Below are 72089 nucleotides of genomic sequence, written 5' to 3' on the forward strand. Positions count from 1 at the left end.
AAAATGCTAGCGAACAGCGGCACATATATCACGTCCGTTGCCGCGAATATTTATTAATTCTCCTTTGTCGGGTGCCTCTTACAATTTACTCGCTCTTCACAACAGGGGGAAATTGTGAGGCTCGAGTTTCATTGCACCTTGACGCAGCGAATTAGGATATGGGCTACCGTGTCGAGCTGGAGGCAGTGCTGATAAAAAGACACGAAAGATCACGCCTTGTGCTGGCGTAGGCGGAATGTAGGGCATGATAGTTGATGAAATAATTTCGATCACACGCAATGCTGGTAACGACTCATAATCGCAGGTATAATGATAATTGAAGGTGAACGTACGACAAAATGGGGATTTTTCTCTGGCAATGCCATACGTGTTTGGAGAGAGAGAGAGAGAGAGAGAGAGAGAGAGAGAGAGAGAGAGAGAGAGAGAGAGAGAGAGAGAGAGAGAGACAGGTGGCAGATATATGTCTCTCTTTGTCTCTATGTCTCTTTGTCTATACGTACATGCGGATTAACATAAATAAGTATTCCATCTCCCGCAAAACTATGGCAGATCAAGACGTGACACTAAGATGATTCAGTTCTTCCCTGCCTTCCAATCAATTATTTTAATATTCAGAGAGCTTGGTCACAGTAACGGCCAACTTACTTTGGTACGAGCGAAAGTGACGATGGATTGTGGATATCTTGCTCAAGTACTTCAACAGCGAGTAAATTTGATGAGTTGAAATTCGGTGTCTCTATGGACTTAAACATAGACCCCCAATCTAAAGGTTATGCACTCACTCGAAAAGAGAGTTTGTAATTTTCGCTTACATTCCGCCCCGGCAACAGAAACAGTCTCTTTCGTAATAAATAACAAAAATCATAGTTCTCGAGAAACCATTTGAGTAGATACAGATAATTACCTCAAATTTTACTGGATATTCGAAGTTGAAAATTGCCGTTACTCTCCGCATCATCTCTTCAGCGAAAGCAATCTTAGATTAGGAATATTTGAAAACGGAGAACGTTAATTTTATCTGCAGGAAAAAATATATTCAAAGCTGTAGACCAGAGATATATTGGAAAAATTTGAGAATCAGAAAATCTGGCCCCGGAGCATTTTCTCTTTAATAAATTGCACAAGATTCAAGGAAAGAGCCTGCGGGTTTACCTGTGCATATTACTGAACCAGCCTCTTAAAGGTGTAAGGTTATCCAGCGAAACACTGTGCTTCTGCATTGGTTTCGTATCACGTCATGGATGCTGTAATATCTGCTCTCTTTAAGTTTACCCTAGTACCGTTTCTAACGTGACTGAACATAACACTAGGATTTACTTAGGGAGTCGTCCTATCGTTACCGGAAGTAGAACCCCCCTAGTTACGTGTATTTGTAAAAACTGTTCTTCAAGGGCCCACTGTTCCCCAGTCTTACCGATTATCTTTTCGCAAAGGATGAGTTAACAACTAACTATAGCACCTATAGTTCCGCTTGCTTTGTATAGGTTTCAAGTACAGAGAGAGGGCCTTTACCCTAATTTTAAGTTCATCCATATTTTAATTAAGAATAGAACCGTACGCGTGTATAAGATGACCGAAATTCCACTTTTCTTGCCACGTGATTTTTATCTAGGACATTTCCAGATGTTACTTGTACTTTTTAGGATTGGTCGTCTAGGTTTGCCTTGCACTACTAGAGCGGGGATGAGGGGTGGGAAGAATATCGAACGGTGTAGTCATTCCCAACAGATGCCGACCGCCGCGCGAGCAAAACTAAATGTTCCGATGTCTGTCGATGTAGATCGCTTTCAATATTGAGAACGAGGGCATCACGCGCTGAATAATATATCTTGTCGAGCTTGCACGAGTGCTTCTTGTTGATCGCTCGCGGGTACCATTTGCGAAGCCATAAAGGTGTGACACCTTAACACATTGTTAGCACAAAATGGGTGAACTTTGACAAACTTACCGACAGTGTACATATAGCACTTTATGAATGCGGTATATTGGAGAGATCAATGTTATCCAGTCTCATTATTCTTTACGGGGGACTAATGACTTGGCACTGAGAGTAATGTATACCTAAAGTTGTCTGTTTCAAGAGAAATATTACTCCAGCAGGGATGACCTCACAGGCTCTTTCGCAACCGATCTGATATGATTACACGACGTCGTCAAAAAGTGAACGGTATAGGCTTCCATTCAGTCAATGCGCCAACCTCTTCTGCGAAAAGCTTAACTGTTATAGACATTGGAATTACTGTGAATTTTTTTGGCGCCTCTTTTACCGAACGGGTGACACATCGTCTGACTGTGGAGCTGACCGAAGTGAGTTTTCCCATACACTGAAAAATGTAGTACAATGCGTTCGTCGTATATAATATCATACCAATGGGTTTTTTTTTTCTTTCAACCGTCACAAATTCTACAAAAGTGCAACTGTGGGAAAGCAGCCACAGACATGATGCTAAACCAAGAAGAGCTTATTAAGATTAAGTAGTGCTATACTTACGTAAACACACTTAGTGGAGTCGGTACAAAATAAACTCAATGATCATATGTTAAATATTCGTATCGACTGCGTAAACAGCGGTGTGGAAGACCGTAACAATGTCAGGCACGCTCTTGGTTCATATTTATATTTTTCCCCGCCATGTAAGATATTTTTGTCTGACAACGTGGTCGGCCGCTTGTACCAAAGTCAATATTGAAAAATTGTTGCGATGATAATATTGGCCCTGTCAGAAGTTTTCAAAAGTGATAAGTATTTATTTCTGAGGAAAAAAATCTTAATAAAACAGTTTCGTCCCGAAAATATGTCTTCAGTTTGACTACATGTTTGACAAATGGGTGGGTTTGAATTCTACCATGAAAACATTTGACGTGATCTTAGTAGTATATCATCAGAGATAGGCAAAATCATGCGTGTCTCAGCTCTGAAATACAAAGTCCCGAGCCAGCCATGCTAATATATTGACCGCTTTTATTGCATGTATAACATTATTTCATATTTGCGAAGACCCTTAATCGTTAGTTTTAATAAGTATATTTGGGTATATCTGAGGTTAACAAAGCATAATCGTAATCTGTTAATAAATCGTTGTTGGTTTAAACAAAGAAATATAAAGGTAAATCAGGTATTATAGAAATATGTCATATGTTCAGGCGAAATTTGAATCCTCTTATATTTTGCCAGGCAGTGCTATCCAAGTCTATGTGTAATTCGCGGCCCATTAATTTACAACCCTATATACAGTAGGAACTATACCATGATGATATCAAGGACAATATGATAGAAAAAGGCACGTTAAGCATTTAACGATAGTTTAAAAATATTTGGTTACTGTTCACGAAAATCTGAAATATTCTAAATGAACGAATTTACATTATTATATCAGATAAAAAATTAAGAAGATCAAAATGACTTCGTGCAATACGGATAACTGGTGGAGCTTGGCATGTTTTATGGATGAATCTAGACATTTAGATCTTCTTCTTGCGGGACTCCTCTCTGTTTCAAGAATCTGGTCAACCATTCAACAATGTGATTCCGTTATGGAGGGCTCCTTGGTAGCATGGCGCTTTTCCCAACGATCTATAAATAGTCGGGCCCATTGCTTATGTGCTGCAGTAACTAAGTACAATAACGCGACATTGGCCGCTTACCGATACAAATTCCGACACATTTTGTCGTTATCCATCCGTCTTTATTATTACAGAATGTGGTCGAATCCTGACCGTGATCTATACATGCTAGTAGTTTCCATCAGAACATCGGTAGCATCGAAGTACCAATTTCCCAGTTCATGTAAGGGTCATTACATGTAAGGGTAATTTCTTGTACAGATTTTTGGACAAATATTTATTGAACATATTAATGATGGAATGTCTATAGAAATAAGCCCTACGTAGTTGGTCATGAGGCACAGCAAAAAAGGCCAGTGTTTCGTTTGTTGATTTTTTACTCTTTAATCAATGCCTCATTAGGGTCAGTTTCTTAAGTCTGGAGGGGGGGCTGTGGATACGCGTGGGACAGTCAAACTGTTTTTCACTTTGGTGCTAGGGGTCACCATGTTTTCGAAATGCTCAATAGGGGTCAGTGTGTTTAGGACACAGGGTCATACTTGCATAAAATACATCGTACCAGCCAAGAATTGCATCATTCAGCTGCAGTTTGCGGCGCGCCCTTAGGCGCATAACCTTAATATATCAGAGACAAATATAAGAGGTATATGGATATGTTTGCAAATTGAAAGTCTGTTAAGCAAAGTGTATTCACTATTATGAAATCTGCAGTTTATATAGAAAGCATGACAAAAATATGATCCTTTACTATTTTTTAGGAATGAGAAAGTAGCATGCACTAATATTTCACAATACATTGATACAGTAATATATTTTAGAAGAGAAAAATGACAAGATATTTTTCATTCGCATTGATGCTTCTATTTTCCTTTCTATCACAAGTTTTCAAATAAAGTTTTTTTTTGCATGCGTAAAATGATAGTTAACAAAAGGCAGTTTTTGCTATTATTAGCTGCAGTGTGCTTTTATGGTTTCAACGTTAGAAGAAAAGGGCTCTCTAGAGCTTTTTTGGAGAATTTATCGGAACCAAGAAAATTGCCCATTTTTCTTTGCTCCTGTCTAATTCTTTAGTATAGGCGTGATTGTACTTTGTTAATATTACTGGTAGTGATAGTTTACTTTGTAAAGTTTCTCAACCTGTCATTAAAAAGGTAACAGGGAAAACCAAAATTCACAGTCAATACCTTTGAAGGTAAAGTACAAGGATAACTATTAAGGTAGAACGCACCTCGGGGACAGACATTCACACTCTCAAACTTTTACAATTCTTTTCTGATATACCACTTGTGGGGGTTCATTTTAAAGCTCTTGGCAAAAGAAAACGTTTTATCGGTATTTTTTTTACGAAATTCGACAATTTTATTTTTCTACATAGAGTTAACACAGGGATGGCGGCCATTTTGGAATTCAAGAATCGGCCAATATCGGGTGATTTGTGTCTCCTGTACCAAATTTGGCACGGTGACCCCCGATTTTTTTCTTGATTTTGAAAAAGAATTGTTGAAGATTCCTTAAGGAAAGTTTAAGCAAAAGTTGAAGTCTTTCACTTTCGAGGCGCATAGTTTACTATCTTAAAGGACGGTTTCAGAAAACTGAAATAATACATTGTCAGTGTATGGAAACAAACAGTTATGCCTAAATTATCATGAAAAGACAGAGTTAAACTTTATTCTCCTTTATGGAAAGATGGATATAACTTATGACAATACAACTTCTATTTTTGTTCTGTAATATCAACCACAGTGTCATGTACGTACTCTCTGAAACTTTGCTGTACCATTTTCCTTTTTAGAGGTCCACCATGATGGTGAAAGGATTAAATGTACATTGTGATGCCCAGTGTTAAGCTTGTTCAGTTGAAATAGCCTACATATTCATAGGCAAAAATAGGATTTTCACTCTAGACCAAAATTCATGTATTGGCAATTCATTTACCTTTAATGATACTGATTATGGGACCTATATGTCCAGTTCATACATATATAGCTATGTGACAAAGCTCAAATCTGGGCATTTCTGTCGTTAATTTACATAATATAAATCATGAAAAATTGGGAAAAGATACAACCGGCCTGCCCCTTAAAAATGTTAAGCTTTACCCACAAATGAGAAAAAAAAAAACTTTCAGTGAGCCAAGCATGGTTCATAAACACTTGTAATAAGATGACGGCTGGCAACAGTCTAATTACCCGCTTAATTTATGATTTACTGTTGTTCTCTCTTTGATATTAAGCTTGGGGATTGACATCAATTTTTGTACGACAGTTCTGGACGTTATGCATAGAAGTGTGAATACATTCAAAGCTCATTTAAAATACTGTATTCACACTTAAAATTGAAATATGAAAATTTGAAATTCCTATACTGCAACTGACATGTCAACAATTTAATCAAAACAGAATTACTGAAAGTTTTAAAAATAACTATCTATGTAACTATATAATTATATATAACCATATATAACTATTAACTATATATTAATTATATATTTTATATAACTATATATATATGTATAGATATGTGTATATATCGTATTTATATTGACCTTTGTTCTACCATTGTCTCGGGGTTGGAATAGATTGAATAGAGGGACTAGCCACATTTTATTGCCTGCAAAAAATTATCTCCCCCGGCTGAAGAAACTGACCGGTCCTATAGGACTTCAGACATTTACCAAACTTTCAGTCAGAAAGTGTGTCGATTTTGCCCGGATCAGTTGTACATGGAAAATACACAAATCGTGTTCGAAACTTTGATTCAGAACATGGCGGTACTAGTGAGACCTTGTTTTAGCACCATATACGCGACAAAAAGACAAAGGTGTAAGTCAACTTGGCGAAAGAATTTCAAAATGGCTACTGGAGCCTGTAACGTGGACAGGAAGTAGTGATAGAGGGCGTTTTTGAGTTACTATTGGACCGACAGGAACTGATGTCTTTTGCTCATAATTGGATCTGCCATCTACAACAGGAATCCAAAGCTTGCTGCTATATTGTATCAGTCTTTCCTAACTTCCCCTGAAACAACATACTCAAGCTGAAATAATCTAATCGTCCTAAGATTTTGCTTTCAAGCGACATTACAAAAAGCTTCGCATTGCCTAAAATTGATATCTTGAGATAGCTTCGACTCAAGGGCTGTCATTCGTCTTGTTAACTGTTCAGGTCGGCATCTTTCAATTTCGTTTCTGTCTTATTCAAAACTATCTGGAATGCCATTTTTACAAAGTTGGACAACGAGAAGCACACGCGCGGACCTGGAGCAAGAATATGGAAACTGTATTTCATTGATGCAAATTCAGGCACTGTTTTTTCAGCAAATAAAATAATATCCGGGACAAGGTCGCCATTCAAACATAGGGGAGAAAAAAAGCAAAGAAGAGACATGTTTGCCCTTTAATATTAAGATTTTTATCATGACAACTGGAACTTGAAATTGAGTGATGCTATATTGAGGCTGGTTTCGGCGGGAAGATACACGTCGTCTGCGAGAAGTGACAAACCCCATATTCAAATTATGGCCTTTAAATTGCCACATGTTACTGTCGGTATAGTGCTACAGTGCGAACAACTTTTATCAAAAATGATCGAACGCATTTCACTTGGTCGATGCCTTTGTCAGCTCGAATCCCACGCTACATCAACGCCTAAATCTTCTTATACACATCGATGGTTATTTGTGTTGCATATTTCGCTAGAGCCGGCTCTGATTCAGAGCTACCGCATTGTAGGTCACCATTATCGGGGTATTCAGTTTATGATGACGTCGGATCGATACAACTGTAAACGCAATATTATTTATTGAATAGAGCATACAAGTCTACTGTGGCATAACACGGCCTGAACAATTATTTGAACAAACTGTTTGTATCGGAGTAAGTTAATTCATATTATTTAGTTAGACTCTGTATCAACAAAGCATGTACGATTATTTGACTCAGTTTTTGTTACCTATGTAAGGTAGTTCACATCTTTGGTTTAAGTTCGTGTTAAGTCGAAGATTTTGCAGATTTACCCTTAAGATTTGTCGAGAAAGTTATGCTGTACTTTAAATACATGTTCCATTTACACATCCGAGTGCATTGTCAGAAAATTCTGTGTAGTCAAAGCTTTCGCGCTAATACTCTTTACAGTGAGGCACGCCAGATAAATAAACGATTCTCTGTATACGTTTCGCGCCTTATCTCACATTAATTGCCTTTTTTTCGATGCATCTAGGCAAGTTTGTTTCAATGACGCGTTAAGGCTCGACTGTCCGTCGCGAGGGAAAGTGAAAATAGCTTTTCCATATGCCGGTAATTACTCATGCTGCACACATAATGGAGTAACTCATTATTGGTAAATCCGATCAGTCTAGCCGTGTAAACGGTCTAGGCCCTGATTTGAAGATCACCCCGACTACATATTCTTTTTATCAATACAACCCCAATATTCTTTTCATCTCAGCTGGTTACTATATAATCATGATTAACTTGTAAAGTTCTCCATGTATGATCACTCGAAATCGTGCACATCTAATTACAATGGTATCTTTACGTTACTGGTAAAACTTGTTTGATACACCAGCTGGGGTTTTTTATCGGAAAATCGACACCGCAAACAAATTCATCTAATGAATCAAGCGCGACATTACCTATTCATTTATATATGCAAATTACATTAATGAGTTTTGTTCCGGTAGGCAAATCTACTGATGATGACTCGTCATCAATGGACAACATTGATGTACCTCGGATATATCGTGCACATCTGTGCTCAATTTTGGCGGGAAACGGTAGCTCACAGTCGTTATTCCGCATTGTCCTGTCGTGGATACGCGACCTTTCTCAAAATTGTAAGGCTTCACATCGCAGACAAACATAGCGAAATGGAATTTGACATTTTAGGAAAGGCGGGGAGGAGTAAAAACCTTAATTGAACGGAATATTATCATCTCAAAATTGTTAATCTGTTGAATTTTCTGATGCTGTCCTACAATGAAAACAGGGGGTTCTTTTGGGCGAATATTGTATCTCCAATGTTTGGAGTAGACTTCTACAGGAGACCATATTCAGCTAAAACCGTCCACACTTGTCTGGTTGATAAACACTATGCCCCGGTGCCATATTGACTTTTCGGTTCGACGGCTCTCTGTCTGATGTTCCGTATAAGCTTTTTTCCAACTGATTTTTTTTCCATGTAACAGGGAAAACATGTCCTTCAGGGTCATGCTTGAGTTCTACAGGATTACGTCGATACAACTGAAAAAACAAAAACATGCTAAAATCATCGCCAGAAGCCAAGTACATTAAGCGTGTCATCTTTCGGAGATAGTAGACGGCGGCTTGGGTGATTGACTGACCCTCAGGTGTTTTGGAGTGCTGAAAGATCTCTCCTGAAATACGTCAACGATGTCCTTATACTGGGTTTTTGTTGACGTTATTTGAAAGGTTGGGGATGCCCTCTCCCGGCCATTAAGCTGCCTATTTTTTATCTAATCACTGACCGAGCCACCTTTAGATGTCGGAAGGTCAATCTGGATTAGTTCAAACGCCTTGGGCAGCAAGGTTTTGAGACTGTAGTGTGGTAGATGTGAAATAAAACCATGTGTTTCTCTCCAAAACCAGTAAAATTAGCTCCATCAATGATATGATAGGGACAGTACACTTGTAACCGCTCATGTTTTACTTTTCTGCGAAGTAGCTGATTCACTGTTCAAGCATTCTATACCCCAAGGTAATCGGCTTGTTCACCCTAGCAAAGTTACACATCATGGCCGGCACATATACTAAGTTGGGACTAGTACTTAAATCACTTTACCGATATAGTGAATGCAAGAGAAACAGCTGACGGAAACCATGAGGCATTCAAATGGTAAGCAGTTATGCATCGCGCTCCACAACAGATTTATATCATGCCACTCCAATACCTTCGGCTTCAGCAAAGTTCAAAGCTAATTCCGCATAGATGGTTAGGCGAGGAATCAATTGTACACATCCATGGAAGCAACTCAATGATCTGGACATTGTTACCATTTGAGTGATTCACAATTACAAATTATGAAAATTCAAATAGCCCCGCGTGACTTCCCCTTCTTTAGTAGTGCACTACATCAATATATCTAAAGATGACATTTTCTTTTAATGTTTCATGTACACTTCGACTCATTATTATTTGGAGTTTCATAAATTCAGATTAACACAAAGTCATCATGTGTTGCTTTTGAAAAATCAAAAAAGGTCGGGCTTAGAATGCAGCGAAATTGATAGAGATAGATGACACATACATACATACATACATACATACATACATACATACATACATACATACATACATACATACATACATACATACATACATACATACATACATGTGGACAGACAGGCAGACAGACAGACAGACAGACAGACAGACAAACAAACAGACAGGTAAGGCATTACATTCATTCATATACATACATGCAGAGAACAGCGGAGGATTCAAAGAAACTAAAGGACAGAAACCAAGATGGGGATGGACAGATGAACTGACATACATGCATGAACATTATTACTTTCAGTTATCCAGTTGTCGATTCGAAGTATATGAAAATTATTTTTACTTGTATTTCTGATAATCATCAGCGATAGTGAGGGGGGTATAATGTTGTTTTATTCGCCGACGGCTTTTTTCAACTCACCTACGCACTTTATCAGTGTCCTGATATCGGGTACTGTCAAGATTATAATAGGGTTTATCGCTACTGAAATGTTACCTTATTGGATTTCTGTGACATGTCCCGTGGCCTTTATTTACACTGCAGCTATCTGTCTGAAGACTGAATCGCAAAATCGCCAATGATTGAATCCACATAGCAATTAAATTTCCATTAGCGAATTTCATTTGAGGTCTCCGAAAAGCGATAACACAGCACGGCCACCATTCTCACGTTGTGGAACTGTAGGTTGCGCGGGGCGCTCCAGAGTCACCAAGTATAGAATGTTTGCGATAACTGGACGGGCTTTTATGTATTGGGGTCGCGTCACTCAACAATGCACTTTGATAATTTGGATAAAGTTTCTTTAACTCTGTTAAAATTCAAAATTTGAGCAAAGTCCTCTGGGATAAAGTATCAGTGAAAATGCGATAATCGGGCATGATCGAAAGTCATATCTTTAAAAGAACTGACGTGTTTTACGGCAGCGCCGATTGATCACCTACGTATATCCTTTATTTTCATCGAGGTTGGTGGGGATTACGGTAGATTACGGAGAAGAAACCATCATATTCGTCAAATCTTGGCAGCTAAGCCTCTTTACAAGAATAACGTAATAATGAGTATGTGATTATACAGCTCATGTTATCAGAATTGACTATCAACAATAGTAAATCTACAACTGCATAAGGTAACAATTTGTAAGGCCGTCAATGTCCTTCAAAAGTCTTGTACGACTCAGTCAATAAAACGAATAATAGAATCTACACCGCCGTGATACTTCTCGAGTAAGTTGATGGTATCTGAGGACTAATTTTTTTAAAAAAATTTCAATTAAGTCTTCACCCAAGAGGTTCCTAATCTCGAGAAATAGATATAAATGACGGTATCGAGTCTTACGCATTTCTCGATATATGTCATTGAATTCACAGCGAGGGATTTTTTTAAAAGATAGGTTTCACAAAAAACTCGTTCAAATTCAGTGTAAGATATGACGGAGGAAAATGAAGATGATCAAGCTTACAGAATCGTTTTCATGATGCGTTTGATGGACTGTCTTGATAGTAAAACGCTCTCCTTGAGATTTTACGCTTTTGTGGTGAATAGAGGTGAGAACATCTTGATGTCTTGCCGATATAGTCAAATAGTACAACAGATTGTGCGACCTGGTATACCAGAGTGCCAAGAAAATTCCTCACATGGTATCCACATTTGGTCATGCGCTTTGCAAAGGTTTAAAGCACTTATTTACTTGCTACATAATGATTTCTGTTTGAAGACGTACATAATATTTGAATCTGAATTTGCGGCTACATTTCAATTTAAAACATTCACAAAGGATAATGATGATAATGATGATGATGATGATGATGATGATAATGTCGTATTTTTGCTTTTAGTTTGGGTTTCCATCAGAATTGTCACATAAGACGGCTGTCTTTTGCTCTTGATTCAGTTTCCGAGGCAACTGTATGTTTTAGAATTTAACAATCCGACCATTGCAAATTTCCGCAAGTTTCCTCATACTTAAGCGAATTCGTTACGTTAGCAAGACTGTAAATTGCTTGCAACGGAAACATGGGCAGGGCCACAGGCCGTACTCGTCCTTTACTAGTGTGTTGCTAAATTCGTCACACTGCAAATAAGAACCGGCAAGAATTCGAATTTTGATCTAGTAGTAGTACATGAGAGAAAAGGAAGCCGATCAGCATTGTTAACCCTTTGAAAGCCAAAGTCAATTTTTATCACCTTTGCAAAGTATGATGCACACGATTTTATTCAGTTCCACGCAACTTTTTTCAGATTTTTTCACAAAATATCAATTAAAAACTAAAGCCAATGAAAATTTGTGTCCTTTGATATAAAATTATCAAAAAATACAGAAAAAAATCTTAAAAATTGGTAAAATGCTCCACTAAAATTTTGGCGGGAAAAATTATAGCTTTCAAAGTGTTAACAACAAGTATCATCTGAAGGGGAAATACACAAGCAGGAACACATGCAAAATTAGTCTCAACTTTGAGACACCACAAAATACCACAAGCAGTAGAACGCAGATCGTGCATCGAGTGTATATCCTGCGCGGCTGTCCTGTTCAGCACAGAAAAGAAAGATATCTGTGAAAGGCCTTTGACTGTTATACTTAGATTCTTATCTAGATCAACGCGGTACATTGAAGACAATGCTCGTTAGTCGGCATGGAAATGATACTTAGCCATTCGTTACGCAAGCCCTGCATTACGAAAGTATCTCTGAAATTAGATCAGATTCTGTGAATGAAGTTTTGGTATGTGGCCTACTTTCTATAATGTGCATATAGTGTGTGTGATCAAGAATGTCATGCCTATCAAACTATCACCCTGACCTAAGTGTGATCAATGTACTTCAGAAGTCAGATCCACTCAGTACAATAAGTTTCCATATACTGAGTCCATGAGAAAATTCGTTACATATCCGAACGAGCTACAATCAGTACGTCACTCCTATTTCAAACTTTCAATAATTAAACCTAAGTATGACCAATGTTTCTCAAATATCCGATCAAATTTCGTGTATTTGGTTTTGGTGTATGGTATGATTAGAATAACTGATAAAAAATTCAATTAACCACTAATCATTGTATCATGCACATTTAACTTTGAATCACATGAATTCACTTGAATATCATCTACGTATCGTATGTGTACTGTCACGACAGAAAAAGGTGGCGAAGTCTGTGATTTTCTTCTTCAAAAAATTTATCAAAAACTATATGATTAAATCTTATCTGACTAAGGGATTAGGTTCCAAATTAACAAGAAGTTACAAAACGATGTAAAGATTATAGTACTTGACTTAGTTTGGACGGCAGAAGAATTCCCCTAAAACAGTCTCCCAACGGCATTGAGTCAAGGTACAAGAAAATTATCCACTCTGCGGCTAATGGCTTGATTAAAGATCTTCTGATTGGAAGCCCAAGTCAACAGAACGAAAATCAAAGTCTACAGACTGAAACCTCAAGTCTATTCAAACTGCCAGTATATTGTCCCAAGTTTATGGACAAAAAAGCCTTTCTGGAAAACACTAACATCACCTAATCACTAAAATAATTATGCAATCTAAGTGAGAACTGACGACTGGCATGTGTTCTAGAAGGCCTTTTATTTATTTATGCAAATTCCAGCGCTAAAACTTATCTACTTGTCGTAAATTTATGACATTGCACGTGACCTTCTAGATTCAGCAACAATCTTCTAATTAACCGGTCAGAGACGGAAAATGACGTCATTAACACAATACCTAAAGTCCGATCAAATTCAGTGCATTCATGTATGACCAATTTACTGTAATTTTGTAGATATGGAAATAAGTTAACTATCGTTACGCCACGTGTGTTAGGCTCTACATATAATATTACCATAAATTCATGATCATAGCTCTATAGGCCTATTCACATAAAATTCCACCGACTAATTCCAGAATAGTACATGTGAGCCAACTTTACTAGTTATGCAAATAACCTGAATCATGATAAGTGCAGTCCCCTAAACTCTAGTCAGACCTGACTGGATGCAAATTTTATACACCGCGGTTCCCAACTTTGTGAGGTACGAGAAGAATAAAGTGTAGTATAACAGATACACATACAGTGTACATACACACGGAAAGACACGCTAATAGGTAAAGGGCTGTGAAATAGCCGCACTATGTGGGATGTGCTCGGACGTCTGACGGAAGGCCGTTATTCAGGCAGTATGATATCGACCGCTCAACGAGATTTGTTGCAATAAAGATGTAATACTTTTTGTTCACATGATTCACAACCTTTAAAGGTATACTGTCACCTGTTCCAATTTTGCCACAGTTACCATGGAAAGAGAAAATCTCACCAATCACAGATACTAAGCGGGTGGCCGCTTTTTAAAAACAGCGCCACAACATGGGTATTTTGAATAGCAAGGAACGCCCCTTTGACCATATATGGGCATATTTAGATTACAGGAGACTGTATACCTTTAATTTCTCTTCAGACATGTGCAGCTTTTATACTCAGAGAGAGAGATTGAGACTATAACTTTTGTTCTATTCTTTTCCCTAAAGTGTGTTGAACTACATAGCATTAACCTTGCAAAAATGTGCAATGCCTACAATATGCAATATTATTATCGACAAATAAATTCTAGACTGGAACAGAATTCGTTTTTCAATAATATAATTGGACTCTATATACATACAGGATGTGTTGACAAGTTTAATGTTATGCATATCAACATGCTTTTAAGAGTGGAACTTGCAACCGCGCATCAACCGTTCATAAAAGGTTTTTTTCTAATCATCACCCAAGGACGTACCAAACATGTGTTTACTCGCGCCAGTAATACATCCGCGACACTTGTGATTGTGAATCGGACGACAAGATGTCCTAACTGAAAATGGCGGCGTTCAATACAAGCACCGAAAGGTTTGTTGATTTTCGAAAGCAAATTTCGCTGGTGCCAGATACAGAATGTTTTTGATATCCATTTTAGGTGTTGTATTCATTAATTTTGAAAAGCTGAACAGAGAAATAGACCATTTGGAACTTTCTGAAACCATTTCTCTTCACAACTGTGTAACAAGATCACTGGTGGACAACAAGCGTGAGAATAAAAGACAAAGTCAACATGGCCGTGCTTAGGAATCAGAACATACACTATTTTTATTCGTAAAACACACAAAAATCGTTTTTAGTGTTACTTTCACAAAAGTCTCACTTATGATCCAAATTAATAAAATCAATACACACAAAGAAAGACATCAGGTGATCGAGTATTTGGAAAGCGTCTTCTGTCAATCTATAGAAATCTTCAGTCAAAAGATGCTATATATGCATTTTACCACGATAGAGAGTTTATATATTTATAGATAGCAATGTCTCTCACTGTACAATTTTTGTATAGCTTTATACTGAAATTTATCGATATGATTTTGTTATTAGTTCTCCTTCTAGCTTGCCAACCTACTCATCAAATATTCCAGACTGCGCTTAGCGGCAGGAAGATAAACACATTCCAAAAAATCGAACTTTACTATGTTTTTTCCTTCCTAATCTAATTTTGTGTCAGTTTTGCAAAAAAGTTTTCATAAAGATTCGTGGCGCCAAAACGATGACGGAGTCGGCTAAGCCGAGACGACACCTTGTTCGGAGACTTGACGGTTGTTGTTCCAGGCAAATAGAAGGGGAGGCTGGAGCGAAGCCGGGGGGTTTTAATGGACGTATCTAGATGCAAAATTACCTAAGGAAAAATCAAAAGGCAAAGTTTATTAGAATCGACATCCGTGGCGAGTTAGTGTATGCCCGAAGACAATCAACAATCAGCGTGTGTCTGCGTGGCGTGATTTCTTGGAATCTCTAGGGCGGGTTTGCTGATTTACAATATACATGGTGGCACACTATTTGCATAAGGTATAACGTCGACGACAAAAAAAAACAAACTGGCGTCTGAACGAGAAAAAAAACAGAACGCCCGACAACATCATCATCATATCTTGTAGGCACATTCACACATCAAGATAATGCCAATCGGCTCTGAAAGGTTGCTCCGGACGTTTGCATCCATGCTGTGTTTTACGGCTCTGCTTACCTATGATTTAAGTGTAACCACTCTCACATATCTCCTCCAAGTAAGCCGTTCATTTCCTGTTGGTCAGGGTAGTTCGACTGTCGTGACATTTCCGAATCAAGAACTTGTAAGAAATAACGCACAAGAAGTTTTTGCAGTTCTGCTCTGTTTTCCGATGAGACTGAAGTATCTGAAAGTAATTATATAACGGATGGAGAGATTATCAGAATATATTCACAGGCCGCTCAAAGTTACATTGATGAGAAAGTATGCTTTATCTATATAAGCGTCTCAACATCCAACATCTCCTAAAAATCCTTTTCAATAATCAAGACCTTGTCACTCTTCCCCATTCTTCCCTCCTTATTAACTTCTCCGTCCTTTTGCATGTCTGTGTGTCTTGTGGCTGTCTGTCTCTCTGCATTATGTCATTGGCCTGTCCCCGTGTCTCTGCCTGTTTATATGCCTTCGTAGACTTATCTGTCCTGCTTACTCATTATTCCCCTCTCTGTCTATTTGTCATTTGTCTCTGCCTCAATCTGTTTTCATGTCTGACTCTGTCTGTCTGTCTGTCTGTCTGTCTCTCCCCTCCCTCCCCCCTTCCCTCCCCCCCTCTCTCTCTCTCTCTCTCTCTCTCTCTCTCTCTCTCTCTCTCTCTCCTCTCTCTCTCTCTCTCCTCTCTCTCTCTCTCTCTCTCTCTCTCTCTCTCTCTCTCTCTCTCTCCTCTCTCTCTCTCTCTCTCTCTCTCTCTCTCTCTCTCTCTCTCTCTCTCAACCAAACCAAATCAACCAAACTCACCCTTATACCATAGTAATATGGCGGTAACTCGAGAAAGCATGGCTTGGCATTATGAATCCGCGGCCGTTAATTTTCAGAAAACCACATAATAGAATGGCTGCATGGTACTCCTAAATTTGATTCGGGAGAACTGACATGAATTTAGAAAATTCCACTCCCTCTTGTTGACAAATATTTTGCCTAATGGTGTGTAGTGTCGTTGCACGTGAACAGTGAGCTACCTTTGGATATGCATTCTCTTATGCAACTTACAGCATGCTACTGATTGTTGTATTCACTGACAGCGAAATGAACTCTGTACCGAGAAAATGCACCAATTTTTTTTTTATTTAGATAATGTCGATGATAGTGAAGTGGTTATGAGAGTATTGAGCAGGTAACTCTGAGAAGCTAAGTATTGAATTTCAAAACTCATAGACTAATAGTATCAGAGAAATTAATGATTGATTGATTGATTTATTTATTTATTCATTCAGATCCAACAGGCGAAAGACCCACTTATAGATTTGGCATATAAACAACTAACTCAAAATATTTGCATGCGCAAACTTCATCATCATTTTAAAAATTGGGATGAGGCCGTCCTAGGACACTTATAAACCAAATTTAATTGGTATAGGACAAAACCTTTTCAGTAGAGCATAGTTTCGCAGAAAATGGAGCAAAAAATTCTCAAATGCATATGCAAATTTCACCATCAAAACTGAATGAGGTCAACTCTGGGAGACATGAAAGCCAAAAAGGTAAAAAACAATAGATATACAAACTGTATATTTCATCAACATTTGAAAGAATCTCAATTAAGTCATTGCCAGACACGCGTATACCAAATATCAAAGCTTTCTGACAAGCAGTTATAGGAAGAAGAATACTTTAATTTTTACGAGAAATGACAGAAATGGTTTTAAAACACACTTTTCAGTGTATATATTTTATCACAAGTTGAAAAAATCGAATTTAAGTCGTACCAAGGAAACCAAATATAGACTGGCGATTTTCAAAAAGCTGTTATTGCAAAAGGTTTACAGACGACGACGTACAAAAATGGTAAGCTCCACGTCGCTGACAGCGGAGCTGAAAAAAGACGGGACAAACATTCGTCCCACTTTCCTAATGCTTTGCTGAGCTGAGGTTTGATCTCTGACGTTGCCAGACATGCCCCTCTTGACGATCGCTTTCGATTTAACAATCTAAGCGAGCATTACCTGACTGTTGTCTTTGACAGTAAAACGGAATTTCTAAAGGCGAACAACAGAAAACACCACTCCGAACACGTTAACGGAAACAGGTGTATGTTTTCATACAATTACTTCCTCTTGTAAAGTTGTCCGCGTACAGCATGTTTTCAACTCTGTCTCTATTGAGTCAAATTGTATGGAGTCACAGCTGCCAACAGGCGTATTTCCAAACAGCGAAGAACGCCGGTTCACTCAAAGTGTCGGAAATCAGTCGGGACTGTAGCCGCCAACAAAGTGAAAAAGGTGTTTTAATTATTCAAAACTGCGGTTACTTGAATATCTCAGCGCAAATGGATCAAGACTGTGTTCCTATGCTGGAATACAGGTAAAAAAAACTTCAGCGCACCGAGTGGCTTTGTTTACTATAATGTGGCATACATGATATTTCTGCACAACGCACCGTTTTAAGAATATTGCCTTTGCCAAATCATGACATTTAAGTTTCTATTCTTCTCAGTGACAGTCAACTTTCAGTCACGAACCGGTGATAATCATGATGAATGAGGCAGCATATTGTGTAGTTCATTCCTCCGTTCGAAAGCCTCAAAGATCAGGGCAGGAAGTGTTTCCAGTGAACAATGCCTTGCGTTTGTTCCGTATTTTCTGCGACATTTACAAGGAATGATGACTTTTCTTTGGCATTGAAAAATCATAATATACGGTTTGGAAACTAACATAAGTCTTAAAAGAATGTGGATTTTAGCGTAACCATCATGATTTTTTTCACACAAGCAGTGTGGCAAATTAGCCTTTTTGAGCTGTTACGTCAATTTTTCAGGTTTTCTGTAATTCGTCATCTTTTTCTCGCCGAGGACGTGTGAATACAAAATGCCAAAAGAACAGATCAGTAGCAATGAAAGTATTTCGGATCTAAATGCCAGAAATTGCTGTAACATTCTTCGCAAACGTTCGCTCTGTAAATGATACCGTCATAAAAGGGTTGGACGTCATAACGTTTAGAAACTATTCCAAAGGGCAAAAAGTTGTGAAATCCAATCTTACAGATCTTCGATTAATCGGTGCAAACGATGGTACAACCTTTACTCTATATTTGACTTTGCGATGGGGAATGTTGTGCGCAGACGACATTTTCTGTTCAATGGTTATAGGTTGGGCAAATGTCGACTGACGTGCAAAAGACAAATCGATATATTGCATCTGCGTTCATGTTTTTCTCGTGCCTTATTGTTCAGCGACATGAATTAAAAACCAAACCAAAGATTCGGATTGTATCGCTATCGCACAATCATAGATGATCCTCCTATTTTACGAACGTTTTCTCCAAGTGCAGCGATTAGCAAGTATTAGTGTTTGATTTTACTCTCTAAGAACCCTGTACTAAAGGAATAAGCTTAGACATATTATTTTATTTCAAGTACACAGTGTCAAGCGAAGATGTATAACTTAGCTTCACCAATTTCTTTCAACGTAAAATGTGATAGTTTAGCAGGAAAGAGCTACAAATACATGTAGTACACCATTTTGCTTGCTGTGGGAGACGCAACGAGATCTTGCCGACTATGGCGTGTCCTCAACAGGATATTTACAGTGAGATATGGAGTCATGCGCCATCTACAGTGTGGGGGACTTCAAAAAATCTCTCGATGTATGTAACGTAAAGGGACCACACTTTCATACAATAAATGATTTATTTCATGGTCGGCAACCGAGTCTAGTGAGATCTCGTTAGACGTTTAATACGCTAATTAACTTAAGGTAGTTCCCACCTCGAAAATGAAAGACTTAAACTTTTGCTCAACCTTTCCTCAAGCAAACTTTCCCGTTCTCTTTCAAAATAAAGAAAAAATTGAGAGACATCGTGCAAATTTTTGTACTAGAGAAACAAATACCCAATATTTACCAATGTTTGAAGTTCAAAATGGCCGCCATCCTTGTGTTATCTCTATAGGAGAAAATAAAATTCCTGATTTTCACAAAACTAAGCCTGTGTAAACTTTGTTTACTCAATAGTTTCAAAATGAGTGCCCACAATTGGTAGGCTAAAGGAATATTGTAAACGTTTGAGAGCTGTTCCCGATGAGCATTTTCTACCTTAAGGAAAGATTAGGGGATTCCATATGAACCTGTCACATTACTTCAACACTGTCATGTGTGATAGCTGTACTCGTCTTCTTATGACTAATTAACAGGAAAAAAATGGGTCAGGGGCTAGACATTCAACGATAATGTCGACAGGATACACACAGAAGTATTTCTGTGAAGTGTCCAGTAACTCTCTCAACAATACGTCAGAATGCCTTCCATGTGCCTAGCGATCCTCTTATTGGATATGCGTACCTATGCCGTGGACTTAGCGAAGATTAATTAGGCTTTACAACTGGCTTCAATGCTTCAGTTTTTCGATCGACGGCATTAATCCTACACGCTTGAAGATAGTAATTTGTAGCGAATGCATATTATTGTGTGGAAAGATTACTCCCTCGGGGTAATGTGCCAGGGAAAAGTGATAAAATTGTGGATCTGAGAATGTTAAGCTTGGACTGATCCGCAGGAAATTATAGTGTAACTATGTGTTGAAAGAGATTTCGTTGCACGGATTGTCAGTAGAATAGATAATGAGGAAGTGACGTAGACACTACCCATCCTCGTCCGGAAATGACGAACAGACAAGCGGATGAAGTAATCAGGGTGTATTCTCACTCGGTTACTTTTGTAAAATAACCAAACAAGTAACTCAGTGCCTTCATTTTAAGAGAAAAACCTTGAAGCATTTTGTCTCAGCCCTAAGTTACTCGAGGCATTAAGGTTGTATGCGCCTCGAAAGTAAAAGCCTTACTTTTGATCAAACTTTCCTGAACGAATCTCTCAACTGGCCCTTCTCTTAACAAATCAACAATAACACGATTGGAACTAATTTGGGATGATTAGATGGTGAGGTTCTGTCAGTATAATCTGCAAATGTAACCTCATCTGCTTTTCTTTTTAAGTTATACACTTGTTTTCATGAGTAATTTGTAATATTGCAACGTTCTGCTATAGGACACCTAACACTTTTGAGAAATTTGAAAAATATAAAGATCCAATTATCCCAAATTAGCTCCAATCGTGTTCCAATAAAAACCGGAGGTCACCGTACAAAGCTTGGAACCAGTAAAATAAATTACCCAACATTGAGCGATATTTGAAATTCAAAATGACCGCCATCCTGAGGTAACTCTATGGGGGAAAAATTAAGTTTTGGATTTTAAGCCGGTGAACGTTTTTTCTTTCTCCAAGAGCTTTAAAATGAGCCCCACAAGTGGTACATCAGAAAAGAATTGTAGAAATTTGAGAGTATGACTATCTGTCTCCGAGGCGCGTTCTACCTTAAATTACAGATACAAACGCTCTATGACGGTTTGGAGCATTTAAGTCCTCATGACGACGGGATTTGTAACTAATAAGACATGATTCGCATATTGAAAAGAATTTTTTTGTCAAACTCTTTAATTACATGATGATTTTTATCAACCCGTCAAAGCGACACTCGAGATTTGCGTAGCGCCTCTTCAAGTCAACGTATTAGACTAGGGTCGCTTTATACAGCCCTTTTCTGGTCTGTACCGTTAAAGCCGTGGGTATCTTCTTCAAAGGAATGACGCACTTAGGAACTTATCCGAGCAAATCGGAAAGCCTCCGTGCCTCAAGAATGTAAAACGCTCCCGGCCTTTGCCAGCTGCATTGAGCAGCTAGGGTTCTCTCCCTGGGGAGTTACACCTTCCACAATTCGACTGACTCTTCAAGCAAGCGCCAAAAACATCAGTGACGTATGAATGGTCGAACGCAGTATGATGTCAGCGGTATCGATATGTTGCTCCATAATTCCCGCAGACGACATCTTGAAGTTCTAAAGGCGGGATTTAATTCTCACGTACCATATTCCACCTACACATTATGACAGAATACATTTCCATTCATTTGCCTTTCAGCGAAGGTCTCTAATAGACGGGAAACTCTCTCGCCAAAACACCGCAGTCGACGTCAAATGAAAATAGAGACTTCTTTAATCTGAAAGGACGGTAATGCACGGTCGAGGGACCGTGTTGTTAGATATGTATTCAAATAGATGACATCGAAGTTGCAGGGTGAAAGGTCACAATATATTATATTTTACTGGTCGATGTCTCCACAAAGCGATTGAACAATGATGTTCATGTTTGCTGCGACTGAACGATCTTCAATATGTCTTCCTGACATGAAAGCTCAAATTTTCAACATTACCCATTTGTGTAAACCTGACTAAGCTATAATTACGTGTTTTTCGATGTACCATTACCTTTTTCAACCATCGATTATAGAGTTTGCGGTGAAAAAAGAACCATTTTATCGCTCTCCCTGGAAAAATCGAAGAAATATAATCTTTAGTTTCCTATTCCTCTTTTACAAACCAAGGACGGAAGAATATATGCCATTCCAGTAAAGACGAATTACAATAAATTGATTTTTCAGCAGCATGTCGACATATAAAATGTGTGAATTATAAACTATGACATCACAAATTAAACTTCATTCTGACCTGACAGTCTGAAAAAACATGCTTTCATAGCTTTGTAAAATGAGGGATAAATCATTAGACATTCCATGGCTGTACGTCGAAATATATGCGCGAGCTCAATTAAAAGTTCTACTGAAACTAATCCTTTCACTTACAGTCAGAGACAACTTGTATACATGCGAAAAATAGTTATGTTACGAAACACTCCAGGGCCCCTTTGAAGCTAACCGGGCCTAGTAAGTCTTCGAAGAGCTAAAGAAATCCTTCCAGGCGCACGCATAAATGCAAACCCACCATCTCAGACAACTGTGCTATAGTCGTCTTAGTCTTTACTGAACAGAGACTACATTACCGAATATTCATCAAAATTTGTCTGTCTGTCAGGCTTGGTCGCTCATTCAAGATATAACACTTTGTTTAAGTTTTGAGAAAATAGCTGGTAGTATGTATGTATGTATGTATGTATGTATGTATGTATGTATGTATGTATGTATGTATGTATGTATGTATGTATGTATGTATGTATGTATGTATGTATGTATGTATGTATGTATGTATGTATATGTGTGTGTGTGTGTATGTATGTATGTATGTATGTATGTATGTATGTATGTATGTATGTATGTATGTATGTATGTATGTATGTATGTATGTATCTATATAGAGAGGGAGGAAGGGAGAGAGAAAGGGGAGGTATTTATGTAGGTAGGTATTTATGTTGACAGGTAGGTATACATAGGTATGCATTTATGCATTGATGGATGGATGGATGAGGACATCGGAAGTAGTTATGCAGTTTTATTACTCGCTTTTTGGATAGTAATGTGTGCTATCTTAGTGAGATATATGTAACATCGCCGTGTAAGATCAAAGTGTCTAACAGACAAGCGTAGGTTCTCGGTAATGCTACAAGACGCTATTAGAGGTATACTGTCACCTGTTCCAATTTTGCCACAGTTACCATAGAAAGAGAAAATCTAACCAATCACAGATTTTAAGCGGGTGGCCGCTTTATAAAAACAGCGCCCTCACATGGGCATTTTGAATACCAAGGAACGCCCCTTTGACCATATATGGGCATATTTAGATTACAGGTGACTGTATACCTGTAAACATGTTTAGGAACTGTTATTTAGTAAGAGAAGAATTACCGTAACATCATCAGAGGGGGATGACTGTATAGGGAATATAAAAACAATATAGTCTAGTGTCTTGACTGCTCTAGCAGTACTGATCGAATACATTAATACCGCCACATGACAAGTTATTCTGAATCTGAGTCTGTTTTTACATGTGATGTCTTTTGATGAATGTTAGTGTTACGTCAAGCTTTTCAAATGGTATAGGATGTCTTGCTATTACTATATGGAAATGCTTAAAATGTTGATGTTGTTCTCCACCTTGAGGCAACATCTTGTTGTCATGGCCAGCAACTTTAGGAATAAAGTGTTCTACTCTAAGAGTTAGAAGCGTAATGCCGAGATATTTGGATAGAAAAGAACCATGAAAGATGTTCGGTATTACTTTTTCAACCTGGAATTCGAACTGTGAAACAATGAAAATAGCGACGCTTCTCAAAGAGCAAATCCACAAAAATTCGATCCATGTCCAACTCAAGAAATGTGGCATGCCTGCCGTTATCTTAACGTTTCGACTCCAGCCTTACAGGATATCTTTAAATACACAATATCTTAAAACTCTCCACCGCCATCTGGAAGACATAATACCATCGGTGAGTCATGAGCATCCGTGGAACTGCCGCCCACAACCTATAGCAGCATGGATCAGTGTTAACTTAAATCTACATTCGTGTCTGCGTGGATATAAGTTCGCCAAGAACGAAGTTGGGCAATACCCATAGGAATTCCTGTAGATTATACAAAAACTGTTTCCCATCTGAAAATATTTTTCAACGATAAGATTTTATACATATATACGCACACGAACACATAATACACGTACACATCATACCATCAGATATTATATATATATATATATATATATATATATATATATATATATATATATATATATATAATATCTGATGGTATGATGTGTACGTGTATTAAGTATTAATATATATATATATTATATATATATATATATTATATATATATATATATATATATATATATATATATATATATATATATATATATATATATATATATATATTTGTCATTTGTCGGAGAGTCATACCTGTCCTCTTTCCGAGTCCAATATGATGAAACTGGTGAAATTTTGGTTTTGAACTTCCACGCTTATCTCCATTATTGTTGTCTTCCGTCTGTCTCCAATAATTGTCAATGGGTGTCGCATGTGTGCATACGATCATAGCTATGAGAGCCACCAAAAGACACAAAGTAGCCGTATGCATTGTATTGTGTTTGCCGCTTGCTTCCCTTAGTCCTTTCGTTCCTCCTCTTTCTGTAAAATATAAAAGTTATCAACATTGGGTTATCTCGCTATGTGAAGGGACAAAAGCCGCAACTCGGCACATTTTAAAGAGGCACTCCCACTTGGTAACATTTTTAAAACACATTTTTTTAATGCCAACGATCGATATTTGACATGGCGACTGCGCGCGGATCGCGAGATATCGATAAAAACATGTCCTCAAAAAAGTTAAAGTTTGAATTCTGGTGGCCCACCTGAATTCAGCTTCCGAACATAGAACGTTCGGCACTGGGGCCATTGTCAACTAAGCTATGGAGTACGAGTCTACGCTGACGCTGCTGTACGCCACAGCAGTACCAATCTCGTCGGTGAGCAGTCATGTCCCATGAGAGAAAGTCGAGTCTTACTGAGTCGGCAAAAAACCCGAAAAACAAAGATTGCTGATTCCACCAGAATTCGCATAGGTGACTATTACAGATAGGTGCGGTCGATACATAGTATGCATAGTGGCCGCTGCGTGGTATGCGCGCATACCACACGCGGCGGCCGCTATGTATCGAACCACGCGTAACTGTGTGGCAGACGACAAAATGTAGTCATCAGAGGCAACTAATATTTTACACGTAAAAACTGATATCTATGTGGTATTGTTTTAAAATTTAATACAACTGATTGAGAATAATGAAAACGACAAAAACAAAGGAGAAGTTTTAAAAAGAATTACCAGAGGTAAAGGCATTGATAATGATGTTGATGTATATAAAGTCATCGCAGTAGGAGGTAAATTAATTGCGTCATTCGAACGTTTTTGGACTCCTTAGAACACAACAACGCACTTTCGGGGGATTTCGTGTCATAACCAGAAACGATCGTAAAACTTCGGGATGTGAAAAATACGCTCGGGAAATGACATGTTTTTATCGATATCTCGCGAACCGCGCGGAGTCGCCACGTCAAATATCGACCGTTGGCATTAAAAAATGTGTTTTAAAAATGTTACCAAGTGGGAGTGCCTCTTTAATTTCGTGACATCAAACAAGTGTAAATGTGAGTAGTACGAGCCTCGCTTATATTATTATAATGAGCCTCTTTAAATGCACTATTCATGTGACGTATGCTGATTTGCATATGAATTGTAGTGCAAATCTACTGCAAGTGCTGTACCGAGTTGTACTGTTTCTTACGTTGCCTTAATAAAATAGCGACCAGGATTGCGAAAAGTCGTCTGCAACGAGCAACAAAACCATCGATCAGAAGATTAGTGCAGGACTGAGTAGAGAAACTGGCGAAAGAAGAATTCAAACAATAAAATAGAATAATATAGAACATGTATAAATACAACAGTTGTAAAATATAATCATCATTATTATCACGATCGTCGTTGTCGTAAGCATCATCATCATTATCGTCGTCAGCTATCGTCTATGTAAATCTACCAATCTATCTCTCTCTCTCTCTCTATCTATCTATCTATCTATCCATCCATCCATCCATCCATCCATCCATCCATCCATCCACTCCACCACCCGCCCACTCACCCACCCACCCACCCACATCCATCCCTCCACCCATCCATCCACCCATTCATACACCCATCCACCTACCAACCTACCTACCTACCTACCTACCTACCTATCTATATATTTATCTATCTATCTATCTATCTATCTATCTATCTATCTATCTATCTATCTATCTATCTATCTATCTATCTATCTAACACAATTCATTTAACGCCTAATATCAAAAGTTGAAATGTTTTTCATCGTATTTTGAAAGTGTTGACAATGGGAGAAGATTTTACGTCCGAGGGTAGTGAGTTCAAAAGAAGAGCTAAAGAGGTTGCCGAGGAGAATGAGCGACGACCGTAGGAAGTCAGATACCGTCTGTACTGGTATGTGCAGAAGACATTTATTGGATGATGAAAGAGTGCGTGATGAAGAACTCGGTGTAATTAAGTTCCTGAACATTTTTCTCGTTGTCTGTGTTAGTTATACTATTTAGACCCAACAATTCATTTCCTCAGATATATGTTGAAGGCAGTATATGGGGTAAACTAAAGGTTTCGAGAGTCACCTGGTGTCTTTAAAGCCACTTTGCAATACCCTTGTGTCCATCATTTTCCAACTGCGTTCACGAAAATGGCACAAAGGAGTAAAAGAAAAACATCTTTTGAGACAGCAGGAAAGCTCTGTTGTTTTTTCCTGCGAGTCAGTTACCAACAACATTGTCACTTATGTTCATCAAATGACAGCAAACCCATTCAGATATCGGTTTACCGTAAAAGTCACGGTGCCTATGATTAGCAATATTGAAATCGGTGAATCATTTTAATAACAAGAAATCGCAGATGTTTTCTCATCATCTCAAGATTGATTTTAGGGAAATTCTCCATCGTTGGGATGAATTTCAATATAAATACCTAAATAATAATCATTGGAGCTTTAGAATAAGAACGCTTTTGTAAGCTTTGCTTTAAGCGTGAATCCTAAAGGCTTCTGTTGCTTTCGTCCGGATAAGTACAATTCCACGACAGTGGTTTTATTAGAACCAAATCTTGACATACACGACCGCCGACGATTTTGAGACTTGTACATTAGACTAGACTGCTAATTATCTCGAAAATGCCTGCGTGAGTATATACGTAAATACAACCAACATAGATAGATAGATAGATAGATAGATAGATAGATAGATAGATAGATAGATAGATAGATAGATAGATAGATAGATAGATAGATAGACAGACAGACACATACATACATACATACATACATACATACATACATACATACATACATACATACATACATACATACATACATACATACATACATACATACATACATACATACATACATACATACATACATACATACATACATACATACATACATACATACATACATACATACATACATACATACATACATACATACATACATACATACATACATACACATTGCTCCATTTAAACACAGATCAATTAAGATAATGATTTTCTTCGTAATGCCGCAAAGAAAGTCTTGACAAAAGTACATTTCTACTTAAAATCTAAGCTTTTCGGTGATAATCAGACTTCGCATTTATTAAGCGATTAACACAAATAAATGCCACCTTTCATTAATTCATTCCATTCTCGTAATATGATTCTTTCAGTCGGATGAAATTCACAGTTATTGAAAAGATATGAGCTAACAACAATATGCAACGATTTTTTTTTCCATACTCCAGTCAGAAACATTCCCGAGGAAAAAAAACGCTTTTTCTCTTCACGATACGTTTTACATTTCATTGCGATGGTAGTGATTTTTTTTTAAAGTCGGTTTCAAAACGGAAAAACAATATGTTACTGGTCCTGTCATTCTTGGACGTTCACAACGCGATACGGATTAATTGCAACTTCACAATGTACTGTCTTCACTGTCTAGGACATATTCTTGACGTTGCTTTGGACAAGAATATGTCCTAGACAGTGAAGACAGTACATTGTGAAGTTACAATTAAACCGTATCGCGTTGTGAACCATCAACATTTAAAAAACGCTACGAGCATTATTGGATTTACATCATTACTATGCATTTTTTTTCAGGAATCTCCTCAAGGAAATATTAAAAAGAAAGTCTGAAACTGTGAGGAAAATTTTAACTTTTGACCATTCGCTTTCAAGATAACGAATACTTATCAGGGATTACACTGTGCAGAGTTTGGGATTACAGGAACAAAAGACAGATATTAGACATTGAAAATGGCCCCTATGGGGAAACTTTAAACTTTCCATTTTCACAAAACATTTCGATGAAAATTTCATTTACATTTTATCTAAAATGAATTGGAATACGCAGTTTATAAGGTGAAAAGGAATCGTATAAAATGTTAGGATCGCGAAAACTGTTTCCATGGCGCATTCTATCCTGAAATATTCACTGTGTACTAATGTTGTGTCCATCAGCATTGACACCAGCGTGACACTCCAAGTGGTGAACACAATATCTATGGCACTTGTCTTCACAGAGTTTTAAAGCGAAATGGACAATTCTTTTTAATTCTTCAGACCAATTTTCGAAAGAAAACACATATGCGTGTTTCAAAGTTTTTACTGCTGTTTGTAACTACGACCTCACCCACACATGTATCCATCGACCGTTTCAGCAGTACGGTGGTTCACAATGCCAGCGATGAGAATGACAACGCGGACATTGAAATTGACAACGTCCTTGTTCAGTTGAACGATGTATCACATTCACCTATGTGTGCACCGTTCCCCTTTCTCATTTCGATGACTAAATCCATCTAAAGTCACCTTCCCGCCCTTGCTAATGTGACCCTCCCTTGAACTCCTTTTTCCCCGCCATTTTTGAACCGCACTCGCGGAAATGTGACGAGATTGTTGACGAGAAGTGAGAAATGTATCCCCCTCCGGCAAAGGATCCTCTACATTCCATTTAACCATTGGGGAGAACGTAAACATTTGTGATGAAAATACACATTAAAAGTGTTCAGATGCGATTCCAAGATGCGTCAATGATTCATATAAATAATAAATAAACCTCATGACGTTACTTAGATCTACATGTATGTACACCATTGTAAAATCTTGTTTTTATCGTTTTTTTCAACTTTTGTCGGTTGCCTTGTATTTTAAGAAAATACGCATTTTAGGCAAATAGTTCCAAAGCGAAAAAAGATTGACGCACAACTTACTATTCCCCTGTGAACTTATTTCGAATCATTAAAAATTGAGAAGGCACAAACTTGATATCTATCTACTACAGAGTTTCCATATTAACGTTGAGCTGATGTTGTTGGCATTTGAAATACCTGGGGATTAATATTTTCAATTGCTTCGGCGAGAATGTCAAGTGTATAGCAAGTCATTGCTTTTAGTAGCATTGTCACTTGCTTACGCACTTGCATATTGAAATTTCGTCACATTTAGAGCTACAGACAGTGTGTCTTTGGATCATTGCTATATGTGTGACTTATTGGTCTCAGTTGGTGGGGCATAGGTAGTAGCCATTAAGGTAGAACGTACCTTTGAGACAGACATTCGGACTCTCAAACTTTTACAGTTCTCTTCTGATACCACATGTGGGGATTCATTTTAAAGCTCTTGGTGAGGAGAAACTTTCACCGGCATAGTTTTTCGAAATTCGAAAATTTTTATTTTTCGCCATAGAGTTAACACAGGGATGGCGCCATTTGAATTTCTAATATCGGTAAATCTTGGGTAATTTGTTTCTCTAGTACCAAAATTTGCACGGTGACCCCCTAGTTTTATTCTTGATTTTGAAAGAGAATGATTGAAAGATTCCTTGAGGAAAGTTAAAGCAAAAGTTTAAGTCTTTCACTTTCGAGGTGCATACTACCTTAACAACGAGTACCTGACTTATCAGAAACTTTAGAGTCCCCTCAATCTGTTTTTGCTATATGTACGCCCTTTAGCTAATATATATGTTTTGAATTAAAAAAAACACTGATTAATCGAGATAAATTTCATCTCGAGCTACTCCAAAGTTTTGCTCGAGGTCCGCAGATTTATATTCTTCATTATCGGAGACAGTATTTCACGGTTTACATGAGTGGGATGTGAGCGGAAGATCAAACTTGTGATGTTTTAGGTGCAGAGTACATTATACTTCATATTTCATTCGTCAACAACAGTACATGTCCCGTAGGTGTGCTGCTTCGGCGAGCTGTATACGGAGCCTCTCAATATTTCTGCCCTTTGTTGAGGGGAAAAAGGTCTACTGGTCTTGCCAATGCGAGAAATGAAAGCCAATATAACACATCAAATTTTGCTGCTATTTATACAAAGTACAATGACAACATTTTGTATAGTATCACATTCCTTTCCAAGAAGGCACAGGAGCTATTTTCCTTTCAATATTTTCTGGCAGGAAAGAAATTTGAAGCTTTTCGACTATTGAATTGTAGGTGAGAGAGGTGCACCGTGTTTGTGATCACCAACATCACGTGACGAGAACCAACCTGATAGTAGTAGTATTAACACAGTTCATAGTCTTTGTTGGGTACATTTAATGAGAAAGGCATAAGCTTAGATTTTGCTAATACAACAGTATCAAATACTAGTGTATTTGTACATGAACTTAGCGTCTGCATCTTCCCAGTGCCAAAGAATGACTGACTTAAAGAAACCTATTTAACTACCAGAGTCAAACTCCTCGAAGGTTGACCGCCAGTATAGTATTGTCTCGTGCTGAACAACGAATGGCATTCTCTCTTGCGCACGTCAGCGTGATCAAATCAATGCATTGATGTAAAATTAAGAATGATTTGTAAAGTACGCAACATAATATGTCGAAAAATATAATGCCTATAGATTGGCGTTTTGAATTGTATGAGCCCAGTCATACTTGCGTAATGCAACATGCAATGGGTTTGGGGATTACACATGACGTCACATAGTCTTAATCTTCGGTCACACTCGGATACTCTCGGGGATTACGCAGACGCGCACGAAATTCATGACAGTTATCCCGCCATGACACTACTTCATTATGACCATAAATTTAATATTGTCAACAAGTTTCGGTAAGATTATTTCTCTTGCTTTGGTGCCATTTAGACTTTTCTATTAAATTGACATTTCGAGATGTGTTGGAATAAAATTGTCTGTTAACAAGCCGCCCTAATAGTCTACACATTGGTGTGACGGTGTTGGTAGAACTTGCTCGGACGGCACGGCGGGGTTTAGCGTGCCGCTTGGGTGGCAGTTGTGTAAACGTTAACATTTCCATGAATGAAAACAAGAAAAGAAACTCGATGATTCATTCCATTCAACAGTGTTTTGATCTTCTTGCTGTCTCAAGCGGAATTAGAAACGAAAACAAGCTTAAGTTGTCATGGCTACCATAAAACATTTATGAGCTACTCATACGGCTGTGACACTGTGCCACCAGCTTCATAATTGTTCCAAAGATATGAGTACCGCCGCACGCCTTAAGTGTATATCAAATCCAGGGGCACTTTCCTTTCTTTCAAATTCTATTTCAGACAAACAAATTAAAAATTGAGTCCGCAGAGAGTAAAATAGTATTACACCAAGCATATTACGGTATTATACCACAGATCTAACAAATAAGATAGTAATAAGTGAAATCAATATCGTATTTTCTGATTGAATCATACTTGTCAATCAAAAGTGATGTGCGCACAATTGGAACCCAAAACGATGTATTAATATAAAACTCACGGACAAAACCAAACGAGAAATTTGTTTTCTATCGCATAAAAATTACAACATTTAATCGGGATATGAGTGAATGGGTCCCATTTAAACCCGGTGTCGCGTCGATCTCAATTTGTTAAATTAAATGTCCGTTATAAGGGATTTCCCGCTCGTCATCAGAGAATTATAAATGATGTATGGCAATAGCTTAATACGCTTGGACAACGACATATGAGTCAACCGCGCAGGCTTATGTATGACACGGGGCGAAAAAAGAAAAACACATCGCGCTCGAATTTACCAAATGATCAGGAAGTCTTCAAAATATATATTAGTACTATTAAAATTCTACGTGTTTGTGGGCTCAGTTTTGTCAAGGAAAATTGATGCGTACATTTTGAGACTCACAACATTATATGATGTAATTACAGGCTTAGAATTCAATATTTGAACTTACAGTCGGTCGCGGACGGGTGATTATCGTTTTCGCGCCAAATTTCGCTGGAAACAATTCGCATGATTTAGTAATATTTTTCGACATGCAGATTTGATTGTGAATCAACCCAAAGCCCTGAAGGCTATGTAGTCGATTTCTCAAGATATAAACTCAGAATAAAAGGTGTTTAGCATAATTTTTTTTAAAATATTGTCCCTCCGTGGTTTAGCCCCGCGAGTGCATGAAGCGTCTAGTTACGAAAAGGTTAATACTTCAGCACTAAAATCGCTGGATCTTTCTACACCTGGGGATATTTGACAAACGTAAATTAAAATTTATTGCAAAGAGAGGCTAGCCATAACAGTGAGCTCGTGATTCATGAATTATAAATTGTCACCAGGACCTAGCTTTAATAATTTCTTTCAATTATAAAGAAGATATTCTATTTGTAAACCCCCGAAAGTGGACTATTATCTTGACCATACATCGTGAAATTTCAGTGAAGCACTTTGAGCTGAGCATCAAAAGCACGATGTTGAAATTGGTCAATCTTAATTACATCTCTTGTTTATACATTAGCCCTAGCTTCACCCAAGAATAATGACGGACGGAAAGAATCGCACCTTTATCAACAAGAAGCTCACAAAATGATCGTCATCATCATTGACAAAGCGGATGTCTGTGTGCAATCTTTTAATTAAAGAGGATGGTCGTCGGAACTCTGCTCAAAGGTTGTTAGGGACCCCTACGACCGATTTAAACACTGTATCTATAGGGTACGTTGGCGATTGATGAAAGTTAAAACATGGTTGTTAACAATGAATATCGTAAAATTTAAATGTTGCAGCTATGTTAACGCGGTGCATCTAGATATCATGCATGAAATACATTGTTTGTAAACAAGAAAGTCGCACACGCGCAATTCTGACGACACCCTCCCTTTAAATGACTGAAAAGGTGTTCTGCTGTAATCGTATCCAGATACACATTTTGCACTATGTCAATATGTGTCTGTCTGTCTGTCTGTCTGTCAGTCTGTCTGTCTGTCTGTCTGTCTGTCTGTCTGTCTTAAAGTTTCTTTCGCTCTCTTTCATTTTCGCATGATAATGCAATTTTCTGTTGAGCCTGTGGTCTGAGCTATGATAAACTCTTTCCTGGTATAGAGTTTGTCATTTTCCACACCTGATCATTCGAATTCGGTACTGACACTCTTAACAGTTGCTGTGACCTCTGACCGCCATGATTCGGGTTGTGTGAAGACGGTGAGTCCTTCTCCAAGCGAAACGGACATCTACACATATGATTAACCCGCCTCAACTTTTAACACTCTTTGTCAGACTTGAACTAGTGTGCGTGTGTTCGTGTGCAGGCGCATGCACTGTTAGTATACTAGTATGTGATTTTATTTTGAGCCGTTTTTGAGACAGTTTGTACACACGCGACACTAAGTCTCCGTTCTGATGGCATTGTAACTAGACTAGTGGGGACTTATGCCCCTTGCCGCTGGTTTCGAATATTAAATTTTCTGATACCAACCTCATTACTTTATTATTATGGTGCTTGTCTTCGCTCTGTATAAATGAATTTGATGTCTGTTGGTCCAAATTTGTTTAGCAAAGTGTCAGTTAATACATTTCGCAGTGGGAGGCGATATCAGTGGGTTGATCACAGGAGCAGTACGAAGTCACATGGGGCAATGACGTCATGCAGCCCGGGGGGGGGGGGCTCAACTAGTGTCTAGTGCATGATTCAGATACAGTGTCATTTGGGCTAAGTGCATCGAACATCTTACATTCGAAATTCTCTTAACTGTTCATAATGTATTTTAGTTTGAATACCAGCCACACTGAGCGCCCGAAAAGAGCGTTTCTTTTTGCAGACATGCGCGCGCTGTCCCAATGACAATAATGTTTCACAATCAGAGTTCCACTCGACTTTGAAAATGTCACAGATGCCCTTCACACTTTCTGCTAAATTACAAAGCCATTAAAAATAGATCGTTTCTTCCATTTCTGTTCATTTCTCTTTTGTCACTTTCTCGAATCTCCCTAAAGTACGAGACTTGACTGGTTCTCTATTGACAATCAAGGCCCGGGAGGATCATATGCATCAGAACTGAGACAACAAAGTCGAGACAATTATGAGAATGGATTATTTCCTTATTGATTGGTATCCGCTTTCGACGTTTCAGGCCGCTGCACAGAACGCTTTTCACAATCTTGATTGATATCTCATATTTGGGATTATGCCTTTCGGAAGACTTGTGTCAATTTTCTTCCTTTTCGTGGTCATTTCTTTTTCATTTTCGGCGGAGTTCTTCATCTGGTAATTGGAGACACGCACGACATGTTCAATCTCTGGCAAGCTACTGTGTGTTGAAAAGGCGCCATACTTGCACATACCATAATTTGCAAAAGCTATGTTCTGCCTAAATCGCACCTAACAAAGACACATTTACAGTTACGGCGGGGTGTGATAGTGCGCTAGATAATCATTTTTGAAAGTCGATGTGTAGCGCATTTGCCAGTCGCATGGACCCTCTTACCCCATTGAGGTAGCATGCGCCTCGAAATTGAAAGACTTACATTTTTGCTCAAACTTTCCATAAGGAAACTGTCAACGATTTACCTTTCGAAATAAAGATAAAAATCAGGAATCACCCTGAAAATGTGGTACTTCAGAGAAACACGCAATCATATAATTGCTGAAACTTGAAATTCAAAATGGCCGCCATCCCTTGTTAAATCTGTTGGGGAAAGTGATGTTTCGATTTTCACAAAAATAAGCAAAAAATAAGCCCCAATAAGTAGTAGGCTAAAAATTATTGTAAACATTTTAGCGTACAAACATCTGTCCTCAAGGTGTATGCTACCTTGGGGTTACTACAGAATGTCGCCAACGCAACTATTGGAATTGATAAAATCGTATTTGTGAAGAAACGTACGTTTTGGATGCATTTAAAAACAAACTCGTTAAATCAACAGCAACATTTACTAGGTCATGCTGATAGAGAAATATTCATGATGTTCTCTGACATAGAAATGATTAAACCGCTTGAGAAATCGCATTTGAATCCCCATATATTTTGAATGTAGATTGTATCTGATTCGGTGGAATCACATGCAGATAGAGTTATTCCGCACAGATCGGTTATTAAATTTTGACTAATTGATAACCGTCGTTGTGGCGTTCCAGTTTTCCATCGGTCGACGCTCTTGGGGACGAGTGCGATCTCACCGCAATATCCCCCCAAAGGCCAATTTAATATGTGTTGGTTTTCCCCGAACAAACACAATCAAGATGCTACGCCATGCATTGCGTGAACGGTACACCACAAATAACTAATTACCAGAAGTATTGCTGTTTGCTTTTGGATTTGGCAGCGCCTGATCGTGCATCTCGTTATCCGACTGATATGCCCACCACTGCGCTTAAGTGGATTTTAATTAAGCGGATTGAAATCGTAGAATGTCAATTTCACTTTGATTTATTCCCGCGAAGTCAAGAGCTGGGTTTGAAGGTAATAGCGTATTTCGAATTCGCCCTGTTTTATGTAAATCGCAGAAAATATTTTAGACAGTCGAGTCTGTATCTGCACATGTTTATAATCGTTGCACGAATTTTGATCCATCTGACTGCACTAAACTTACTTAGGCCAGTAGTTAAAAGGAGGCAGTCGTCAGAACTGCGCTTATGCGATTTTCTTGTTTACAAACAATGTATTTCATGCATGATATCTAGATGCATCAAGTCAACATAGCTGCAACATTTAAATTTTACGATAATCATTGTTAACAATCATATTTTATCTTTCATCAATCGCCAACGTACCCTAGATACAGTGTTTCCATCGGTCATGGTGAGTGGGGGGCGGGGGGTGGTGCCTGGCAACCTTTGAGCAGTGTTCCGACGACTGCCTCCCTTTAAGTAAGCAAAGAAATAGCAGATGGCTGAAATTTATAGATGGGAAGGTAAGTTAATAGGCAGACACATGTAGGCAAGTGCGGCTGCAAAGTATAAACGTTGCGAAACAGATAAGTTGGTAAGTCTGTAAGCTGCAGATGGGTAGGCTTGTATACATGAGTTGCTCCAATAAAATGGCAGACTCCCTGGCGACAGCGTTTGAAGATGAGTTACTGGTTTCAAATTTTTAGTATGTATGTATGTATGTATGTATGTATGTATGTATGTATGTATGTATGTATGTATGTATGTATGTATCTATGTATGTATCTATGTATGTATGTATCTATGTATGTATCTATGTATCTATTCATCTATACATCTCTGTATGTATCTCTGTATGTATGTATCTATGTATGTATCTATGTATGTATCTGTAGATCTTGATAGATATAGGTTGGCTTGTCAGTGTGTACATAAATGGGAAGACGGGGAACTTAGTGCGGGCGAGGGTTGGGGAGGCAGGGTGATCACCGTAATTTAAAGCGGGAAATTCGGAGGATAAGTCAACCTCGAAGAGGATAAGTCAACCTCGAAGCAGAATTGGCAGAAATGTGTCCAGGTGGGTGGAGGAAAACGGAAGCCTATATAGTCGCTGTAGGGTCTACGGAATCAGTTGAAGTAACGGAAGATGCAGTTATATTACGATGAAATATAATACTATATTGTGAGCTGAGGAAACTCGATCTATTCAAACCTGATCAAAAGGAAGGGCATTCCTGTCAACGCTGACGGCATAAGACAATATTCTCTTTTCAAAATCAGCTGCCTTTCCGTGTGACTAGAGGAGAATAAACACAAAATAACTGACTGAATTTTCCTCAGAAGTGAAAGACCTTGCCAAGAAACTTCGATATAGTTCAACGCCCTCGGAATTGCACATGTCGCTGCGCTTGTATTCGTTATCAGAGGGTTCAGTTTTGTAGTGGGAAAATAAACAGAAAGATAATCGAAATTATATTAAGAAATAGCAATACCGGTATTATTACGACCATATATTGACATATACTAGAAAACTGAGATAAAAGACAGAAAAAGAAGACAGAAAACTATCAAATATGGGATAAAGTGTCCGCAAAATCTTCAGTTGCCTGCGAAATGTTACAAACTACAGACTGAGCATTGTCACCATGCCACCATGATTACGCCACAATATAGGAGGAGGAGGATAGTAACCTTTGTCTTTGCTTGTTTCTGTTCTCCCTGCTCCCACTTCATCCATCTCCATTCGCCATTAGCAACGACGCCGGTGCCCTGACAACGGCTTGCTAGGATAGCCAAGAGATGAGTATCGAAGCGTCCTCTCTGTACGATTGGATCATAGTTTTGGATATTTCGAACGATTACTGTTCCGCGGTCATAATAACAGGCAGCATTTTCAACTCAGAACTCAATTCAAGAATATAGCGGGGATTTTTGTCCAGTGTTTTTGTCGGTGTTTTAGTACAATTATCTGGCTCAGTTGACTCCGGTATCTTGTGGAAATCATACCTGATTATATCCTATCATATTATATCATATCATATCATATCATATCATATCATATCATATCATATCATATCATATCATATCATATCATATCATATCATATCATTCATATCATATCATATCCTATCCTATCATATCATATCATATCATATCATATCATATCATATCATATCATATCATATCATATTATGTCATATCATATCATATCGTATCGTATCGTATCATATCAAATCATATCATATCATATCATATCATATCATATCATATCATATCATATCATATCATATCATATCATATCATATCATATCATATCATACCATAGCATACCATAGCATACCATAGCATAGCACGTATGTCATGTCTTATCATGGCATGCATATTAACTTATGCCAGCCAGCTCATACCGTGTAAAGTTGGACTTAATATGCAAATCATATGCACACGCCATACCACGTCGCATCATTAACGCATCACATGCTTGCTTAATCACTTTATTCTAAGCTTGAAACGGCTTCTTGTGCCAGTTATGCCTTGTGTACAATACCCTCGCCGTTCAAAATGTACGAAATGGTGTTTACTTTTACGATTGAGACGAGGGATAGAGGCTACAGGCGTGTGCGGAGGTAGATGCATTCTATACACATTGTAGTGATTGGACGTTTCCAAAATACGAGACATTTGATCGCTACTCCTCGTTTCACTCTTCCCGCCAAGACAGACTTCGCCTTTTCACGCGCCGATTTATCCGAACTCAATTTACGATACAATTCCCGTATTACCCAGCTTTACATCTTATATTTACAGTCGCTAATAATGACGCCGTGATGCCTCCAGTAAGGTGTGAATCAGGAGAAAATTCAATTATATTATTCCGCGTCGTAAACCATGCAAGCACAGCAATCAATCTTTTTGGCAAGATTTGCTACGCTAAGCTAAATCTGTCGAAATGCATTTTCCCACGCAAATTTGTCATACTTTCACAGGAAGGTGTTTCTCTCGCTGCCGAGTCGTTATGTATGCTCTGAGACTAATGACGCCCATGTATAATTTAACCGATTCAATTTTCCAGATTGTCCGCCTCAAGTGATGTGTATTTACAGTTTATCTATTCAATGAGTTTTTCACTAGTGTAATATCTGTCGATAATCTGATTTTCAAATGTTTTTTTGTAAGCCGCAAAATCAAAAGCATAAATGTCTGTAATCATACCGACCTTTTTGGGGGAGGGCTGTATATTCAATAGAGAGGGTGATCCTTTTTCCACAAGACGAACTTATCGCATATCACCGGCACGAAACAACGACTTCTAATGATCCTTCGTTCTGTACTATCCAGAGGCTAACATAGATTATAGCTCTATCTTGATGCTGTTTATCATGATGCTGCTGCATGCCCTGCCATCGACCGCTTTCTTTGTAGGATCAGAGTATTTTTAAGGCAAGAGATTTACAAGATGATAGAATAATCACTTAACTCTTGAGATATTTTTCCATAAAAGCAGACAAAACAAAGAAAAACAGATTCTGATATTCGATATTAGTATCAGAGTGTAATTTGTTTTGGGAGTGCTCATCCTAAGACTGTTCATGTCTGCAAACAAATGTTATCTATATCTTATACGCACTTTATATATTCGCCCCTTCCACTTCATAAGCTAGACCGAATGATGTCGCATTCTTTGAAGGTTTTCAATGACCGGTGTATCAATGCTTATCAATAGTGATCTGAATGCATTGTCGCCGGTACAATTACCGGAACGCATGCGACTGAAATATCGTAAATTCACGGATTCCAACTTCGAGCCTCGACTGGCTGTGGAGTCGTTTGGAATAAGTCCGCTATCTTCAATGCGGCACATGAAAGACGCAGAATCTGGGGCTATAAATACACACAACTGGAGAAAGTTAATTAAAGTTCTAAAATGTTGAGCCTATTGACGATTACAACGTCAAGCACACCTGGCGCAGTCCATGCTCATCATCACGACAGACATAAAAACCCGTAGAAATGACCACAACACGTGAATAACAAACAAACTTCAACAAACAGTCATTAAATATTTGTCGTAGAGTACTTCAAGTTCAAATGTGACAACTTTCGTCGTGGTGTTTTTTGTCCGGTGTTGTAAGAACAGCAAAAAAAGAAATTACAAAAAAATTAAAATTCAGTTAATTCAATCATGATGAACCTAATCATACTTCTCAACTTCCATTGTGGAGATTTGTCATTTGACAGTGATATTCTTGTGCAGTCATCCTGTTGATAATCAATGTTCACAAATATTTCAGTTGCTTACTTTTACAAAGTTGAATCACCTTTCAAATGTTCTATCAGCTGTCTATCGTGCGGCAGTGTATGCCCAGTCACATCCATCGTTGGTGTTTCTACCCAGAGATTGTCATTACCAGCTATGATCGGCAAAAATGGTGCTAACAACTCATGCGACGGTTTGGATGAATGTTGTCAGTTTTCTCAGACGCGAGTTTCAAATGACAATTATGAACGTCACGAATGAATTGTTTGAGCAAATATCAAACAGACATTTATTTTGCTCAGTTTCCAAACTTAGCTAATTTTATTCATCACCAAAATGACCAAATCATTATCAGATGAGGACAAATTCTGCTGAGACATTCCTTTACAGGTTACTGTTGCGGTAGCAGAAACTGTCTCGAAACACATATCAACGAAACTTCAGACATATAATGCCGGCGCCAGTGTACAATTCTCGAAGGTTTAATCACTCATTGAAAAGTGTTGAAAGGATCCTTCCGTTATGCAATATGGAAACGCATATGGCAACGGAAATTACTATTTCTGGGTGAAAAATAATTCCCCGCGGATGTGCATCAGATTGTGGACAGGGCTTATGGGCCTCGCATTGTCAGGGAACACTTCGGGGTGTCCTTTTTCGGCGTCCAGTTCAGGGTCGATAAGCTTAGCTGCTAAGTGTAGGATGGCGAGGAAAGCCCTCAATTATTGTTCACCAAACACCAATTACCCATTGTACACCCAACGAATGTGTGATTGACTGTAGCGAGCTCCTTACTGACATTTTTTGAAACGTTGTGAACAAAGGAAGCCGATATCAGCAGGATTAGTATAGCGCGGTTGAAGTGAATCCCCTATAGGATTATAGGCACTACAGTTAGAAAACATTACGAGGAAGTTACCTGACCCACACCCTCGAATTTCAAATTGTATAATCAATTGTACTGACTTTGAAATAAGTTTGTATGCATTCATTACGAGAAGAATTTTCTCATTGACAAAGTTTTGCTAGTGGTAAAATTCTTAATATTATCATATGTACTCCGTTTGAATTTGATAGAGTCGTTTTTGAAAAGGAACCCCGACATAAAATGCAATCCCCTCTCTTAAGACAGTTTTGTGAAACGGAAACGTGGAGCAGGAACGTTTATCCTCGGAGAACAAGGAATTTGATACTGCATGTATTCAGCAAATATACTTAGTCTGATATGGTGGAATGATTTCCATCAAGGCTTAGTGTCTAAGTATTTTTTCACGAATTTTACACTGTAGTTATTTTCCCGTGGATTGCTTTCTGTTAGGAATGTCAGTGGCTGTTATTTTTTCGTCACGAATCTTCCTGCTAAAAATAACCCACTCAGTTTTCCCCGCAAAGCTAATCAAACAAAACTTTTGCGCATTCGTCGGAGCGGTCACCCAGGGTCGGACGTTACTCGGCTTTCCGTGTCGCGTAAATGGTACCGATTCGTCTTTGACAAGCACATGACCGCCTCATCGGGGATGCAGCCTTTCCGAACAAGCAAACGAATACTCCGTAACGTTAATTGGTGGATTTCTTTCCCTTTTGTGCGCTGATGCTGACGATAACGAATTTTCGTAGCTGTTCAGCATCGGTGCGGTGACTGAGAGACAGTTCACTCGCTCATGGCTTCAATTTAACTACATGGCGGTACATCTAGATATATAATTGTAAACCTTGCTAGCAGTCCGGGAAAATTTTAATCATTGCTGATAAAATATGACGGAAAACATTTACAGATTAAGATTTTAGGTAGACGTATGCATAGGTAATTCACAAAATTAATTGTGACAGCCCACTGGACAGTAGTTGATCCTCCTTTGCTCACAAAATTTACAAAATACAAAAAAGCTGGGGTGCTCCAAGTCTGTTAAGGTAGTATGCGCCTCGAAAGTGAACGACTAAAACTTTTGCTAAAACTTTCCTTAAGGAATCTTTTAACCATTCTCTTCCAAAATCAAGAATAAAAATCGGGGGTCACCATGCAAATTTTGGTCCAAGAGGAACAAATAACTCGAGATTTACCGATATTTAAAATTCAAAATGGCCGCCATCCCTGTGGTAACTCTATGGAGAAAAAATAAAATTTTCGATTTTCGAAACACTAAGCCGGTGAAAAGCCTTTTTATACCAAGACCTTTAAAATGAAACCCCATAAGTGGTAGATCAGAAAAGAATCGAAAAAGTTGGAGAGTCCAAATATCTGTCCCCTTAAATGAGGATGTTGCTTAGCAAACAAATACATAGACAGACTGAAATAAATGGAAGGTCGATCGACGTCTGGCGAAACAAAAGGAAACCTACAAAAAACTGTAGAATATTTCAAATTTGCCGAGGTGAACTACTCGGTCTCTAGGAAAGTGTTGATAATATTACGAGTATAGTACCATTAGAATGTGACTCGGGTTGCCATCAAGAAACACCGAGAAATAGAATTACCGGGTAGGGGCCAATGAGATTATCTTATGATATCTCCACGTCCTGATTACACACAAAACGTTAACCCGCGACAATTGAAAGCTGTGGCCTCTGGGTATATTTTCCTTCGCGATGACCACTGACAAGCCAAATCCCCAACACGAAGAGATTTTAGACAAGACGCTTCAAAATTTCATCTAGACTTTTCAAGATCCACCAAACACATTTTCTGGCTAGAAGGTGAATCATTTTCTCGGTCTCCATTGTCAAATGCAGACAGTCTGTCTGTCTGTCTGTCTCCCTGCCTGTCTGCCTGCCTCTCTGTCTCTCTCTCTCTCTGTCTCTCTCTCTCTCTCTCTCTCTCTCTCTCTCTCTCTCTCTCTCTCTCTCTCTGGGAAATGCATCGATGAAAGTACAAGCTTGGCTGTCCAGTCACCTGATCGCATGACGTAAGGCTGGAACATTATCAAGCTTGTCTATCTGCTCGTCAACACCATCTGCATTAAATACTCGAGGCACGTCACCATACTATAGATACAACCCTGCCGAGGAGATACTGTGTTTTAAATGTCTACTCTCATCAAATGGGCATTTATTTATCAAAGATGAAATTCGCCGATTCTGAAATCGTGACGACCTTCTAAGAAAACCCAAGAACTTTCATACTGTAAAAAGAAACCGTTTATTCAAAGGAATATAGACTGCGCTCCATCTGTAATTACTTGCTATTTTTGCAATCGCGTTCAGCATTGATGCCAGAACTCAACTAAAATACCATTATTCAAGGAAACTCTATTCCCGACAAATTTATAGTCTATACACGCTGATCTGAAGATAATACTCGACTTCGAAACACGACACGCCGTAAATTTGGCCCGGGCATAGGGTATAATGTGTAAACACATTTGTAGGATGAATGTACACGCTGGTACATTATGCAGCAATAACTCTCCGATTCGAAAACACTCTCATAGGTTTGACAACAATGTAAATTCGCCTATGATTACGAGTTATACTGCGGAGAACTGAAAGGTGACGATAGGAGGTTCAGCCAGATATTGGAAACTACAAGGGTGGAAAGCAACCGTCAAGCGGCGTGTCGTATATCAGGAGCTACACCATAGCACCGGCAAAGGTGCCGTATTACGCTACCCTTCAGCAACACCTCTTTACAAGCGTGTAGTACTTTCATTTCGTGTTTGAGTGTCATTTAATACGAGCTGAGCACGACCAACAGAGAGTGGGATTGATCGACATCTTTACAATACACCGAAGACACGGAAGAAAACTCCGCGTTTCGTTTAGATTAAGCAACTACTGAAACACGATTCGCCAACCTGGCTGATAAAGTTAAGTCGAGGAGTTTTTATAAAGTATCTACGTCAGCCGGTGACTGAGATAAACTTGCAAAGAGAAATGCCTATACATATACACGTAGGTATACGTTGGTACGTACTTGCGTGTGTGCGTGCACGTACATAAGCACACACATATATACATACATGCATGTCTACCTACCTGCCTGCCTGCCTGCCTGCCTGCCTGCCTGCCTACCTACCTACCTACCTACCTACCTACCTACCTACCTACACACAAACACACACACACACACATACATACATACATACATACATACATACATACATACATACATACATACATACATACATACATACATACATACATACATACATACATACATACATACATACATATGCAGTAACTGTTCCTCATTTATTCATAAAGGTTTGGAATAATACTGACTTGTCGTAGACGAGGAAGCATGTTGACATTTAAGACGACATCTATGACACTTCAATATCAAATTTCAGTGATCAGGTTTTAGATTACATGTTTTTGATTTTTTCCATTGCTTCGGGGGTGGTGCTGGGGAGTCTTATCGGTTTTTAGTCATCGTCGCCTTCTGATTTTGACACCTTATTATCGTAGAGCAAACGAGGTTTCCTTCATTGAGTACTTCATTCAGATTTTAAAAAGTGATTTGTATCCGCTACCTATGAGCTTTGCCGATCAAAGGATGCGTGATTGGCCAGAATGATGTAAATCATGATAAAAAAAGAAATCAGTTTTATATTTGTCGGTGCCGTCTACACGTTTGTGTGTTCCTTTCATTAGCGGAACAAAAGTTTGCTGACAACTTCCCGCGCTTATTAAGTACACATTGGATGAGGCGATTGATGCGAGTGAATATGAATCGAAAGCGGTTTGTGAGTGTCACTGAGCATGACAAATTGAGCGTGGTGAATCCTTTTCACAACTTTATCAGTGATTTATGGGTGTCATTACTATCAGCCGGTGATTTATCAACATCTGACATCCCTGTCTTCTTCCGCAGTATTTCGTGAAAATGTCTTAAAGGAACCGAGCGAAATGTGTTTTTTTTCGGCATATTTTAATCTTATTTCGACTTGTTAACTTTCGCGGTATACTCTTTACCCACTGTTTACACCGACGGGTATTTGTATACGATGACATTTTGCTCAATCACGGCCTGTAGACAAGGGCTAAAAAGTGCACAGGGAAATCTTGTCTCGACAACCGTCCCTGGAAGATAAGTCTCAAACGAAAAGTTGTCATTCTTGCAAACAAGTTGTCACAAAGGCTTCATCATTTCATGTGGAATATTAATCGATTGATAACAAGCTTTCACAGCATTGTTCAACATTTGGTGCTATTGAAAAGACGCAGTTGCCACGTATTTGCATAGAAGAGTCACGTGACGACATTGTCCCACCGATTCATGCTTCCCAGACACCCGAAAGGCAACCGACTGCTGCAATATTCAGCTTGTGAATAATCTCCAAACTGGCCTGGAGGATATAACAAATTAACCATATACGGAATTCTCGGAACCTTTTCATGTTTTTCCTGAGCTCAATGAACAAAATGCAACGTTTGCCGTTTCGTCGTCGCAAACATCAAATGTTAATGTCCCTGTGGAGTTAAGCTGCCACTTTAAATTTCAAACGTAGTTTATTTTCTTTAAAGATCACCGATATCATAAATGCGGTTTAGACCATAAATATTTTGCTTGGATAAAAGGTACCGCTTGATATTTCCTTGAGCAACATGTAAGTCCGAGAGAAACTTTTTTATTTCAAAAAACTTATTATCTTAGCGGAAAGAAAACCTTTTCTTGATGGTGTACCAAAGTTGTACGAGTAAATTATCACATCAGCCGCACTTTTGATGACGCAGCCACCGCGCATGCGTCACGATAAATCATGCTGAAAAGGAAAATTGCGCCGCAAAAATTAACAAACGTAAATTGTTCGGAAATGTACCCCGTGTTTATTCGTTCTAAAGTTCCTGAAGCACGTTTACATGCTATAGGAGAGCTTCAACGGCAATACATTTGTATCTTTTTTTACTTTACGTTTCCACGAGAGCAATGCAGTTACACAAACTGTCTAATCAGCCATTAACCCCTACATGTATGCTACAACATTTTTTCGCCACTTTTCCATCAAAGCTCCTGAAACTTCGCTTAAATCACAGAATATCCTTTCCTTTATACTAAATCTCACGAATTTTAAGATAAAAGTATCGGCCCCTTGTAACTTAGCCCCTTCGAACTACATGTGTGCCAGTGCTGGCGAACATCAAGTTCACTTATCATCGCCCCTCAGAAGATGTAGAATGCCACATATGTGTGGACTCTGAAAGTATACCCTGGCCTTGCTGGTGTACAACTTACATACATGGATTCATTTGAAACTTGTAGATAAAATGAGGGTTTGGCAATCTTCATGTGTGAACATCAAAACTGCATATGTCTATTACAGTTATCCAGAGACAACGGCGGCCATTTTAAAGTCCAAAAATAAATATGTAGTTATAGTAGCGAGATGGTCCCTGCTTTTTGCTTTTGATTATGAAGAAAACATTACATTTCATTTAAAGAGAAAAAACAATCTATAAGACTTTCTTTTTTAGGTGTGGGGTGTATCCCTGCATGATCTCAAAGGTCACCGGAGAGTCAGGGATAAAAGGGTAAACGTGTGAGAAATTTAAGCAATGCCTTTTTCAGTTGTATAGGTGCAGAATCTACCGAATCAAACAGATCAAGTCTAGATAAAATGTAAACCAAGCCCTTTAAAATGTTCTGAGAGCATTGACCTCGAGGGCCCGGAAGACGTTAAAGAAATACGGCTTGTCTATCGCGAGATACCGCCGTACGCGTGTGTTCGTGTTTTGAAATGCATGATGGTGAATATTGAATGAACGCATGACTACGGTTTACGCTCAATCTCTGTAGCCCGTTTCAGTCAATGCTGCACAAGATCTAAGCAGCAGAACACTCGAGTACATTATTGGGAGAGTTGTAACTGACGGCGATGGGTGATGTACTGATTAGTTTTCAGAGTCGGATAAGAATAAAAAGCTCCTCGTCGACTTAGAAATATTTCGATAGTACTAAATCTGCTAATATGGTATGAGTTTATATTTCACAAACAAATTGCAGAGCAATATAGACGTGTATGTATGTATATGTGTGTGTAAAACAAGCTGATTCGTATGCAATGAGTCTATAATCCTAGTGTTTCCTGAATTTCAATCCTCTAATCCTCTCTCTCTCTCTCTCTCTCTCTCTCTCTCTCTCTCTCTCTCCCTCCCCTCCCTCCCCTCCCTCTCTCTCTCTCTCTCTCTCTCTCTCCTCTCTCTCTCTCTCTCTCTCTCTCTCTCTCTCTCTCTCTCTCTCTCTCTCTCTCTCTCTCTCTCTCTCCATATGCACCGGCATGACGAGACTTCATCCAAGTACTTTATGAATTTCACAGTACATCTGCCTTTTGTTGACACAGAACCAAAGCACACCATCATTGATATGTTCAATTGCAAACTTTACAAAGCTAAGTTCAGAAAATGTACCGTGTATTTTGAAATTTTGCCCATTTGGCATTTGTCAAAACCGATGAGCGCAGATGCCACGCAATATCATGTGAACAACGCATACTGCTAATAATCTTTGCAGGCTAACTTTGAATTTATATAACTTGATTATAGCATGATTCTCTTGAGCTGGAGATAGATATCAGAAACAACACTATCTACATTAAGGCCTCGAATATTGACCACTTTTCATGTACGTAGAAGAGAAGTAAGCCATCTTTTTGTGTGTAACTCGAAATTGTGTCTCTTGCTGCGATCTATTCACGTCTGTAGTTCCATTGCGCATGCTTCGTCCTTTTTTCCCAAGCATTGAGACGCTGCAATTTCAGTCGTTATTTGACTGTCAAATCAGTCAAAACCACTGTTCTTTGCGTTCTTACATTTCTTGCTAAGATGGAAACCATTGTCACATTCCCATTCCCTGAAGGACGGACGTACGGCGTAATAAAGAGCACCTTAGCGTGAGCATACAGAAATCTCTTTCAATAAACCACAGCGAGCGAAAATATTTTCAAAGTAAAGCGTAATTTGAAACTACAGTGTAACGCTATACGCTGTAGAGCACCTCGTGGCGCTAGTAACTATCGTAGGTTTAGATTCCAATACTTTTAGTAACCGCACGCCCTCCGTTAAGAAGACGCACCAGTCTTTTCTTTGAGAAAAAAACCGAATTTTCACTTTCATCTCGGCCCTGTCGTCGGCTGTCAGAAACCATCAGCCGTAACGATGGCAGAGCGGGAAGATGCGAATGCTGTAAATGCCCCTGGTGAATTGTAACCATTTGTCGAGCGGTACGCGTCTACGTCATTTCCTGCGGCGCAATTTGCATTAACTTTCTCTCTGATTCCATCGCTCACCGTGCAGACTCCTTACTTATCGCCCCAACGATGAAAATATTTACAATTCACGTCAATTTTGCGCAGCTTGCTCGTTGTTGGTACGAAGCAGCGGCGACTGTAATCTACTGTTCTCTTTCCCGATATTTCTTACAAATTTCCAGAATTAGCTGCATCATCAATGGTGATGACTGCTAGTTCTATAAATCTTCCCGCGTGTATCTTTATTGAAAATCTCCCTCTTTGAATTTGTATTCAGGCCACCACGTGGCTACTACACCGTCCAATTAGCTCTTACTCGACCCATTCGCGTCTGTTGAATCTCCTATCTCTCCCTACATCACTTATTTCACACTGGACACGTTGACCGTTCTTCGAAATGAAGAAAACGGGCAGCCAAGTCCTCTTTGGCGTCCAATTTCGTACTTTAAAACATAGCACACGGTTAAATCATGATAAATAGACGATTTTTCACCGACATTTGTCGGCGTAATAAAGAGCAAGGCAGAAAATTGCACATTGGCACAATTTTGACCACGAAACTCGCGGTCTTTGGTCTGTGAGAATTACATCAGGTGACTGGAATGATACCTGATGGCTTTCATGGCTGATGGCCCGCTGATGAACCTTGGCTCTTTTTCTTCTCATTAACAAGATATATATCTCCTTGCTTTATTTCAATGTCTCTGGTTTTACATCGTCGAATCACCATAATTGTTCAAACAGAGAAAAAAACGCTGATGTTTGATGTTTTGTCCGAAAATAAACAATCCACCAGGCTTCCAACTCTATCATATACAATAATATTTAAACAGCTACGTAGCCTATTACAATGACGCAATGGCAAACGAAATAACTGAATGACGTCATGACTGAATGAGGTCGTGAGGTCCACCTGTGACGTGTGCTTTTTTGAAAGTGGTTAGAACTTCTTACGTTTGAGATTTTCGTTCCGCAAATCAGTATCAACCATTGTCTTCTCCTCTTATAAATCAACTTGCCAGGAGCATGTATGCTTTTCGTGGCTTCTCTTTTGCTGTGCAGCAAGTCCGCTTTTGTAACGGGCAATGTCATTGGCGGCGAATAAATTTATGCCCGGACTCAAAATTCACAAAGACAAAATGGCGGATATGCTGCTTATTATGTGCTCACAATGTTACTAGATTTTGTGCCGCTCATTGTGGTTCTCTATAAGAACCGCGATGCTAGAGATGTTTCATCTTTAGAAGCAAAGAAAAATCCACGGCCAAGACCGAATATTACTGAATCTATACCAAACCTTTTAAATTTAATATCATCCTAGGGAGACACTTTCATTTATTTAATATGCAAGACACCCTTTATCGGACGAACATACAACTGACGAAATACGAGCTAAAATTCCGCGGAACACGACTGAGACTAATTTGGGATAATTGGATCTTCATATTTTTTTAAATTTCTTAAAAGTGTTAGATGCCATATAGCTAAATGCTGCAATATTACAAATTGCTCATAAAAACAAATGTTTAATTTAAAAAGAACGCAGATGAGCTTACATTTGCAGATAAAACCGACATTACTTCACTATCCAATTATTCCAAATTAGTTCCAATGCGCGCACCACTGACAATATAAAATTGTTTTGTCATTCAAATTAGGTGGCTTTAAAGTTTCAATTTTAATTTGAGAAAAAATACGGTCCACATCGGCCGCGCTTGTTCCTTTCGTGGAGGATTTGACTGTCAACCCGTACTGATTTGTTGCGTAGAAATATGGTTACGAAGAAATTATTAAAAATCTGCCATGCGTTAACCCCATTGTTTCTTCTGTTTAAACAAAATCGGAAAAAGTACAGAATTTCCATTAAATGCTAACTATTGAAATCGCTTGGTCGATAAACGAAGACATGTAACACACTGAAAACGATTGTACACACTGGGCCATTTCGACTTGCTGTTTTCCCGATCAATGTTTTTCTTTTTACAAAAGCGAAAGTTATTTGGCGTAAACTATCACAACGATTGCCTTGGTTTTCCGGTATTGATCGACCTTTTTACATTTTAACCTTTTCGCACAAGAAGTGACTAGTTTAGTAAATATTTTCCTTTGTAAAATTTGCCTCCAATATTCAACAAACAAAAAAGTGCGATTGAATCATTATCAAACGTCATTCTTATTTGAAAAGTCTTCAATGCTTTCGCCCTCTCAAGTTCCAACAATCCTAAACAATAATGAACTTCGCACCTGACACAGAGAAAAGGTTAACTGTACAGTACTATCCTTTCCCAGCAAAGTAACACTATCAGAAATCGTCCATCACCTTAACGGGCGATTCAGTTTCACGAAGTTTCACGAAGTTAAATTTGTCTCGCTACACGGATAGATTTATGAGCTGATTAATATCAAAACTTCCATTCTCGAAAATACGTTGGAATGAACTTCAAGGTATGGCCAAATACCAGTGCCTATTACTGTGAAAAAACTGGACAACGACAACCTATACATCCTATTATTGTAATTACTTAGGCTTTCATAAAAATGTAAGTATTAAATAGCGCAGGCTTCTCTGTGTCATCAAAATGGTGTAGTTAGAAACGGTATGAGCCGGAGACAATTTCCCTTGCAATGAAGAAAAACAACTTTTATCGAAGAGTTGCAGGTAAGGATAGACGAGAAATTGAGAATATTACACATATCGTTGAAGACGAACAAATTTTCATTCCCTTGGCCGCGCTTGCGCTAATACGGAAACACAAAAGAGTAAACATCTTTTGATAGGTTGACTTTACACTATTGCTGGATGGGATTTCTTCTGCAAATGTTGGCTCCAACATGTAATGGAACGTCAGTAGTCAAATTAGTGTATTACATTTCACCTGATTTCTTTGTGAAGAGAATACCTAAGCCTCTGTCATCGAAACACGACTAATATTAACCACAAACAGCTCGGCATTGAACCGTTGTGGGTCGACCAACAACCATGCATTATAGATTTTAAAAAAACGCATTAATATCTTCGTTTGGTAAAAATGCGCTTCGAACAAAGTGATAAAGATGGTGCCCGTAGAAGCACCACAGTCAAAACATTGATAACTTCGCCGCATTGCCAGCATTAAAGTTTAATCTAAGGTACAGATTCAGCTTCCCTGAAGAAATCTGAGGTTTTAAGAGATGTACAGAAAGACGAAAATACACTCTTGGGATTAGCAAGCGGGCGAGCGATGTAAAACTTCTATTTCACGTTGTTACTTCGTAATTCTCACGAAAACACACTTATTGTTTCTAGAAAGTACCACTTCGGGCATTTCGAATTTACATGCTCTTTGGGACTCACGTGTACTGATCGTCTTGTAAGACTGATAACCTAAATAAATTATACCTGTCAATGAAATATTTTCATGAGGCCAGTTTTCAAATCTTTATGACGATCTTGCTTTATGTTTTTACTGAAAATTTGACGCTTACACAGTCTTGTATCTATACTTTAATGTGAGTGATATTTGGTGCAAAACAAGGACTGGTACTTCTCGTTCATCGTCACGAATGGCAGCGCGTTCGCTAACAACTCTTAACAACTCTCCCATGAAAATAAACGATATTTCTAAGGTGTTAAAGTGATTTTATGATGACGTGTTTAGGCATCAGAAGAGCGCCACTCCGTGACCCTGAACATTTTACGACAATTCTCTCGTTACCACGGTGAACACTAAAACGGTCGTCAAATTACCCTGGGAGTAGGCGAATGACAGTTCCTTTTAAAAAAGCACAAGATATCCAGAAATCGGTATGTGCAAATCGCAGATCGAGTAAGAAATATCGCGGACATTGATCCGCTGGTGTCGCAAAGGAGTAAACGTTGACAACAGCTGTCCCGAGAAAAAAAACTGGCAAACACCATGCCAGGTGCTGAAGTGATCATGAATCGGCGTTTGTTTGCGCTGCCTCAATACCTGGTGCGTCAAATTTTGTCCCGGCAATTACGCTTTAGACCGAGCGAGAACACGTTGTATACATTGCCAATCATGGATCACAACACTCTAGAGCGCTGTCAATCATGGGTAATTTCCTCCGCTTAAATATGAATGATGTAGTCTCCTTTTTTGACTTTTAGCGCATGGAGATGTAAGCTTTTAATGATATGGACGTTGTCGAAATGATGCAGCTAATTTTTGGTAATATTAGTGCACCACAAATATGTGCCTATTCAATAATCCTTCTTCCAAACAATGGTTAGTTTGTCTTTCAACCGGAACAAATGCAAAAGGTATTTACCAAAAATCGAAGTTAGATTACTGTCGCTACCAGACCGTAACGTGGTGATTAGAGCCTTGGAAAAGATTCTATTTCAAAATTGTGCACTGTTCACTCGGGTTTGTTGCCGAGAGTATATATCTTATTTCGGTTTGAGCATCCCAAGTTAAAAAAATAGGTGTTGTAATCTAGCATGAAGGGGTTTCCCAGCCCCGAGGCAAGGCGATCATCGAGTACGTTTTGAAAAGACAAAGCATGTATCACTGAAACCCCGGGAGCTAATTCAGACACAGCGTGTAGACTATCGCAGGGCCTTGTCACGTTTAGCGGACGAATTGAACAAAGTTAGGCAGTGGCTTGCGTAAGATTCAAGGCCGAGGACCGTAATATATTTTATCGTGCGTTCGGAGCAGAACGGCGAGACCAGTCTGGAAAAGTCGGCAAATAGATTTCAAATGCAGCCGGCAATCGCCCCCGGCATTATTACATCACACGGGTTCCCATCACTGGTTCAGTATTTGCATATGATATTTGATGAACACTAAGTTTCCGGCAAACTCGCTGTGTTGATTTCTAAAAATATGAATAACAATGAAAAAGCCTTTTTCCTTAATAAAGCCTTTTTTTGTGTTCCGTAGCCTTGGCAACCAAACGGCGAGTAGCAAATACAGTGAACATTTAGGCGAAACAGAGCCGGTGAGAGTTGACTTGAACATAACTTATACTTTAATTGTTTACAGAAAAAAGCCTATGGGGTCAAGTTCCCTATCTTGCAGCAGTTTCAATATTGCCAGTGTTTCTTGTACTGTCCCAGATGAAAAAATATGGACCACTGCGAGTCAATCCATCAGCTCATGAACGCAACTTTCGAGGTCAATGTGCACCAGTGTTATTGCCAACGTGAGCGTAATATTTCATTTGATCATACATTCTATGTTGATGAAGTACAAACATCGGCAAGTAGGGACACCCTTCAAATCACAAAAATAAAATTGAAAAAAAAGGAACAAAAATACGCTTAGTCCTTTGAGAGCAATGTCTTGTATTGTGTTTGGTGTCTTAATCTGTCATCGTTACGAGGATGATGGCACTGTGTAACGCTTGGAAAAGTTGATAATATCGAAAAGCGGATATCACTTGCTCAAGGGATGTGCCACAAGGTCTCAGGAGGGGTGGTTTAATATGAATAAAAATTCAGAGAGAAATGTGAACAAAATCCAGCCCCGCTCTTCTTCCGAATAAATCTCCACATAAATGGATATGAGAAAGTATGGATTTCGAGATAAAATTATGCACGCTCTCACTGATCAGAAATATATCGAAGCTGGGAAAAGGGAAAATTGCCTATGCTGGGTTTGACTTCATCACTCATGACCTAACGGTACATCCCTCGAGGAGCCCTTTTTTCAAAAAATGATTTCACATTTCATTGTTGTACAAGAACATAGTATACCGAATTGCTGTTTGTTGTTTTGTCTTTATAGGCGGAGTCTTGTTTTGTTGTATGCGTCAACTTGAGTACGCAATAATAAATTTCAAAGACTTATGGTTCTGTGTTTCAGTTCTGTAATCAGAATGCATCCATTCAGACACGTTGAACGTTGAATTTTTCCCGAAAGCCTGTGCGCTGTTTGCTCCACACACATTTGCTAACCAGAAGTGGCCCACGCCCGGTTTTGGTGTCACAAGGGCGCGCGGGGGGGGGGGGGGGGGATGCGAAAAATCGCCAACTCTGGCAGCTGTTTTCGAGAAGTCGCTGATCGTGATTGAATTTGTCTGAGAATATATCAAGGACCGGTCTCACAGCCAAGTAAAAAGCTTCTTTGCTCTGAAACCCTGCCATCTGGGAGACGCACTCAAAAAAGAAATTACCGACTCGCCGCTACTCTTCAAAATCGTGAAGATTCGAAACTATAGAAGATCAAGAAGCACCGTTCGCATCGCGATGTATTTACACACTAATAAAATCACGTGACCCACCTCTCTTTGTACCCTTTCAATAAGTATTTTTCCTGAGTTTATGATAAGTTATTGACGTCTTCGCATCATGGCGTCGAGTTAGACCCGATGTGTTCAGCTGTGAATAGCTCGGGTATTGAGGGAACTGGTAATGTTGGATTAACGTAGAAAAGTGGATTTCAAAGTCCCCTGCAATCATAGACGAAATTAAACTGCCTCCTGCCACAATGGGCGATTTTTTATCACGTGGCGTCAGAAAAATCGTCGACAAAAGATGACTGTCACGGGAGTGCCAATTAAATTGATCGGAATTTCAAAGAGCGTGCGAGAGAACCCGTCAGAACACACATTCGCAAAGCATCACGTGTCGGCCCTTCGCGCCGACGAACCAGTAGCGATGTGCGTCGGTCACGTGATCGACGCATTTTTCGGAGTGACTCGATTAACCTCCGTCTTGCCATGGTTGGAAGAGGAGGGGATAATAATTGTATTAGCTGACTCTACGCTACTGTTGTAGGGATATGTTTGCTCGCGATTAATTACGATTTCAAATTTGCTTTGGGATTTATCCGCAGACACGCTAGCCCTCGCTAGTAATGTAGTTACATAAATGAATGGAAAAGCATTGGAGTTGTATTCCTGCGTTGGGATTGATGATTATCGAGAAAACACATTCATCAGAGAAGCAAACACGGCTGACATACAAACTCATTCATGTACTATTAAAAAGGACGACATACAAGGTTAAAAGCTTTCAAAAGAACGAACAAGGGCACAATATATTTCCATCCAGCGCTAAAACGCGTCTCAGTGACTTGTTATTATTATTACTGTGGACAATCGATATTAAAAGCTCATCAACAGAAAAGGTTCAAGTTCAGCAGCCGAGGAAAATATCATAAATTGTTATTTCTGTCGAAGGGGAGAGTCAGCATCGAGGGTATTGGCGCCGATTTGATTTGAGTCGGAAGATACACGGGGAATGACGTTTATGAGGAACGCAAATTGTCACACACTGTCGTGTAAAGGGAGAATAGCATAGAAGACCATTTTGGTAAAGGTCGAGCGTATTAGAGGAATGAGAAGCCCTCAGAGCTCTTACCGCCGTCTCTTCAAATTTCAATTTCTGTCACAGTGGCGGATTGTGATTCGCTCGGGAAGAAGCGAGGTAATCACGCAGGTACACTTTGGTTTGAATGCCTACATAATAGCGCCGGTGGAGCGCGTGTCAGCACTCGGCTTATCACATTCCCTGAAGTGTCACACTTTCCACCGGCTTCTAAAAAGTGGGGTCAATTTTGCTGTCACATGGAGTCGCTTCTTCGCCGTAGTCACCCCAGGGACGCGTCAGAGAGCGGGCCCGCCTCGGCTCATGCCGTACTTTCGCGGCAGTGTGCCCGTCAGTCCGCATCCCGTCAGACGGCCCATTATCGCATGATACCCGTGAATTTTCATTATCTTCCCAGTTCCGTCCATCGAAAGATGACACCAAGCTAAAGTCTCCAGTGACTGCTTGGTTCACTGACTCGTGCACGCATTTCAGATTTCAATGCCCATACAAATACCCACAATTGATTAAAGGCGTTCAGAAAAAATATGTAACCGGGGGCAACCATGCAGAAATAGTGGAAGGCAACATTTATTTCGTCAAAAATCGTCACTGGACAACGGAAACCAAGTTACCCCGCAGGACATATGCACATAGCAGAACCAACTCCTCTATGGTAACTATCAGTTTGACTACGTCAGTAAACTGAACAAAATGAAATAAGCTTTAACGGCAAACGGCTTCCTAGAAAGTATTTTATATACAGTCTTCACACACCGGCAATTTTTGTTTTATAACGCATAAATCGTGATTAGATACGAGCTTGCATCGATATTTCAACCGATAATACACTAGATATCAACCCGGGTACTATAAAATGTAACAAAATAGGGCTCTTAAGATGTTATCTTGATGATATTAATTTTGAGTATGTCTATTGATTTATAAACCCTTGAGTACGCGCTCCTTTTTCTATATCTGTCTCCCTTTCCCTCTGTGGCCCGTACATACTATTTCCTTTGTTCGTTATTATCTGTCGGTCTGTCTATCTCTCTGCACTTTAAACACTCTCTGCACTCTTTATACACTCTGTCTGTTTGCATCTGTCCGTCTATCTGTCTGTCCGTCCATCCGTCCGTCTGTCTTTCTACCTGCAGGCCTCCTACTTTTCTATGACTGCCTGTGAAGCTATGTCAGCCAATGGTGTCTATCTGTCTGACTGCCTGTATAACTATCTGTCCGCTCCTCTTCTCCGTCTATAAGTCTAAGCTCGCGCCCGTCTGCCTGCTTCTCTCATTGCCCCTCTCTTTGTCTCCTTATCCCTCTGTCCGTGTTACGGTATTTGTGTCTGTCTGTCTGTCTGTCTGTCTGTCTGTCTGTCTGTCTGTCTGTCTGTCTGTTTATGTCTGTCTGTCTGTCTGTCTGTTTATGTCTGTGTAGGTTTTTGTCTGTATGCCTGTCTGTCTGTCTGTCTGTCTATCCTGCCTCTCCGCCTTTCTCCCACCCTCCTTCCTCCCCCCCCCCCTCTCTCTCTCTCTCTCTCTCTCTCTCTCTCTATCTCTGGATCTCTGAGTAATCTTCCCATTCTGTTGATAAAATGTCGAAAGTTTCGCGTCTGAGGTATTAGTTGGGAGAAATGACTATGCTGCCCCCTCTACTACAACGTTATTTCGATGACCACTCAATGCAAATTATGCTGCACATAGACATCTTACGAACCATCAGGCGGTTCCATCTCGTTCAGCGATGAGGGTAGATCAGAAATTTTAAGAGTGTTCCATGCATACAGCTGTGCTAGCCAGCTTCAACACCAGGAATTCGGCCAGGTAAAAATGCTTTGATATCGATGCAATCTTAGAAACACACTCAAGGCTTTAAACATTCAGCCTTGGTGTGGCTTTTGCGGTCCAAATTGGAAATATAGATTCGACTTACGTGTTGTTATTCGAACGTGCCTATCTGTAAGATTCGTACACTTTAACTTAATCCGCATGAAAGCCGTTACAAACACACGATTTTTTTTCATGGAGTTGTCAAATTAGAGCATCGTTGAGGAAGGTTCGGACGGCCGGTGACGGATTTCTCTCACAACGTCGATAAAAAAGAAAGTTGGCTTACCTTGACCGACCTCTGCGTTTTATTTGGCGCGGCAAGTATTCCTAATATTCCGGGCAGTTGACTAGAATCGATTGGCCTACACTCCCCTCTTTGCGTGCATTATATGCCGAGGACTAAGTGGTTAAGGTTTATATAGATTCTTGCAACTACCCACACATGACTACAAAAACTGTTAATAAAAGCCGCTTTCGAATCGGGGCGTGGTCTGCCACACCATATATGGGCATGTCACTAGCATAATCGCCATCACTCAGCTGACAGGTCCGCGTCATATTTTTCTTGTGACACATACTCTGAGCATGTCGTTCGTAGGAGGTACAAAAGCCAGAGCAGATACTCATCCAAAAATGAAAAAAAAATGTAATCGATTTTTTTTGCAATAATTGACAACATATACGAACTTTCTTCGGTAACGAATCAAGGGCGTTACTGACGTCATCAATGTGGTACGTAACAGGTGGTCGTATGGCGCGCAACCCCAAAGTTTCGCAACAAATCAAATACCATCCCCTCGGGTTGCCATCAACCACGGATTAATTTCTTATTATGAACCGACAGAAATCAAGATTTCATCGCCAGGTGATAATACATTTGATAAATATTTCATTTGGTCGTAATCTCCCGATGGGTGAGCGATAGCGCGACTCATCAGGGCGGGTTTGACGAATTTCACCGCCGGGTCTACGAGATAACTTGAGATATTACACTGGTTTATGATATTATTACCCACAGAAAGTTGAGCTAATGAATATTTCAGTCACGATACAACTCTAAAAGACAGACAAGGGGCACGGAAATCGTAAGAATAGGGTAGTCTGCATGCAAAATAAAATAAATCATACCAGAATTTCCATAGTTTTGTGGTACTTTTTTCTAAAATAACACATGATCAACTTTGCAAAATCAATGGATTTTTCGGAGAAAATTGCTTTTCTCGAAATTCACGTTATGAAACTTGCTGGCCTTAATTGAATTTTTGTAAGTGCTTTTCACACAAGACATCTAGTACAATTTATTTACAGCTGTTTCACTTAACGGTAACTATGATGTTTTCCATTGTATCTGTTCCCGTTTGTAAAATTTGGTTCCCTTTTCTTATCCTAAAACCACATCGAACTGCCCTGTATTCAGCTTTTAACAAGGCTTGTTTCAAGATAATGTTCATATTGAATGTAATTGTTCATAATGCTTGAATTTTGGCCCGGACTAGAATTCATTTGTCAACAATAATATTTTATATTTGTATACAATGCCTTGTCGTTTGTAAAGTTCTCGCCCCTCAATGTGGCGGGAAAGTGGCAAAGCTGACACTGTGTATTTCAGCATTTCTCAGGGAGACGACAAAGTGTTATTGTTTTCCGGGACAATTATGGTGAAAATATTATTAATTTTTTCGGAACTGTCCTTTTGACAAACCTGTATATTGTCATAAGTGACGGCGTTTCTTGGGAAACCGGTTCGTCGAGCAGAGAGAGACAATCGATTGCTTATTCATACACGGCTTATCGGCAACCTCGGACAGAACGGAAGCAACCGGACGCGTGTGTGTGTTGCCCGCAAAATTTGTCGACAGGGTGGCGCCATCGTAGGATCTGCAGTTGAATTAATTAGCGAGGATGAAACGGCGGTGATCGCGAGTGCGTTTTTAAAACTTTATCAGGCCCTTGAAATCAACGCAGGAGGCACGCATCCTCACATCCTTAACGTAAATAGGCCGGTGTGAAAGCCTCCCGAATTGCAAAATTAACCATAAGTGCACAGAGCTCATTGCTCGGTGGGCAAACAGTGAACTTGAAGGTTACGTCGTTCCGAAGCCATTATGTGTTCGGGTCCAGTTGACGTGAATGTTTTCATGGTGTGCGTTTTTTGAGGGCACGAAAATGGTTTAAAAGCCTTCTAATGTCTCCTCTTTTCAGATTTCATGAGAGACATACAATAAACGTCGTAAAATTTGCCTGAAATGTAACTTTTGAGAACATTTTAACAACTTTAGCATAAAACAACATTGCTCACCTTTTTCAAAAAATAGGGAAGTGCTTTATGGATACTCATTTTGACGTGCGCTATATTTGTGACCGATTTTAAGACATTTTAAGTAAATGTCACTCGTAAAAGAAAGCTACTTCGGAAGACTTATTTTATACGTGAGAAATTGAAACTCAATAAGCGCTCGCATGGAATCTTCTAAAAATAAAAAACGTGTGCACATGCGCGATCTTGTTCCATCGTGGCAATTTACGACATTGTGGTGACATTTATTCTTACACGGAAGTTACTCTAATCATTTATTGTTGTTGTGAGTATGACAGGGTCGATTGTTGCAAAAGCTTGATGCAATTCAGGCCTCTGTTAGAATGGGTAAACATTGGTAAATGAAGCCCAACAATGTTTAAAGTTCTGCTGAAGTCCTTGCAGAACAGCAATTGGTTTTTAATTTCATGATACCTGTACAGTACAAGCACTTCTGTTTGTCCGCCTTGATATGCAAATAAGCATCATTCAGTTGAAAATAAGGAAGATCTATGAAAGACACACACAAGACCATCTGACCTGTGACCGATCGATCGTGAATTACCCAAAATAAATCAAACTCTGAACATTCCACAGTTGACAAACACGGTCGTTTGATTTGCTGATAGACTCTGCCGTCACTATATGGCTTCCGTATGACGTCACTAAAGGTAAACTCAAACGGTCACAAACGTGGTCCGCTATTATTTGTTCTTGTCACTTTATTAGAGATGAGAATGTGTGTGCATGCCTTTATCTGTTAACAGAGAGATCTATATTAGCTGACCGAATGAACGCTTGGGATAAAAAGGCGACATCACTATTGTTCAGAAAAACCGGAACTACACGAAGACAAGTCACCCTGAGTCGAGCACTGTATTAACGGACCAGAAACGACCCGGCATAAGTTTGCATCCATTTGAGCGCAGGGAAAAGTTGAACATGAAGCATTTAAGTTTAGATCCTGAGCTCTCAGTGATGGACTTGTGGAGAAAATGTCAAAGTTCATGCGGCCTAAAGGTTGCCGGTCTATCGATCGCCTCAAACTGATGCCTGAATACGGCCTGATTTGTGCGGATGTGACTGTTAGAATACTAACAGAGCATAATTACCAGAGCAAACTGTCAGTACCCCAAAAAGCAATCAGTCAACAACTGCAGTGTGTGTTCAGAAAATATTGTCAGTAGCTTCATGATGTTTAACTAAAGGAAGTCTTACCAGTGTAACTCGTCGGTTATCGCTCATTTCCGAAAGTCTGAGACATTTTTTTATGAAAGGTAGGAATACGGCAGGTGGTAAGGCCTTGAAAAGCTGGGAAAGACAAATGCTTCTCTGAAAACGTGACTTCTTGAAGAGAGTGTGGCAAATCATTATACACATTTTAGGGTTTTAAATCTCATGGCATATCCTCATGAGACAGTTTAATGATATGTTACCTTTAGTTGTGTCTTGAAGAGGGCATGAATGTCTCATTTGTACATCCATGAAGAGGGTATGGTAGGCTTTTTGACTCAATTTACGGTTTAAAAAAGCAGTAATGACATGTTTATGATTCCTTTTGCACACAAGTAGGCGATAGGTGGTTGAAAGAGCAGCGATATTGATTCCAACCAAACTCCTCGATCGATGCGAATGGTGCGGCGAGACGCTATTCACAAGGACGATATCGTGTCTCCGTAACGCTCGAAACGTGAACTTGAATCCTCTGCAAAAGTTAAAAGCATCAGGAAGAAATATAACCCTTTCACCAAATTTTGGTATCTTCCAATTCATTTTATCAGGGTGGTCAGACATATACAGGGATACGAAGTGAACAGTTCGAACAAACAGGTCCAATCCTTTAGATATGAGTTGTCAATTGGACTGAGAATATTGACACAAATTTACTTTATGGCATTACTCGCAGGAGGCATCATCGAGCACTGTATGTCTTTTATGGCATGAAAGTTAGTTAACCTTAAGGGCATCTGAAGAGGAAAATTGGCTATACATTGTCATTGATAGCACCATTAATTTAGAAACCTATAGGTATGTTCACGGTTAAAATAATATATTTATAACATCTGGTTACACTTATAAAGACACTCACTGAGTTTTAACTGAAGATTTCGGAAAAATCATTCGAAATCAAACTTTTTACCGTTTTCAAATATAATAAAGAGCCTCTCGTTATTCTTGGGACCTCTTGAAGGGGCCAGAAAACAAACTATAAACACCGATACGACTAACGGATCAAATTAGAAAAATGGAGGCTTCGTTCTTATGAAGATATCAATAATTGTTAGTTTTTTAATTTTGTTTTCAAAATAGTTTCATTTTGTCTGGGTAGCAAATTTAGAAAATAAACGTACGTTTGACAATTTAGAAAATTCAACACTATTAAAGTTATTCAAGATTCCGATGTGTACATAAAACTATATATATATATATATATATATATATATATATATATATATATATATATATATATATATATATATATATATATATATATATATATATATATATATATATATATATATATATATATATATATATATATATATATATATATATACTTTTTTTGCTTATCTGTCCTCTAGTATTTTACACACGTGTAGGTTTTGTGTAGAATTCTGTACACTATCATCATTTGTGTCTTTCCGCCCTTCTATCTATATCAGAGACGAATTTTCAATTGGGGTCTAACCATTTCCTCTTGTTTAGGCCCATTTCCTAACGTTTCCGTGATGGAGATTTATTCGAGATTTGGCAACTCCCTAGAGTTTACAAAGCGATGGTAAAGAAATGATTATTTATTGTGTGTTTTCCTGCTAATCAGCTTTGACGGTCATCGTGCACATTTTGATCAGAAATATCGTAGAACGTTCTTGCAACTATAATAAATGACTATTGCAACTTCATGCAGATAATAGTTCGGGTATGGCATGAAAAAGTATCAGACCCTATCAACATGATATACATGACATCCAAATCCCATTATATTGCATATACTTTGTTGTAGGCTTATTTCCTACTGACTTTACTGAATGAGCATAAAATTTAAAATACAGTGGGACAACACGTATCTGTCTCTATACCCAATTCTATGCATTTCGGCACTCATAGATCTACTTTGTGTCTGGTAGGTCATTATGTATGGTCGCTTTATTTTCCGTCCTTATTTTTGGTCCGAAGGCTTCTTTGTGTTTTATTTCGATTTCGTGCATTTCTGCTTTTGTGTAGCTACATCTTACCATTTACTTATGTGACTCTTACACAACGAGACCAAAGTTGAATATACGAATGGTAAAAAAAGTTATAAGAAATTTCAATCACGACTGTACCTAGCATGATGATTTTGATATTTTCTTCATTATAAGAGTAGCATTATAGTCGATCAAAAATATTGGTTGATTCCAACTTTACTATCTAGTTTAGCCTACTTTTTGGTCTTACACCGCATATCAATTTCCAAGATGTTCTGGTTCATCCGTAATTAATGCAATATCAGGGATTTATCGGAAGCTTTGCGATGGAAAATTTTTTAAATATCAAACGTATTTCACTCATTACATCACTACACTAACGCCCACAGGCAATTCATATCTGTGACAGTTGTCGTTGTCACGGTTTCGTTGTTGCGATATTTACTCTGGTCCTCCTCTACCAAAGAGTGCTTTGAAATTATTTCCTCAATAATTTGTTGTATCCGCCTAAAATATTGCCTCGCGCTTCCCGGAGTTAAACCTCTTAAAACGCAAGTACGCAAATCTAGTTCCAATATTCGCTAAAATTATCCCTCAATGATTGATTAGGCTGGTCTGACACTTTCTTTAAAGTGCAGACGACAAGCACGGTGGATGTTTTTTAAAGTCACGCCAACCATGACAGGAACTCGTCACGTAATGACGTAATGGCAGACACACGGATTATCTTGTCCGCCTGTAGCATGTCAGGAAAGTAACAAGAATCTGGCAGTTCCGCATGCGTCAGTGATTTGTTTTGCGTGTAGTGTTTGTGGCTGAGTTTAGTCACAGTTGTTGTAAAAACCAAAAAGGATTAAAGCTACCGCGTCATGATTGTTTTGGTATTGAGTGCGATGGCATGAGTCATTTAGAAATGGAATATGAGTGCGGCTAGGTACTATGACATAAAACATGGAAGGCACTGGATATGCTTTAGGCATTAATAATCGAAACCCGAAAAACGACAGAATGGTTCTGCACCAATGGCATATTAACTTGTGTGTTTGTTTGTTTTGCCTTCGTCTTTTCTGTCGTAGCTTTATTCCCCCGTACAGGCAATCATCGACAGCTGAACAGCCGTGCTGTTTAGCTTTATGATCACTATATAGTCATTGTGATACGGTAATTACGGCTACTTCATCAGCTTGTCTCCATACCGACGTCGGTTACCGATATCTTTTAATACAAAGAACATGCCCAGAATATCTTCTAAAAGTGACAGTATTCATTTTTTCATAAATTGGAGTTCATCACTCTTGCGTGGGATACAGGTATGCCTGAAATTAGATGACAAGTTTGTAAAATTAATGAGGCTTAAATGACTACAGGTGCATTTTTTTTTATTTTATTTCATTTTTATCCCTTCTGGTGAATATTCCATTACGATCTGTAAGCGATTGGAAAAGTCTCCCACTCGCGGAATCGCTATCGCATTTGTACATCAAAAGCCCATATTCTAAGCCCGTCAGCTAAAGATAAGTTATCTTTCATCCACAATGCTGTGTGTGGACACCATTGTCCAAGGAAAATGCCACCAACCGCCAAGAAATCGCAAATGGAATTATGTCCCTGTATTCAAGAGGAGCTAGGTAAATGGGTGAAAATCCAGATCATGCCTCACCGAATACATGTTTCTTTCTCCCGCGTATTTCCCGTCACTGTCGCCGACCAATTCACGTCTGAGCGACAAACGGACAGCTATTAAGAACCATTGCTGAATGGCATCTAAAGATACGATTGCATGGACACAGACTTTCTCAGCTTCATCCACGTTGGCCCGTAACCTTTTCAAGACAAGCCGTACTTAATGAGGCAGGTCTGTTTTTATTGCCACGTAGAGGGCAATTGTGCACTTCAAAGTAATAGTGTGCCATCATGACAAAGAAGAATGGCAAAAAACTGAAGTCGATTCGCAGCAAATGGCCTGGATTCGTTTTACTAAAATACTCCCTTGATTCGAAATCTGCTTCACAGAAAATCTTGTATTATATATATGACATCACAAGAAATACAGACACAGTTGTCGACCATGACATATCTATTAATTATGTATATATGGAAATAGTTTCTTTCCATAGTTAATTGCTATTAAGTCAACATATAAGGCGATTACGCTGGGAAACATTCCTTCGCAACTGAACCATCGCATCTTATATCCAATGCGACAAGCTCCATGACGCAAAACGACTGACGAGTTCGCGATGGTGAGGTGTATTTCTCCCGTAATTATATTTTCTCAAGATAATTTCATTGCCGTCCAATCGCCAGGGGCAACTCTTCTCTCCTCTACTCTTTCTTGACTTAACGATCTTCCGGCGGAAAGGTTTATGGACCGTGAACCGCAACCCCATACGCACGTCAGAGACACGATGATGCTCTTCCGGTTTCGAGTTTACACTGTGCAATCTGTAATTTGAAGAAGAAATTATACGTAGATGCAGCATTCCAAACCATTTTGTGCCTTACCATAGTACTTTGGCTTGAACCGTGTTAGGTCGCCCCTTTTTGCTCGAATTCAGTGCGAGTCTCTTTTTACTACGAATCTTTTGAGGACTGTCTGTTGATGTTTATCAAAAAAGGATTAGCATCTTTCTTGGAAACTCAATGGACATCAGCAGGCAGTCTCGACACAACAGGAGATGACGCAAGTACCTTCAGCTGCCAGACCGACGTTTCTTGGAAAGCTGCCCCATAGGGGTACCACTATCCCACCATTGCATTTAACCACCCTGGGTCATCATACATGCTAACCATCACACCCTTACGTAAGCATGGAAATATCGGCGGGAAAAGAAGTAGGATATGTATCTTACTCAATTGTGGGCAAAATGACGTTCGCAATTTGTCAATGTAAGATAGCATTGAAGTGTATGACCTCCTAAGAGCGACAAAAAGGGTTCAAAGTCACCGAAACAAGGCCAATTACATTTAGGGTCACAATAAACGTCAGATTTCTAAATGGTCAACGCAATTTGGTCAGTTTGACAATCAACTGAAAATACGTCAATTGTGTATTTCAAATGATCGAAATGACATTAATCCATGTACAGCTATCCTCAGAAAAGATACACTTTCATTATCTTACCTCAATTGGATGTAAATTATTCATGCCGAACGGATAGTCAACACTTTACCAAGTGAGGATACTCGGTAGTCTAATGCCATTTCAGAGGCACTTTTCAGTGAATCAATACACATCGTTTAACATTAATCCTGTCCAAACTATGTAAAACATCATATAAATGTCATTTTTGAATTCACATTGACTTTAGGCCATATCCAAGAGGCATTATTATTATAGGCTTTATTAAGGGATTCAACAGCCTTGCACGCAAATTTATAACGAGGTGTTCTTCGGCCGATAGTTCGTTCAGACAGCTATGGTTGTCTATTACCTGATTATGAGTGACACGGATAATGGAACGTTTTCCTAACTGTGAATGACCTTACGTTCTGGCATGTTTTGTAGTACCTTATGTTCAAAGTCGATATTTTATAAAAGAAAAATTGAATGACATATTGGGGTATGAATGCAATTATCGTTGAAATTAAGTTAAAGTGACAGCTACTAATATTATCATTAATATTGTCAGCTGTTGCTTACTATTCATTTAAACTGGTTGATTTATATCAACGAAAATGACAGTGGAAAGTTATTCGTCTGTTGCTCAATGGTCCTTTTTCGAGGTACGACGGAGAAGTGCCAGCCATTCCTGTACAAAATGGTGGTCAGTGACTTGCCATTTGGCTCAAGGCTTTCAGCATGCCATCGTCCTATGTCTGACCGATTAGACGCTTAAATCATTGGGTCGCCAGCGTTTTGGAGTGATGTCTATCAACTATCGTGTTAGAATACCATTCGAGCATCTGATGTCTAACGATGACAAAGATCACAAAGACGAGGGAACGTTTCCTACTGGTCCATGTTGGCTTTAATGAGCTACAATGGACGACTTGCTGTTTCTATAAAGTTCTCAGTAAGTATAAATGCGGAACCTGCTTTAGTAAATACTTGATCGATGCAGATGCAAAGTATTTTTATCGTGTTGAGATAGTGGCAAGTGTTTTTCCTCAATACTTAGCATGTGTCGGCTTGCTTTTTTGTTCAGCAGGGAACACCAATGACCTTATCAGATGATAAAAAAATAGTGTTACAGACAAAGTTCTCTCTACCGTTAGTGTCATTTTATACCTAATTCTGCACAAGGGCCAATGTACAGGTCACAAGTTGGGAGAATTTATAAAAGATACGAACCGAAAGAAATCTAACAAGCAAAATAATTGTTCTTGGCTGTTTGGCACCAATTGAGAAAATATTTATGTAATATACTTTCCGATGAAAGAGTGATTGTATTATTGTTAACAATTGACGATTATTAATATTTTTAGGTTCCAAATCAATCTGCAAACAATACCATGATTCCTTTAAAAGGAAGGGGACAATGAGAATTTAGAACAAGAACTGGTGTCATTCTAACCTTGGCCCAACAACTGTGTAATTTTACACTTCTACAGTGAACCTGATCGACTGTCATTTCGTCTTGAAAGTCTCAACTGTATTGGACCTTGGGGTAGTTCTCTGCACCGAGCGAATTTCCTGGACTACATCGATCATGAGCATAACAGTTGGTGGAGAATCCTGGTAACAACGAGATATGCAAATACATGCATGACCACCCATCGTAGGAGACACTATTCAGCGAAGGCAACAATATCAGCCACCCCAGTAGGATGCCGATGATGAAATCACAGAGTTGCAGCGCAGTGTCATCGCCCAGTCGGCTGTAATACCACAAAACAGAGGCGACGATAATGGTATTGGCATCTTTCGAGGCCCAGAGACGAAAATGCTCGAACATGTTGACATAGATTACCACAACATATTTACTTTCACTGTCCGAATTTCCAATAAATCGTTCACAGTTTTCCGCTTGTTCGTCGACCTTTATGCAGAACTAGATATAAAAAAAATAATATCCATGATAGAGGAGATATTTGTCTATAGCAATAGCTTCTTCAGAATACTATATACCTTCTTTGCTGCCACTTTCTCCTCCGTTCCAACTATATCATAGATTGTACACTCAAAGAGTGTTAACACAGTTTTGATATTCGGCGTCTGACAGCCCGTGGCAGCCGTCAATGTTTAATAATGTTTACGGGAGATTTGAGAGCTAATCCTTTTCTACAGAGACATGCTTCCTTCACAGAGGAGACCTCAACGCATGAATTATTTCTTTGGACGGGCACTGCTATCCTTATGCATATCATTGCCTTCATCACGTGTACGGATGACCTTGACGGTTGTATTACCCCGAATATTAGTTAGTTGTCTGTTTCCTGATCTGCATTCCCTGTTTTTGAAGTGTAAAGGGATCTGTGAAAATCTAAAAACCTGATTCAATTTTGATGAAGCACGCTGCAGATATGGGTGGTAGAAATTTAGAATGTAAGATATTTTACTTTGTAAACGCATGAAATCTATAACTTTAGGTATATTCTAAATTATTCACTAAAACTCTTGTCGACTACTTAAGTCTTATTTTAATTCTGGAAGAACTTAGCGCTCTCAATCGTCACTTGGAGTATCTGCGTGAAAGAAAACTCTGAAGATTACCAACACAGCGTTAACCTCATGCCTATCATCAGAAATGTGATAACGACATGTTTTGTTATACCTATGCCGGTAATCTTGAGTGTGATATCTCGTATGGCAGCTTTTTAGCTCCCTTGTTCACCCATGAAATCTAATGTCATGCCAATGTCTAATTCTATGTGTCTGTCTGTCCGTTTGTCTGTCTCAAGAGAGGGTTATCAGATCACAATCAAATTTTGTTTATAGATTTTTTGTAAAACAAACCGGCAAGAACTGAATAGTCTTCTGTAAGCGTGACATGTATACTTAATGCTAATTTGCATAATGAATGATAATGACAGCATCACATTTGCTGAATATTGCTATAGATATTGAGCGTACAAAAACATTACGATTTCCGAGGTCATTTAACGGTTGCATGTTAATGATGTTGTTAATTTCAATATTCAAATGATGTTGTAATGTTAATATTCAGTGAACTTTCACCATCAGGGATATGTCTGGAAGGACGTGATTAAAATTGAGTAAACCTTTCACACACACTGAAAATGTTTAATGTCAGCTGACTGTTCACTTCAATCAATTGTACGTTTAATTGAAGCTATATGTCAAAGTCAACAGTAGACCATTCGATGAAACTTGGTACAGATATTAATAATGATAATGTATGAGTGAACTAAGAGAAATACTACCGTTTCAAGTCAAATAACTGCTAATATTTATATATAGGCCTATATTATCATATTTAGCAATTTACATCTCGAAGGACTGGCCAAATTTGATGGAGCTTGTCACTTGACAACAGTGAAGGACATATGGCAGCTCCATGTTAGCCAACTGCTAATTTGAATATCTCATCTAAATGAAGCTATATATTATCAATGTTGACAGCATTGATTTTGATGAAACTTTGTACATGTTGCTCATAGCAACATATGAGTAAACGAATGGGTGTATTGATGTTTCACGTCAAATAACTTATAAGTTGTATATTAAACTTTTAAAATGTTGCTGTTATCACATCTACGGCTAAGTAAAATGTGATGATGCTGTTCGAGTGACATAGGCGTTTTGTCAGGGAAAACAAGAGTGTCAATCTACAGACAACTGCACCACGCTACATACATGCTTGGGCATTTTCAGTTGACATGTTTTACCATGGGGTAGACGTGTACTAGTTGCACGAGAGCGATCTGTTGTAAATTTGTTTCTATGCAAATGACAGGAAGAAACGAAAGGCGTTCGGGTAAGATCACTGTTTCTTGACAAGTGATGCGTGAAAGATTTGAAAGATGTGCATCTAGTCTTTAAAACGATAATACTTTGTAACATATGTTTGGTGTAATTGGTACATCGGACTATTAACTTGTTTCCGCGTCATATACAGAACATACGTGTTCCTTGCTGCTTGACATTGTAAGACAAGTGCCCCTTCACGTCGCCTTTGCACCATTTTCAAAGTTCACATGACCTGTTACACGTGATCTGTCGTGTTCGAAGCTGAATCAGTGCATATTGTTAGACTACATTTGTATGCGTCCTGGCAAGGATACAAATTAATTGTGGATATGAAATCATGCTTTGAGTCAATTGACGTTTATGACTATTGTCGTTATTGTTAATTGTATTGTAATGTATTTTTTTCTCAATAAATATTCAATGTACCATAGGGTATCAGATGCAAGACCCCCTATGTATGTATGTATGTATGTATGTATGTATGTATGTATGTATGTATGTATGTATGTATGTATGTATGTATGTATGTATGTATGTATGTATGTATGTATGTATGTATGTATGTATGTACGTACGTACGTACATAATACGTTTGCTCATACGCATGCATGCATTTATATTTGCATCTATGTCAACCACTGCCTGGTCTTTACAAATGTAACTTGTCACATAATGAAGATTGTTTACTTTCCCCATCGGAAATGCCTTTTTCCCGAAATCCCGAAAGTCGTAATATGCATGTTTTAAAGCAAAGAGAGCCTGATGTATTTTCAATGCCTTAAGTAATATGGTCATATAGTATATTGTGTATCAAATAAAGAAGACTACGATGAATATGAAAGTGCAATTTTCGATTTCATTACCAAATTAATTTTGACTTGAGTGGCATACGTACAAGTGATTTATTAAGTTATCGTGAAAACATGAATAATAGTTTTACTTTGAGTAGAATTTTTTACTGCTTGATGTTAAATGTTTCAAGGCATATAAATGCTGGTGTATTTAAAGCTGTATTTACCAAAACGTATAGCACACTTTATGGAATTTTATGTATTAAATCTGTAGCACACCATGTTTAAGTATTCTGTGTGCATCTCACTCATTCTATGCACGCTTCGTGCAAAATTGCTTGATATTTGGTGATTTGCTTTTCGAAATGTAGACTGAACAAAGTTGCAGAATATCTTGAAATACACCTTGCACTGCTCACTGTGTTTCAACACTAAATATACCCCACTGATCACTCATCTTTTTTCTATTTTATTGTACATCTTATGCGAATACCGTGAAATTCGGGAAACGACTCCATATCATACAGTACTTCAATCACAATTCTTAAACTTGCACATGTCACTGATAACACTTTTACTGAAGACGAAATGGCCATTTTGGATTGCCAGACGTCAACGTGTACGCCAACGTCAACGTTTACGCGTGATGTTCAACTTTCCTTCAAATCTCGCGAGATTCATCGAGAATCAAGAGAAAACTGAAAGTACGGTCCATGAGTTTGAAAGGAGAGTACATATAACATGGTCTAGTTATCCGAAACAAATATTTTTTCTCTTGTCCTTGTTGCGCCCTCTTTGGAGAAAGTTTTGTAAGCGTACAGTGTAGATTTAGTACAGTTGAATATAACACAATTGGGCACGTTTGTTTGTCCTATCAAGTCATCAGCGCAAATAAAAGCAAGTTTGCGATACATTTTACTCCATACTTTGTCAACTAAGCATTATGAGGCAGAAATTACAACAGAGTTACCTCCTCTGAGCTCATATCACCAACTCTTTTTTAAATTTAATCTTTCAAGAATACCGTTTTGCAAGTTGGTTTAATCATCATATTTCATCACTCTAACAATTAGCGTACTCGTCTCTGAGTGCATGTGATTGAGACACACCTGTTGTCGTGTTCCAGCAGTGTCTTTGGGACGCTATTTCACAGCCCCTTATTCTGGCATACCTGCAGTCACGACAGAATGTTTAAAATTGTCATTTACGATATACTGATATCTTGTAAAAAATACAGAGAATCTTTCAACATTTCCGAAAATGATCTGTCGTCACCCAAGTCTCAGAGTTCAAGTTGGATTTGAGAAACCCTGTAGCGTAGTTGCTATACCACGCGCTCGATGGCGACAGGGGGTCTACACTAGTTAATGACAACATGTAGCACGGGGAAGAATAAAACGCAGTTCACAAAACACACCTATGACTCTGTCTTGTTACAGCCGTTACGGTGCAATTTTACTTCAAAGGAAACGAATCGTCAATATACCCCGGTCTTCGAGCTATAACTGTGTGCGAGAGGGTCGCTATAATGGCTTATCAAAATGTATATATCCTTTCACGCTATGAATTTGATATAAAAAGCGTATCT

At 38.8% G+C, this 72089-nt stretch overlaps 1 long non-coding RNA gene across 1 annotated transcript; it reads right to left on the reverse strand.

The window, feature by feature from the left end:
- Positions 1–15296: 15296 nt before the first annotated feature.
- LOC139117811 (uncharacterized) lies at positions 15297–57789 on the reverse strand. The gene is made up of 4 exons (XR_011548586.1): positions 57639–57789; positions 24549–24776; positions 15840–16008; positions 15297–15491 (listed from the first exon to the last, which is right to left on the reverse strand). It is a non-coding gene; the product is annotated as an uncharacterized lncRNA (long non-coding RNA).
- Positions 57790–72089: the final 14300 nt, after the last annotated feature.

This window comes from Ptychodera flava, chromosome 18 (genome assembly GCF_041260155.1).
Source record: "Ptychodera flava strain L36383 chromosome 18, AS_Pfla_20210202, whole genome shotgun sequence".
Classification (NCBI taxonomy): domain Eukaryota; kingdom Metazoa; phylum Hemichordata; class Enteropneusta; family Ptychoderidae; genus Ptychodera; species Ptychodera flava.